This window comes from Neodiprion virginianus, chromosome 1 (genome assembly GCF_021901495.1).
Source record: "Neodiprion virginianus isolate iyNeoVirg1 chromosome 1, iyNeoVirg1.1, whole genome shotgun sequence".
NCBI classification, from domain to species: Eukaryota; Metazoa; Arthropoda; class Insecta; order Hymenoptera; family Diprionidae; genus Neodiprion; species Neodiprion virginianus.
Window position 1 is genome coordinate 2627092 of NC_060877.1, and position 72089 is coordinate 2699180.

Here is a 72089-nt window from a genome sequence, read left to right on the forward strand (position 1 = left end):
TCGAAATGCAGTTTCGTAGAGAGAGAGAGAAAGAGAGAAAGAGAGTGAGAATTGCAGGGTAAAAATTGTTTTTGCGGCAAAGTAGCAGGCGGGTCCCGATCCTTTGGGGCTGAAACTTTCTCTCAGCGGTCGGACGAGAAAAAAATTGCCCACGGAAAATTTCATTGAAAACCAGGTCAGGCTGCTGCAGGGATACGAACTGAGGAAACTTTCACAAATTGAGAGGAGATGCGAGGGGAAAAAAAATTGGAACGAAAGCTGGAAGGGTGCGGGATGCCGGTTGAGTTCCACGACGGCACGGCGTTTAACCGAGTGGAATATTGCGCGTTGCGGTTCGATAGAACCGTTCCTTGCAGAAATAATCGAGACTGTCGAAGCGTTGAGACTTAAACTTTCCTATCTCTGTAGTCCGCTCGCTGTTTTTCTGCGGGTACGTAAGTTCGGTCAGAAAAACCGGCCGCTTGTAGCGAGGATGAAATAGGATGTAACGATATAATGGGGTATAAGTATTATACTTAGGGACAGAAGAACGGACAAAAATCGAAGAAGAGACCGAAGCTGTTATACCAACTCTTCTAATCTCCTTGAGCTGTGTAATAGAACAGGGGGAACTTTGCCCGCCCTTGGAAAACTTTACGGAGATAAACTCTACGCCTATTCTAGATCTCTCTATAGCTCAGACTTTCCCCTACAAGTTGAATTCAGTAATTAAACTTTGAAATCTCAGCTTTCCACCGCCGTGGGGATTTCGGGAGATTTGAAATTCCAACAGTACCTAACATTTTTTCCGCGATTCGCAAACGAGGGACTGATGATTTTTCTTTTCTGATGAGGATTCACATTGAAGAAGTTGTATAATCAAATCGGTTTACGCTTTTTTTTTCATCCAGGGCTTCAACATTTAACCGTTTGCACTTGAGGGTAGACTGGCCAAAAATGTGTGTGGGGGGTGTGTTTTTTGTCGAAAGAACCTAAGCCTGAGAATCGATCGCGGCGTCTCAGTCACGGCTTTACGGCCAATGACTAGCCGCGTTTTCTTATTCTTCCTTTTTTCCAGGGGTGGCTGGGTTTCGGGGTATAATCATAAATTCGATTAGATTCTTCTGCATTCGGCTCACGATATGGGAAACATCTTGGCGTCTCCTACGCCGCGATCAGTCAATCTCCATCCCGGTCGTGTACGTGAAACCCTCGGAATTTTAGAACAGAGATCTCGAGTTTTTGAGCCCCCATCGCAAAAGTCTACATACCTCGAGACGAAGAAAAAGAGGAAAAAAGATAAAGAAAGAGATTCAAAAACAGAAAAAAAAAGAAAAGAAAAAACGTCAAGAGAAGCAGCGCGCGGCTATAGTCGACACTCCAAAACGCGTCCCCGATGTCTTCTCTCATTTATAATTCATGCTGCAAGCTCCGCGCGATGTGAAGACGGAGACGAAGAAGAAGAAGGAAAAGAGCTTCGAATTCGGGATTGCCCGTGCAGCTTTGGTCACCTCTCGCACGGCGTGTTGTTTGCTAGTCGCACGCCGTGGGCAACATAAATATACAGCAGCCGGAAGGCGGGCGCGGGCTGAGAAGGAATAGAGAAAAACGCCGCCGTCTTCCGAGGAGGCGGTGACGTCTGCATTGAGCTCACGCAGCAGCAGCAGCAGCGCCCAGGGATGATATTATTTCGGTTTGAATTATTTATAGAGAGCTTCCCAGAGGGCGATATGGCCTCAGCTCAACGAGTATCCTCCGCGGCCGGTTCCTTGCACCTCGGCAACTCTGCCGTTGTAATCTTCGCCAGGTATATCTATTCCAACCCACCCCAACCCCCATCAACCCCATTTTTACACCCACACTTTACCATGCAGTGACGAAACCCCGGCAACGACGACGACCTGGAGGAGGAGGAGGAGGAAGGGGAGGATAACTCGCGCCTTGATTCTCCACCCCGAGTTCTTTTCCCCCTACGCTATATCCGAGGTACGCCGACCTTCGTAATCTTCGACTTCTTTCATCGATCATCGCGATAAGCAGGACAGCGAAAACGAGCCAGGAATTCTCTCCCACCCTTCGCGTCATCTCTCAGATTCTCCTGTTATTCGACCGCGTTGAACCGGGGCTCGATTTCCTTATTTTTGCGAATCGGGAAGCTACATCGTTCCTTGATGCAAGGCTGATTTTTATACCCCTGTATTCCGGTGGCGAAACATTTCTCGACTACATCTTCAATGTATTTTTCATGATAGAAAACTTCCGGCAAAACATGTTAATTACACATTGTATCCATTCTTACCATAGCTTTTTCTGATTCGTCTTCACTCTGCAAAATAATCGAATCGCATAAATTTATTACGTTTCCTCTGATATCCAGGGTGTTTTTAGAGGAGCTATTTACGTGTCGATTCACGTGTAGAGAGGGCGGAATGTGGGCAACGACGAAGGGGTGTCGAGTGGCGAGTTCGGGACCCGGAATTCCTCGCTTGAGAAAGACGGCAATGATCGACCGCCCACACTTCACTTCAGCGAACGCAAACATCGATATACATTGTGTTTACTGATCCTGTCCCGATACGTGCACAAGTATAGGTGCACGTAGGTAAACCAGAGTTTGACGTATGCCATGGCACACAGACCAACCGACAGGCCTGTCGGGCCTAAGCGATGGCAGAATCTAGGCAGAGGGTTGCGCGAGGTCGAGGGGGAAGCGAAGCTAGCCGAGGCTTTGCCCAATGACGACGGTTCCCATGGAAACGCAACCCCTGGAGGACGAGAGCGCGTTCCTCGCATCCTTGACTCAATACTCACTCGTCGTCGGTATACTCGCGTATATACACCACCCTCCACCTATTCTTTTTCTTCTTCTTCTTCTTTTTCCCAGCTGTAGCCTCTGCAGCGGGAATATTAGCGTGCCATTTGAGAGCTTCGGTATAACCTGGAGCCAGAAAAGACTCGCAGGAATTGAGTAATTTTTTTAAATCGTATCTTACGGCGAAGGGATTTTCGAGGAATTTTTTTCTTCTGCTCCGTTTTTGCTCTGCGTATAATAATTCGCGTTGCGTTTACATACACCGAAATTTTTGAAAGAATGGGGTTACACGTCCCTTTGTTCAAAACGCGAAGCATTAACCCGCGGACAAATTCGTACTGGAATGGTTTGAGCTTCGCTGTCGCTGGTCGCGTGCTTGATTAAATAATTCCGGTTTGATATTTCTCGCCCCCGTCTCGTATATTTCGTTTATTAAATGCGCGAATGCAACGAGAAGAGAAAGGAGTGGACATTGGACTGGATGGCGCCACGGAGACCGCCTGCGGACAACCCCTTTCCATTTTCAAGCCTCTCTCTCATCCTCGCTTTCTCTCCACCTCGATTTCTCTCGCTTTTCAACCCTTTCGTCGCCGGCATAGCGGACCCGGATCTTCGAATATCTCACGTTGCTTCGGCACCGCTATGCCAAGGGTTGTCATATGCGGCACAGCTGACGCTACATCAACACGTGCTGTATATCCCACCCTCGGATCATCGTTCCGTTTATTATATCATCCTCCGTGTTTCATAATGCAGGGTCCGTCGACCCGAAATTCGTTATCACCTCTTCGTCTCGCGCTTTCTCTCTTGTAATTGCTCGAGTATACCCCGACGGCCAACTTATCACCATCTGTGCTCCGCGCTCTCTGTTTGACGGAAATTATCCACCTCAAAAGATCGCATAATTTTATCGAGAAACACTAAAAGCAAACTTTTGGAAACTGCTTTCTTTCCAATCAAATGAATTTGTCGTCGTCTTTCCCGACTAACCGGCATTTACAATTCAGTAGCAAAAAAACGCAGCCAAAACATTTTAGGCTCAATATACGAGAAAATACCACAAGATGTATTTGCTTTTTGGCTGTATGCGTCAAATTATTGATCACTGTTCTTCGTCATTTTCTTTTTCAAAAATCCGCCTATATTGCACAACTACGCAAAATTCAATCTTCGTGTTTTTCAAAATCATTCAAAATTCTGGGAAAAATCAAAACCATCCAGCCTGAGTTGGTTTTTTTAAAGTCTGAATCGCGATTTTTGGAGCTCAAAAACTTTCTCTCTTGTAATTGACTTCCAGCAGTTTTTCTCGAGTAATTAGAAGTCCGTGGAGAACATCAAAAAACGCGGCCAAAAGTATGAAAGAATCAACGTCCAATGAAATACGACAGTGGATATTCAATTCATCCTCCGTATCTTGTCTAAAAATTTAAATGCCCTTACGATTGAATAGAGAATATTTTCGCAACTTGGCAATCGATCTCCGTCACATTTTATTCTTCTTCCTTGGCACCCAATTTTCTGGTTTGTTTTTCCCGTATGAAAGTTTGGCGAAAATTGGCGCCCAATTATCCGACCGGATCGAGCGGAAGAAATTCATTCGGCGTACGATGCGCGGCTTCGGGACTCTCGGCGCTTCTGCTCTGCGCGTCTCTGCCATATTGGACGAGAGATTCGAGCACCGCGTTCGTCGCCGGAGAAGCCCGCCTCATTGGTCCATCGGCCATTACTTTCCGGTTTTGGTCGGAGCGAGAGAGATTGCGCCGAGGAGATGGAGCGAGGGAGAGAACGAAAGTGGGGGACGGAGACAGCGAGTCCCGTTCTGGGAGGGAGAGACGAAGAGAGGCGTCCCGACGTCCGCTAAAGACGGCACGCGTCGCGTTTCGACGACTGTCCGAAGCCTCTCTCTCTTTTTCTCTCTTCCTCCAGTCCATCCGAATACGATATTCTCCTCTCGCTCAGACTCTCAATGCATTTTCCCTCCGCATATAATACATCTCTAACTAAATTTTCTTCTTTGTAGTAGACAGGTAGTTTTCTCAAGATACATTTTAATTCCGGCACTGACGAGTTTTTGGAACCCCTCCTGCAGCTGAGAAGGGTTGGCATTTTTAATCAATGCAGATCTACCCAGTTTTCATTAGGCTTTGTTATCCTGTTGTACAGTGTTTAACGGTGTATACTAGCTCTGGAAAAACAATACATCCGTTATCTTTTTTATGGAAATTTTTGTGGTGGATGGAAAAAAATATATATTAGGGATTTCGTATTTGTAGAGGAAACAATCCTCTGTTTCTGTACAATCATTTTGTACGTAATGAGAACTGCCGGGGTTATTTATTGGGGATTATTATTTAACACGGAAATATATTTCGTATCAGTTTTTCACGATCGAAATACCGCAATGCAAAAATGAAAAATTTAATCAACGTAAGTAGAGACTAAGAAGCAGAGTCGTGTGATTAAACCACGTCCCGTCATTTATCAAAGCGTTTCCAATATCTTAGATCGCCTGGATTCCTAGTTCAACATTAACACGAATAGTTACCGAGCCGTACGAAATGAAACTAAATCAATTACACACTCGATCGAGTCAATTAATAATCGATCGTTGAACGTTATTGCGCGTTATATTATAATTGAAAACGAGCAGAAAATAACAATTCGCGCCATAAGTAAATTTCTATGTCCTTTTCTCCTCGGTGTAACGTGCGCTACATAATTAACGTTGCTCAAAGGATTTTTTTTTTATCTTCGATACAGCAGGATATCAGCGCTGCAGCCGCGGGCCGTTTATCGTATAACCAGAAGCTGGGACCGTTCGGAAAACAAGTTGTATAGATGGGTGATTCGGTGTATGTAGGTGTACCTGTAACCTGGTCATAAACTAATGATTGATTTTATCGGCAGTAAATCCGCCCTCTCTCCGTTCAGCAGCTTATACAACCGTTAGACACCTAAATAAGGAGACTAAGGTGTCACTGTCTGTTTTCTCTCTTCGTAAGACCTCAGACTACATATATACATATATATATATATATACATATATATGCCTTCATCAGTTTAATTGCAGGAAAAAAGCGGCACTATCAGAAAACATCACGAGTTGGGGGATGAAGAATATATCGCCTCCTTTTTCAATTCGCTCACTTCAAGCTTACGCTGCAAGTTTCGGTCATTTATTTTTCTAACGAGTACAAAACTCCGGGTTCTGCAAGACGTTCGGATAGACTGAAGATATCTTTATGGGTAGACGGGTTCCTTCTGTACTCGGGAAAAGCTCGGTGCGAGGGCGAATTTAACGGGAAGGGGTTACAAGCGGAGTGGGGAAAAGCTTTCTCGTGTCCGGCTACCGTCAAGCTGCGGAATCCAATCTCTGCTCCGCTCCATGCGAAAAAGTTTGCAATCTTCTGACTTTCCTCCGCTCTCCCTCCACCCCACCCCCATCCCCCTTTCAGACCCGCTCGCCAAAGGGGTGCATCACACGGGTGGCGAGCTTCCGCCGATCGATAAATCCGGGGCAAAAATTTAAGTAGGCGGAGAGATAAACGGCCGCCCACCCTGTATTCATTTCCCAAGGTTTTCAATTTCACGCTGCTTGAGAATCGTTGGTTGATCAACGCGAGTGTAGAATTTTTGAAAATTATTTTTCATCACTTGTACCTCATACTCGAGGACTGAGTTGTCATCGGACGCCTTTAGGCGGCACCGGAACAGTGGCTGCAATAACAATAATGGCGTACTATATATACACCTATATGCGTATGTATAATATATGCGATGTTTATGCGCCATTTCGGAGTAATAAATCGCTTTAACCATGCGGAGACCGCAGCCGGCGACTCTTCGCCCTCTCCCTTTCAGCTTGCAAGCTTGCACTGCACAGCCGTTGTGCTTAATACAGCGCCGGATATAACAGGCGCGGCGTTGCGTATAACCGTGACAATTATAATACAACGACAATAACGCCGATCGTAAGAATCCACCTGTAGCCAGTCGCAGAGGGGAGGAAATCGAGCCGGGGATTGTTATTACTCTTTTTTAAGCTGTTTCAAATTTATCACACGGTCTGCACCATGCGAACTTCCCGCAACGCCGCGAATGAGTAACGTCTTCTTCTTGGTCGTCGACCGAGATGTCCCCATAAACTTCGCCCCTCCCGGCCGACATCCCTTCGGGATCACAAGGTGCTGCCCCGAAGCACCATCGATACTTTGCGCGAGATGCAGATGTCCACGATCTTTAAGTCGGCTGACGACGAGCCAGTTTCCGATCTCGATCTGGTTTTTTTTCTTTTTTTGTTTCTCTTACAGTCCTTGGAAATATCAGCCGTAAAACAGGGTGGAAAATTCTTTAACCACCCCTTTTTTTTAAACTCGGGATATTGTTTTCCTGGCACAATTTACGGGGTGAGAGATTCCGGTTGAATCGTTCCAGCTCCGCCAGGTCTGGGTAGCGATTTATGCTGTAACCTGGTTTGGGGTGTCAGCCATTAAGGGCCGGACAAGCCATGGGTCTTTATACCTGGTGCGACACAAACTGCCGTATAAGGAATGCTTCCTCCCTCCTCCGATACCCTGTATATAAAACCGCCACCCCGCAAGAGTGCGAACATTATTACCGACGTTATATCGGGGCGCAAAGGCGCTTCGTTCCATCTCACTTGGCCCAGTTCTATCGTGATGTGATTTTTTTTTTCTGTTTCTATGTTTCAGGCTGATTTTTTCCCTCGAGAAGCGGCAAATAAAAGGCTTCAAAGTGTACCGCACCGTGGAAAACACGTACTCTTACGAGCTACGCAGGTGAGATTTTATTTCCTTCGTATATATTCTAAACTGTCGTTTATTGTACAATCGAAATCGAGGAACGTGTCTCGCCTTGAAAACAGTCGCGAGTTATAATTGAGCCGGGGAAAAACGGAGGAGAAAAGATGGAATAGATTCGTCAACGCCCCCCGTTAGTCGTCGAGGGTTCGCGATGGCTGTCGAGGGTTGGTGATTTCGAATATTACGTGAAAACGTGCCTGAGCCTCTCTCGATGTGGATTACCTTTGCTTTAGCCTGGATACCATTTAGCCGCTCCCGACGAATTTAGCCTTTTATTACCACCGGAGCCGAGTGTCGAGCTTATTGGGTGCGATACGTCGAAACGACGGAGGAGGACTCAGGGAAGTTCCCATTGCACGCGCCAATCCGCGAGGAAAATGAATTGAGAGAACCGATCGAGAGCCGCGGGCCTTTTACTGTCCCGTGCAATTTTGCCGCCTACGCATCGCTCTCTTCGCGATTTTCTCCTTCCGACAACAATTTTACCCCGAAACTCTGTACGACACCCGAGATTCGTTGTACGCGGTTGTTACGTCGAGCAACTCAACAATCGCCTGACATCGACCGAAGAAGCCCAGCGACCTCGTCAAGCTCACGGATTCACTAAACTTTTCTCTTGTCACGTTTCAGGCTCTCCCACGTGTTCCCTCCCGCACCAGTGGCCGGATTGCCAGGTGAGTGAATATCCGTTTCGACGTGAAAATCAGCATCGAAGCGACTCGATCGATTACCGAATATGTGTGTCGGATCATTTTCATCCTACCGTACACGAGACACTTGGCAAAACTTTATCTGACGTTTAATGTAAGGGTCAGGAGGTTAGGCGCAAGAGGAGTGTTCGACACTTCCTTGATCCTCTGATCCAGATCCGTTAAAAGGAGACTGGAGCGTCCTCCATCACTGATTGTTATCCTAATGGGTCGATCCGAGATCTAGAATTCGGAAGGTTACGGTAGCACGGTAGTATTTTTTCAACGCTTGTTGGAACTGTATACAGAGATAAAGCTCACTTCAGCTGCATCCCTAATTGGCGTAGTGGTTAGGATTCTCGGTATCTGTTGTAAAAAGAGAGGTAGAGGCACGAGATCAGGGTCGGATAAAACAACATATACCTACCGACATGTTTACGTTCAAAAAGTTTTGTCACAGCTTAAAAACCATCATTTTTTCCTTCGTCTTAGAATAATCAGATACAAAATTAATCCAACTATTTTTCCTTATTAATTCACGTAATATTTTTACAAAAACTATTCTACTGTCTCAACTCGATTGCAATTCTCTTGGGTTGACTTTTACCTATCAATGGAAACGCGTGGATTGAATTCATGATCCAAGGCTTCGAAGTCGAGAGGAATACTCGGAGGTTAATAATACAATACCACCGAGTTAACACCTATTGGAAAAAAATGGCCGCCTGGCTGCGCCCACCGGATACTAAGGCGGTGATGTTCCAGCGGGTGGCAGACGAAGACGTCCGGCTCACGCACCGCCTCCATGATCGTCGAAACGTCTTACGCGTGCACACCGACTCTCACGGAGACCGGTGATCGAGGACGATTTGCACGTCGCGCATACTAATAACACTGGAGAACGAAATGTAGCAGTTTCCGGTGGCCAAGTCTGGCTGAGACTCCGTTAAATACGAGTATATCCTGTGCCTAGTTTCAACCTTCAAGGGATCGTGGAGGCGTAATCGGTTGCCCTGCATCTCTTCTTTTTCAAGTCTACGGATTCGGAGATCCAACTGCGTTCAGGCGAGACTGTTCGCTTCGTAAAAAAGCTCGATTGAATCGCACGGATCGGTAGTTTAACGGCAGGGGTAGGCAGGCTTCCTCGTCAAGGAAGTTATCGGCAGCATAGTGTGAGTCTTGCGATCAACGTGAATTCATCGAATTCATCATCATCGAGGAATACGCGAACATTTTTCTATTGCTGAAGAAATGTTACTTGAATCGTTAATTGCAGCGTCTGTGTTTTATCGAATTTCTTGCACTGTCTTTTACGCGGATTCATTTGATTCTCGTGCAAATACGCTATAGGTGCAGAGATTCCTCGCGGTTGTTGTATAGCTGGGCGAGGAGAGAGATCGAGGGGCAAATGTTAGGGGGAATTTTATTGTAACGAGATATAAAGGTGTCATAGCGAAGCGTATATCTACTAAATCGTGTAGCAGGCGAGCGACGCTCGTACCTACACACAACCTACTACCACCTGCCTAGCGGTAGTCGGATCGCAATAAACTCCATTCATGATCTCCAACGCAGATCCGTGTACAACAAACAACGCCGCGTATACCTGCAGAAGTCGTTCTCTCCGATCCGTGGCTCATAAATTCACTCATGACGCTCGGATTTATCAACTGCACAGAGAAATTGACCGCAATAATTGTATCTTGTACCGAGTTTTCGGCATGTCGAAACGAATCTCTCCGTTTTCGTTACAAAAATATGATGACTCGGTAGCCGAGACTCGAGTCCAAATCCAAAACCGAAACGACGGTTCGCCAAAATTTTCCTCACGCAACACGAGTAATATCGAGAAATTAACGGTCTTGCGCATCGCTGCAAAGTAGTGACGGCGCGTGTATGGTCCGGCGATGCGAAGCCGCGGAGTAGTCACGGGACAGAGCGACATCAACCACCGAGAGGCATTGTTGTCAGACCGTTTTACTTTACTGCCCATAAAAGTACCGAGATTTAGACTGCAGTAGAACCGTGACGTAACGACGTATTGTTGCGGTACACTGAGCACGCTGGTGCTTTTCCCTTGCCCCCACGGGGTTTTGCCGCAAGCTACCGTCAAACGCCGTTCGCTCACTCGGTCAAGTTTAATTTCTCCGCTCGTAGGGGAGAGCTTTCGCGTGGCGTCGTTGAAGCGGCGGGGGGGGGGGGGGGATTTTTAATTCGGAGCACGCGTGATCCTTGTAATGTAATTGTTCCTGGGGTTACGGATCGCGTTTTTTTCCTAAAACGAGGGTAAAAAGAAATTTCTTGAAATAAATAAGTGATTAAAAAACCGTCCAAGTCGACCCGAATCTTGTGATCGCCGTTCGCGCAAGGAGAGGGAATCGAGATTCTCCCCGCAGCGGTAGCGGATCTCGCGAGAAGAGAAGCTAGCCGAGAATTTGGGCGGGAGGGAAGGAGACGTTGAGATAAAGAGAGCGCGAGACGTCGCGGGATTGGGGGGGCGGAGGGGTGAGCGGCGACAGAATAGAGCGGTTGACGGGCGCGCCGACAGATCGCGCGGTCGGCGCTCATCGAGTTCGTCGGGAGTTCGCGCCGGCGGAGCTCAGTGAGCGCTCAGTACGGCTCGGCGAGGCTAAGCGAGAAGAAAGGGGCTCCCTTTCGTGTTGACGTTGGTTTGGAACCGTGCGCGCCTACAAGCCAGAACGACCCTTCCTTCTTCGACCCTCCGACAAACTCGGGGGAAAGGATTTATCGCGCGATATAACGCGAGGGAGAAAACCGGGAGTATCAGTCAGTCACCCCGGCGCTCAGCCCTTCGGGGGGAGAAAGGACTGCGAGCCGCTTCTTCTACTACTGCTGTATTTTCGTCGGAGCCAGACGGACGGACGGTCACCGCCTGGGCCGTCTGATCGTAACGGAGCGTTTCTACTCGGCCGAACACTCGGGACCAGCTTTTGGACACCCAGTGTTACGCTTGTAAAGGCGTTGGAGGAAAAAAAAAGAAAAAAAGAAGCAGCAGCAACGGAGAAAGAGGGAGAGAAAAAAAAAAGAAAAGGCGTGCGCGCGCGCGCTCCTCGGCGTTTCAGTGGATATTTAATTGCTGCACGCAGTGTCGGGGGGGTTGAGTGCGATTGTTGCATTTTTTGACTTACGGATAAGAAGAGAAAAAACGAGAAAAAAACTACGGCAAGCAAAAGCGTCAACGTAAATAAAGATTTACGAAAAATAATAAACTGCAACGAGACGAAGATTAACCATTTTTTTTTCCTCGTTATCTTTTCACCTCTGTCTCTCTCACTCTAGCTCTCACTTTCCGTACAAACTGTACACAAATAACGTTGCTAATTCTCGTTGAAACGAGAGGCAAGAAGATTGTGATGTTCGGGGTGACAGTTTTGCATAAATTACACGACACCGTGATGATTGTACGACTTCGGCTTATCGCCAGGGATCGTCGACTATCCAGTTGTTAGGGGAAAAGTACGTGCAGAGCTCGGAGTGATATTTATATATATATATATATATATATATGTGTGTGTACATATGTAGTTTTTTCTCATCTTCTCTGCCAAATAGTACACCACAGCAGGTGTAATTTTTTTTTCCATGCCAAGTGTCTCGTTGATCCTGTGAAATGACGGACTGATTTATACGTATGCATGCACAATACATACATATATATGTGTGTGTGTACATATATATATCCATATACGTATATGTATACATGTATGCAGGGGGTAAAATTTTTCACATATAACCGTGCGTGATAAACAATAAGAGACGACGAAAAAAAACAGACAAGTGTTTCAAAGGGCAGAGAAAACTGTTTGATACAACAACGATCGAGTCCCTTCGTTGACGATAAAATATACCGTTTATAATAATAATAATCATAATAATACCTGCACACGATCAACATACTAAATCGCGTGTGTGTATCTTATTTCTGTTTCATCTAAAAATCTTCGCTTCGTTGGAAATTACGAATATATAATTACAACAAAACTGGACCGACTCGTCGTCGATCGCTGCTGGATGATGCAAATCTGATTACCTCCTCCCCCCCCCCCCCTCCGCCGCAAAAAATAAAACAAACAACAATAACCCTTCCGCATCCTTATCAACGGCCTTTTTCTAACTCGACTTCTCTTCCACGGTTCTCCTCTTTTTTTATTTTGGTCGTCGACCTTCCCACCCTCCCCACGCTCTCGCTCTACACGTCCTTCTCTCTCTCTCTCTCTCTCTGTCTCTCTCTCTCTCTCTCACTCACTCACTCTTTTTCTCCCTCTCTGTCTGTCTCCCGCTCTTCTCCCTCACGGCCGCCACCCTCCACCTGTCTGCCGCGTCGTCTCTGCCCCCCCCCCCCCCTTCTCCACCCCCCGTCCACCCCATCCCCCCCACCGCTCCTTCACCCCACCCCACGTCATCCGGTCAACACGCGACTGTCTCCTTTATTTACACCGCGAACTACGACGACGACGATGCTGTGCCGCAACGTGAACGGGAACGCCGACCTCCTCGCCGCCTCATCCTCGTCATCGTCATCATCATCGTGGTGAACGGTTTGACGTGAACAAAAAACAAACAAAAAAAAAAAATATACCAACAAAAAAAAAACGACAAACCATATATCTAAAAATAAAACTAAAAACCACCAATCGGGTTCGTCCCGACGTATCCGGTGTTGTGAGAAATCCGTATCACCGAAAACCCGCTGCCTGATTCATCCACGATCATTATAACCCCGGCAATAAACCGTCACCATCTGCACCATCGCCGATCACGTGGCTTGTTCGACGGCGACACTGTACGACAATGTTCACGCCGCACCCTTGTGCGGTTCCGGCGTGGGCCACCCTGGCTCCGTCACGCCGATGGGTGCAGCCGCCGGAGCGGGGAATTCCGCCGGGGTGACGACCTGGTGGAACATCATGAACAGCGGCTTCTACGAGGACAGCTCCCCGCCAGTACCGCCGACCTCCTCTCTCCTGCCGATCCAGCAACAGCAGCAGCAGCCGCAGCAGCAGCAGCAGCAGAACTCGACGCCAGGCTCTCACCCGCAGGCGACGACACCGACTTCCCCGGGCGCCCCCGCATCGGCCGGCACCGTTCCACCCCCGCCTACGGCGAGCGCGAGTTCGACGTCACCGAGCGCCTCGTCGGTCGCGAGCAACAGCGCGGCGGGTCCTCTCCACATACCGGCGAAGCGGCTGACCGCCACCCCCGGGGGCGGTTCGACCTACGGCGAGGTTCCCTGCGTCGAGCCCTCAGGGGCGGCGGGCGCGGGGGCGGGCGGCGTGATAAGGCACTCGCACTCCTCGACGGGCGGCTCTCAGGGCGGCTGGAGCTACAGCCCTCATCACCCCCAGGACCCTGCCCACTACGGGGCTTCGGGGCCCGCGGCGGACCCGCTGAACCACCACCAGGCTTACGGGGGCGCGAACCCCCCCACCTACTACAACCTGGCGGCCGACCCGAGCTCGACGACGGGATCCTCGAGGGACAGCCGAAAGGCCGCCGCCGCTCTCAGCTTCTGGTCACCGGCGGCGGCCACGGCCTCCTCGGGGGGCGCCGGCGGACCCACCCCCGCTGACTATAAGTCTTACAACTCGTCGGGGGGCGCCACCGGTGCGACCTCCTCCGCCGGCGGGGGCGGATCGACTTCCGGCTCGGCCGGCGACCCCGCCGTCTCCTGCCACCAGAGCTTTTCCCCAAGCTGGTGCAACTACTCCCCCTACTCGACGGCCAGGCATCATCATCCCGTCGACACCGCCGGTCATCACCACCCCCACTCCCAGGCCGGTATACCCTACCTCACACCCTCGGCGGCTGACGATCGGGGAAGGACCGCCGCCGCCATGGTCGCCGCCGAGGGGGCCTTTCCTCACGACGGATACGGGAGTCTCAGGAACTACGGGGCACCGGAACCGGTCACCTCCAGCCCCTATCCACCTCCAGGTAAGCATCGATGCCGATTTCGAGCCACCCCCGCGACCTTACACTTTCGTCATTCCCGTCGTTTCGTTGATCGCGAAAAGAGTTGCTCGACGTCTGCGGAACGTCGTGTTCCACGTGTTTTGCAGCGTAATGCACGCGTGTGCGTGTATGCTTACGAACGCCGAGTGGGATCGACGCACGACGTAAAAGTATACGTGTGTGAGAGTCGTTCGTTCATTCATGCGTTCTTCGCGTTCACGCCTGTATAGACCGGTACACCTAGGTACGCGTACGTGTGCGTATGTAGGTGAAGAGAGCTCGAACGCGTTTTCCCTCGCACCCTTCTCCCTCTACCCCCCCCCCGTTTCGTCCCCCTACGAACCGTGAAACGTCGCAGCGAACAACGGCCCGTGGTGAGTTTATTGGCGGCCGTAACTCGTAAACCCTGGCGCGCGCCTCCGATCAGCTGATCTGCCTCGTTCCTCGACCCGCTGGTCCGTCGTCTGCCTTCCTTTACTCCGTATACGCTGACTCTCTCTCTCTCTCTCTCTCTCCTTCCCTCTTTCTCTTTCTCTCTCGGAGTCGGTTCCTCTGCTCTTCATCGTTCAACGTACTCCTTTTTCACGCACGCTAATTTGTATTATCGTTAGCCAAGGCTTGTGTTCGTATTATTTATATTGCTTTCCCTTTCTCTCTTCATTTTTCTCTCCGGTAGTTTTCAAGACCCCGTTTCGACATATCCACGATCCGATCAAAAACTTCAGTCCGATAGCAAATATTTGACCGCATGAATTCACAACGTGATTCTCTTCTCAGCCCGAATGATATACATACACGTACGATATGTTATAATTATGACTACATTCTTAACAGTTTTTTTTTTTATCTCGTATAACGTGTAGCTGCTTTAATGTTCTGGTTATATTGTATTTACTTTCTAACGTTTACGATAGTCCTGACGAAAAAACGAAAACGAAAAAAATTTTTACGACAAAGTAATTACTGTCGATCATGTGTAGGTTGGTTTTTTTTTTCTTTTGTATTTTCTTTTCACTTACTTTTTCGTGGTTGTTGTCTAGTTTTTGTTTCTTGTCCTCGTGCCCTATTTTTTTACCAATGAAACACGTGAAGCGATTATTTTATCACTCTGCAAGGATCTTGTGATGATATACGAGAGTTTTACGATCGGCTGATATCAAGATCCGTGTATTATACAATAGGACAACTGGTCTGTCGGTTAATTTATTTATTAAACTCAATCGTTGATAACTGTGGAAAAGTTATTAACTTGAACGAGGAAGGGGAGACGATTATAATCATAATTGAAAAGAAACAATAAAATCATTTAGTCGCTTGTACAGCTAAAGCGTTAAAAGAATTGATAACGTTTTACAAGTCAATTAACCAATGTTATGTTTTTATTTTTATTCTCCTCTGAGGTCTTATTTCTGTATTTAGCTATTCCAATCCCCGGTTTGCGAAATATGCCTCGAGACGTTCGTGTCGAAGATCTGTAATTTTTATTTAACTTTTTTATTTTTTTCATATTCTCCGAAGAACCGTGAACAAGATATGCGTGACTCAAAAATGATTCATTAGCGAGAAGAGAGAGAAGGAAAAAACGAAGAAGCAACATTATTAATTTTAGAAACCGGTCTTTTCCTCAGCTAACCGGCACCGTTTCACGCTCAGGTACCTACAACTCCGCGTCCTATCGATTGCTTAATCTGTCGAAAAAGTATAAATAATCGATAGATGAAAACATAGCTAGAAAAAAAAAAAAAGGTAAAAATGAAAAACCGCGGTGGTTGAATAAAAAACGATCCTAAAATATAGGAAAAAAAGAAGACGATGTAAATAATTCTGGTGCATATGTTATTATAAACAATAAATATCATTGCCGAATATCGGACACCGTGATATTACTATATAATTAACGAAATTACACGCGTATAGAGGCGAAAACTTTCCATCGATTATCGCTTCGATCAACAATATTATATTCATATTTCGTGATTGCCAATATTTTACAACTCTATATGCACGTGCGTAATACGTGCCTCGGAAAAAAAAGGAAAATTAAAATCGTCTTTTTTTTTTTTTAAATCGGCGGTTAATTACAAGTAGATCTTCGCTCAAAGTCGTCAAAAATGTAACCACCGTCGTACCTCGAGGCGTACTTTTGTATCTCTTTATAGTATCGTTTCGTCGACCTGTATAAAGCCGAAAGTCGAGAGAGATCTTGCAAATCGTCGTTCGTGATCCGTCGGCAATAATAAAGGAAGAAGATGAAGAAGAAGAAGACTCGATCGAATTAAGAACCGATACGACGATTCACCTTGTAACAGTCGAAGAAATCTGATCGTGAGGATACGCGGACGGCTCACTTCGCGTGTAATTTTCGAGTTTACGTCATCCGTAAGCCAGTCTATACGATATAATTAAACGGTAACTTGTTATTATTGATATTACCATTATTATTATCAATATATATCCAAAGAGCGCCGACTCTTCTTTTCCTCTTTCGCTTTCTCGCTCTCTCTCTCTCTCTCTCTCTCTCTCTCTCTCTCTCTCTCTCTCTCTCTTTCTCTACTTCTACAAATCTCTCTGTCTCTCTCTCTCTTACTCTTCGCCGCTATATATGGGACAAACATATCACATGCAACGCATAACGCGGCAGCCGCGCATTTCAAAGTAGCGGATGCGCGTGGAATGATACAAACGCCGGCCGACAGATGGCAGCTGTATTATCTCTCGCAGCTTTCCTCCGTTCACTTTTGCCGTTTGCTTGAAACAACTCCTCGGTATCATCTGTCCTTCTACTTCCTCACCGCTCCGACCCACAGAATTATTTCATAGAATGCAGCAAGAGCTGAAAAAAAAAACAACATTGCGTTTGCTAAAAATTTCAAGCTGGAAATTTTTTTTTCAAACGCTTGTATCTGGATCAGGATTTTTTTTTTTTTTTTTTTCTTGTGTGTACTTAGGTATGTAATATTACTCTTTAGAAATTCTAATCGAACAGTCTGAGAAATCGTTGTAGGTTGAATAAGAAATATTAGGGTAAAGAAATTAGAATTTTTATTACGTAACGCGTGTAAATAGACGAGAGGTGGATGGATCTTCTCGCAGGAACGATTTTCACGGTTTTACGTAAGTTTTCCATTTCCGGAAATGGAAAGTAGGTACCAACCAGATTACAGTAAATCAGCCTCAATAATGCGGACAATATCGACTTACCCGAAAAGCTCGAAGCTGACTCCCTCGTCACACGCGAGACTCCAACCCCTGTGTTCTACTCGCTTACCCTGCCTATCTGCTTTTTTGTTCGTATTTGTGCGGTATGTGCGTCTCTCTCTCTCTCTCTCTCTCTCTCTCTCTCTCTCTCACTTTGTTAGTGCGCCGCGCAGCTACATTTCCCTCTTTATCTTTCGGCTATCATCATGCCAGTCGAGCACTCGAGCTTCTATTCTCCTATATCTAACCAAAAGTAAATTCCCGACGTGGCGAACTTGTTCTCGTCTCAAATAATTCCCCCTCCCTCCTCACCCTCATCCACCTCCTTCTCCTCCTCCTCCTCCCCTCCTACTACTACCACCACACTCTCCGTTCTCATCCCCCTCCTCGCAACCCTTTTCATCCTTTTGCTCTCCTCAGTTTCAGCTTGATTTAGTTTTCCTGGCAATTTCTACACAACTCGTCGATACTTCTAGGATATTTCGTAGTCCTAGTGGAATTTATTGTACGAAGATATGGAATAAAAAAATAAAGAAATAAATAAAAAAGAAGAAAAATAGAAATTTCTAACGCTCCAGGTATGGATATGATATTTTACTTATCGCGATGGATTTTTATTCTTTTCATCGTTCAATTGTTACTCACATGAATATCAATTGATAACTGATAAGTAATTAAAATTCATCATACGTAATTAACGAGTTGACACATCGATCAATTTGGCAGCTTATTGTTTTCTATATTATCACATGTGTAGAGCCAGGCTTTGAAGCCTCAGGATTTCTCTGTAAAATTGCGGATTTCACGCAGCAGCAGCAGCAACAGCAACAACGATCGATTTACGTCAGAAGTTATTCCAGGCACGCTCTCATGCACGCGGTATATATATATACATATATATATTACAAGCCAAGGCTGATACAAAACCTCGCGCGACGTACTCGATTAATAAATTTTTATTTTATTTACTTAAAAATTTTTCACTCGTAATTCCACTCTGTTTTTTCTCATCTTTTTTCATTTTCTTTTCCTTTTTCTCTCCTTTATTCAAGCATTCGAGAGTTCCGAAAACAATTATCGGGACTTCGTGACCCATGCAATAATCGTCGAAACGAATTGCACGAATACCAAAATATTTTCACGTTACAAACGATATTGCGGTTGTCTGTAGAATTTGCTTCAGAATATATCCAGATATAACCTGGATCGTATTTTCCTTCTTTGTATCGTTGTTCTCTTTGTTCGTCTAATTAATCATTACGCGTGAAGGTATTTGCGTTGAAATGAAAAATAAAAAAAGAAACGCAAAACTTGACGAAAATGTTAAATAAGGATATAAAGACTGAGCGCGAGAGGTTTAATTTTCACGCTAATTGGTATCCGGATTTGCATACGCGCTTATCCCAAGATCAGTATAATCTTTGCCGAGCCTCACTGATTGTGAGATGTATCGATAAACAAGGAAAAATACGAGGTATGCGTTGCCTGTGCGGTATAATTTTGTATATATTTACACGTAGGAATTTGAAAGCAGTTCCAACTAATTTGCGATCCTAGATTAATTACACCACTCCAGTTTTTACTTCAAATCAAAGGCAGTGATTTTTTTGCGAAATTAATATGCGGACACCGATATCACAACTATATTATTTACGCGTTAATTGCAAGTGATGAGAGAATACACGCGTAGCTCGGAGCATATAATTATGACCTGAAACACCGAATAAGGCAACTTTGTAAAATTATTACAGGGCTCAGACACGCTGTTTCACAATTTGTAACGGATTTCATAAATTCACGTATCGCAGTTCTACGTATATACCACACGGTGTCAGGGTGTGCGTGCATAAACGATAGGACATAAAATATATCATCGAAAGCGTTGCTTAACGCTAAATATCCACTAATAACCGAGAGAAACCGCTATACGGGATATATTACTTATTTATTAATATTTATATATAGAGAAGTAAAAAAAACAAAAAAAAAAAAAGAGCGACGAAAAAGGATGGAAAAAATATGTTGCACGGTATAAAGATATTACATACGTTCGATAATCGGTTAACGCTGCACCTGACGGCGATTCTACCGTTTCTGGTACTCGTTCGATCGGTTATAATCGCCCCCCTCGACAATTTCGTCAAGGAATCGAGCGCGCATCACGCGGAATTTCATATCCGTTAATATCATTGAAACACCTTACACACTCCGCCGCCTTTCCAAATATATGCATCACGCGGTAAGTTCGACTGGATTTCTGCCTACGCGTCTTCCTGCATCGTCGATTATTATACTAACCGTCCCGGAGTATTCCGGTCGAAATACCTTTACCGAGCCGTTCAGTAGGCCGTTGGTCCAATTATATCGTTTCCATCCCAACGTGGTCCACACGGCGCAGCATCTCCTCGGCGAGAGAGAGAGAGAGAGAGAGCGAGAGAGCGAGAGAGAGAGAGAGAGGGGGGGGACTTACAGCGACACACGCTCTTGGGTTATACAGGCACCGATATTACCTGCATCTAGGATATACATGTACGTGTATTTATATTATACATAATAATACAAATATATACACGTAGAAATTTTGTTCGACACGGTCAGGCGGCTAATTTAACTATAAATAACGATTTACACAGAAGTGTGTAAATATGTATCTACATTACATACGCATGTATTATATATACATGTAAACGTAATGCGCGGTGGTTATAAATTTGAAATGGCTAATTACGTCCCGCGGTACGTTATACGGATGGATATATATGTGTGTGTATATATATATATATATATATATATATATATACACATGTATCGATGAATGAGGCCGAGAATGAGACAAAATTAAGGAATACGATGAAAAAGAGAAAGAGAAAAATCGATGAGAAAGAAAACAGAAAAAACGAATAAAGAAAGGAACAAGAGATCGGCAAGAATCGAATAACCGTATGTTTGAAGTAAAAAATTAATTAAGTAGCGTGCAAACGAGGGAGAAAAGTAACTGAGAAATGTAAAAAAACGAAAACAAAAAAAAACAAAATAGAAATACTGATATTGTAATCGTTATTTCTTGCAACCGAACGACGGTGGATCGACTTAACGGCACGCGGGACGGTCGTTAATTTATTATTAAAATTTTATTTAACTTTAATATTGGGTACGCCGAGGCCTGCATGGCACACCGACCACGCCGAATCGAATAATTACGTCAAAGCAACTCTTTCCGCATATTTCGCTGTCATATTATCCCGTTGCATGCAATCCCGACTTACCTAACTGTTTTCAATATTTTTCTAATTACGCGGAATTATGCCTATACATGTATTTCACGCATCTTGTATCTATCTACACACACGCATACATACGTACGTATAATTCTGTGCCGTGGGAAATTAATTACGCAACAGAGATCCTCTTTGCCTTATTATAAGATGAAACGGAAGCCAAATATCGAGAGATCTTCTCTTAAATTTTTTAATCAAAAATTTCTCGCAAAATCTACGTTTCACTTTATGAATTTTTTTTTTTACCTTTTTTTTTTTTTTCTTTCCATCTTCTTGCACACAGGTATTTTGTTTTTTAATTTTTTTATTGTTGCATGTAAAAATGCAATTATTCTTTTTTTTTTTTTCGCCAGACGGGTATTGCGCAATTAAAAATAGCAGTTGTTGAGCTGTATATTTTTTCTCTACTTATTTCTTGGCATATTTCTTCTGCTGTTTTCGAACCGTTATTAAGAAAATTCTATCCATTTCCCTGATCACGGTAAAACTGTTAATTTCACATTAGATGTGTAGAACGATTTGTATCTATTACGGAATTTGAATAACTCGTGAGAATCACGGGCTGGGCAGTGATTAATATTCACGCATATATTTTCCTGTATTTGGACCGAGTGAGAATTGGATTTTTCGTAGACACACACTTTCCCGGTATCGACTATTTGCAATTTGTGAATCAATATTTCATCTCAGTATAATTTTGTTCGAGTATGTAAGAATAAATAAAACGATATTCATTTAGTTTTCCCGCAGAGACGATTTCATGATTCTGAAACGAATATTGGCCAATTATATCACGGAGACGAAGGAATGAAATACAAACTTATCAGCATCAATTTGTACACGCAGATACTACGTTAATTAACAACTATATTTTTCAAATATCACCTAATGTACGCGAGATGAAATATAGCTGCCATATTTATATTATCTCCTCGGTAAATAACTCCGCGGTCTATTATATTCTCAATAAGTTCAATAGCTTCACTTTTACTTTGAATGCCTCTAGCCGTGAGAGCGAACATTTTATAAGTTCTCACTTTTATCTCTCTACCTGCATCATTATACTTGGAAAGTCTATAAAATTCTTTTAACAACACTGTGGTTTTATGAAACAAAAAAATTGGATAACAGAAATGAGAAGGAAAAAGATTAAAAATAGAAAATGCCTCGAAGATATCGGTTTTATCGAAAATCTCGACTTTCTAAAAAAAATCACAAAGAAGTCGCAGCTTTACAATATCCACCCAGCACTCCAGCCCGTAACTTTCACAAAAAGTCATCAGACCCTTGTAACAGATACCTACCTACACTTGATGCGGTGGATAAACGCGCCAGGGAATCGGCGTGTCTTTTAATCCAATCTACCGAAGTTACCGGACGAGATATGTGAATACGGATATCTTCGTTGATTCCCTGGTCGACTAAAATATATCCAAAAATCATTCTCAACTCGACTAACTCTGGAACGGTAACGGTGGGGGTGAAAAAACAACCCCCCCGTTAAGTTAAATTTCTCGCTACGGGAGAACAGCTCAAGTTTCCGACTCGAGACACCGACCAAAATTCAATTTCATTATCCGAGAGTAGACAAGTTTTTTCTACCCACGTGATTCTTTGTAAGAAAACGAAGAAAATGAGATCCTCCTACAGGGGACCCTTGACGATATGATGGAATCTACAAAATTGGATTGTTTTTTTTTTTTTTGCACCCCCCGTTACTGAAATAGGTAAAAAAAAAAAAACAAAATAAAATAACGAGGTTACCGTTCCAGGGTTACCGATTCAAGTAATCGTGAATGTGTGCAAACCCACCCCCCCCCTCCCTCCCCGCAAAAGAAACCTCTATCAGGCAAACTAATTGTGTTAAGTGATGTGGGGTTCCTCCCCATCCTCGTTGTTTCCCGCAGCATCACTGGCGGGCGTCGGCGTGAGCGTCGGCGTCGGAGGAATGGGGGTCGGTTGCGGCGGTGGGAATCCCCTGGAATGGACGGGCCAAGTGACGGTGCGCAAGAAGCGCAAACCCTACTCGAAGTACCAGACGCTGGAGCTGGAGAAGGAGTTCCTGTTCAACGCTTACGTGTCGAAGCAGAAGCGGTGGGAGCTCGCCCGGAACCTGAACCTCTCCGAGCGGCAGGTCAAGATCTGGTTCCAGAACAGGCGGATGAAGAACAAGAAGAACAGCCAGCGGCAGTCGCAGCAGCAAAACAATAACAACAACAACAGCAACGCGAACAACGCGAATCACCACGGGGCCGCCGGAAGCCACCACCACCCTGGCGGCCATCCGCCTTCCGGTCACCACGTAGTTGCGCAGGCGCACCACGCGAACGGACCCGCCAAGCATCATCAGTGACCCGTGGCCTACTCCGGGGTTGTATTCGACCACCACCACCCTCACGGCCACGCCGCAGCGGCGCCCGGCGTCCACGGGGGCGTCGGCGTTCACGGCCACGGCCTGCTACCGGGGGGCGGAGGGGCCCACGTCCCCGGACACGGACTCCACGGCGTTGGTCAGGCCCAGATCGGGGCCCATTCGGCATCGACCGCCGCCGCCGCGGCGGCGATACACTCGCGGAATCATCAGCTTGCTCACGCGGCTCACGCCGCCCAGCAGCACTTGCTTCATCAGACTTCCCACGGACTCGCCGCGTGAAATTCAAGCTCAAACTTTATCCCGCAAAGGGTGTCTCAGGGTGTGAAGTGGTGCGCCTCCTGTATCAGGCTTAACGACGTATTATTTTTCCACCTTGGATTCACTGTTTTCAAAACGCCGAATCAACCCCAGAGAATTGATACCCCGTTAATAAATGTACTTGTCGATACGCGATTTGACCGTTTGATTTTTTTTTTTTTCTTTTTTTTCTCTTTTTCTTTTCGTCATTTCTTCCTCACGATTCTCTATTTAATCGGCACTTTTCTGTCTATTCGCGTGACGCAGTTTTTAGTATCGCGGAGAACGTTGACCATTTTTCAAACCTGCGGTAGATAATTTATATACATACATATACATATATATATAATATACGTGTGTGTATATGTAATTATATATAATATATATATATATATACTCAGAGACAGCGGTGAATTATAGGACTGTCGATGTTATTGTGTGCAAAGTGCGCGTATGTTAATTGACAAATTGCGATATTACGTACACACGTGCATACATACATACATACATACATGCATACATACATACATACATACATACATATATATGCAATAAAAATATGTATCTGTGTATATGTATAAACCGATAACGATTATATATTGTAACGATAATTTTAACGGTAATTTACTAATTATATGTATATATATATATACATATATTGTATATTATATATTGTATATATATACATATACATATATTATATAGGCGATTGTACGGATAATAATGATAATATGATTATGCTAACGGTAATGTTATATACCTACACGCGTCGCAATGTCTTGCGATTAAAAAGTTAATGGAATAGTTAGAAGATTTCAATACTGCTAATTTAATACGCCTCGCGATATGTACAAGAAAATTGTACGCTTACATATATATCGCCAACCGACTACGCGACTGTATGTGAAAAATCCAGCGTGTATTTTGGATACGCATGCGCGGATGTTGAATGTACGTGTAATAATGTGTAACGTGTATATTTCTGCGTTTGCGTGTGTGCGCGTGTGTGTGTGTGTGTGCGCGCGTATAATATACGCCTCTGCGAAAATGATGTGTAAGCAACTATATGTATAAATATAACAATACACCGATAATATGCGATTGTGTTTGCGTGAATGTGTATATGTATCATACGTAGGGCGAATAATGTTTTAGTGCGTGCGCGAGAGTGAGTGCGGGAAGGAGTATGAACAAAAAAAGTAAGAAAGAAAGAAAGAAAGAAAGAAAAGTTTAACAAGAATCACGAAGCAATCTGTCCAATCCGTAAATATTTGTATATGATGCATATACAATTCGTACATATATAGGAGTAGTAGTTCCTTCGGTCTTTATAATATCCTGTACGACGAGAAAGAAAAATTTATCGCATTAAATAATTAGTGTGATTAATTAGTGTTTCTTAACCATTCTCGTGTATTATCTGTAATTAATTAGGCAACCTCCGGTCGGGCAAATCCTCCACCTACACCCCCATTTTTCTTCTTCGGCGTATATGCAGGGTCTACATGATGTACCTTGTGATCAAGGATCACGAGCCTATATTTTCGCGGCTTTTAGGGGCAAGAAAGACAGACAAGAAATTAATTCAGCCCTGCACGGCAGGTTAAACGATATTATTATTATTATTATTATTATTATTATTATTGTTATTGTGTAATATTACCCCAAGTACGCTTTGTTGTTGAGTTTCACGTTGCGTCGATTTACGAACGGATCTTAGAGAATGAGAAATTGACGAGCTCGTGTTTCCAACAGATTTTTGATGTTTTTTTTTTTTTTTTTATTACAACAGACGAAGATTGAAAGAACTGTTTCCAAATTAAGAAAGGACAAAATAAAAAAATTCCCGCGCATTAGCTTCGCTTGAAAATTACCTTCGAATATCTTGCGAAATGTGATTTGATCTGATATAGACACGGAATTATTTTAAATATAATTTTGCCGCGTGCTTGTTCGTAATAATTGTCCCGGTGAATTTAAAATTCGTGTGATTTCTGGGAAAACGTCAAACCTCTGAGACTCGAGAGATCCGGAAGTAAGTCGCGTGTTTGATAGATTAATGATAGCAATGATAACAAACTATTGATTGAAAATCGTAAGGACGTGCAGGCGAATGTGTGCAGAGTTGGAGAGAAATTCTTTTTTTTTCTTAGTGATAATAAAGTATGGGATGAAAGAGATAAGGTGTAGAATAAAGAAAAGTAAAATAAAATAATGCAAAATCAGGATTAATCGTTGGATGGAGAAGAAAAAAAAAAGAAAAGAAAAAAATAAGCAACAAACAAATACGGAGATATTATTCGTTATTGCTCCTGCTGCAGTCTCCGCGAAAAAGTAGAAAAAAAAAGAAAAACGTCGTACTCATTGCCTACCAAGGATCGCAACTATCGTACCTACCTATGATTCTTATAATTATATTATGTAATAAAATTAAATGAAAGAAAAACAAGGAAAGAGAATAAGAGAAGAGACGCAAAGAAACAAAAAAAAAAAATAATAAAAAATTTAGACTAAATTTAACCCTATGCAAAGTCATTCTCTGATACACATAACCCCAATCATAATAGTAATAATAATAGTATGATGATAATAATAACAATAATAATAATAACAATAGTAATAGCAATAGCAATAGCAACATAGAAAACATAATGAAAAATAAAACCGATCGTTCTAAATTCGAGGTAATTAACACGACATCGAAATTTATTTTGCAGAGTTATTAGCTATTATTATATTATACAATTAACCGAAACGTCATAGCTATTTATAATTATGTACATGTATAATACAGCAACGTGCATTTAGAAATCGGCGTTTTTTTCCCCCCACGTACGTTACGTTATCAGTTACGGGTGAAATTCATTGCTCTGAAATGAAAAATTTTCATATGCGTATATTTGTTGAATTATTAAATGAACATAATTTTTATACGAAGCTATAATTTTCAAAATTAAGCGGATGGTATTTCGGTTGGTTTAACTGACGAGTAGGTAATTGATTTTTTAATTAATTACACATGACTCTTGACGAAGACGAAGGGACAAAAGAAGAGTAAACATTAAATAAATATTGGCGAACATACGACGTGTGAAATAGATTCAATTTTTCCAATCAATTGGAATCCGCATCAATTGCCGCACCTTCGTTAAATCGGCACAGTTTAAAGACGTTGAAACTGCGTTTCTATCGCCAATTTATTTTCCTCAAGACCGCCGAGGAGCCGAGGAGAAGTAAGCACGCGTGATTATGTTCGTTCACTTGTGAGAGAAAGAGTGTGATAGAGAACGAATAGGAGCAAGGTGGAAAGATGAGCTCTGCACTCGGTTCCTCCAGCGTAACTGTACAATTCCGTCACGGTACCGAAGTGTGTATGAATGATGTAATAACTATTATGTAATAATAATAATAATAATGATGCTAATAATAATATATCTATAAACGCAGTTTGTTTATGATCCGAGAATTGCGAGGAAAGAAGGGGAAACAAATTTCGAGGGAAATTACAACTGTAGTAATGATAATTAGTGATTACGTTAGACAACAAATAAAAAAAAATAGTCAACACTCAAATCATGCTGACCAAAATTGACGAAATAAAATTTCAACTTTGCAGGAATCGAAAATGTTTAAGAAAATTGTAAGCGTTGGTTGTTCTTCTTCTTCTTCTTCTTATTATTATTATTATTATTATTACTGTCATTATTATTGTATCGCATTGTATCGGAGATTATGATTATTAAGGTTATCATTATTATTAAAAGCATTATTATTGTGAGCGTCACGTTGATATTATATTATTATTGTTTTTACTGTGTGTTGTTCTGTATAATGTATAACTCCATCACCTTATTATCATTATTATTATTATTATTATTCTTTTTATTATTATTATTATTATTATTATTATGAAAGTATAATCCAGTCGTAAAGAAGGGATGCGAAGAAAAAAAAAAACCCAATGCAAAGAGGATTAAAAAAAGAATATAATGTTATTAAATGTGTACATAATTAACTCGATCCGTGCTCTGTGAGACGTTTTATGATGTACCGGTGTGTAGTCACCAACTCCATCACCGCAAAGACGCTTCTCCATTCTCGATGATGTATCACTTTGAAATATTATGAAAAAACACGAAGACAACATCACCGAGGCATCGGAATCCAAATCCAAATCCAAATCCAAGTCCTTGAACCCTCGTCACCGTCAATGTCGCAATCCTTATTGATAATGTATGTACAATAATCTAATTATTATGAGCTAATATTTCAAGCTAGACGTAGCATGTAATGTACTATACATGAATAATATTAGAACGCTATAGAAGTTACATAAAGTCCAAAGCTCGCGGGGGCAAACCCTCTAGAAATTCGAATTTACCGGTAAAAAGGAATATTAGGTATGTAATGGAACTTCGGTCAAGGCCGGGCAAATAAGAAACGTGTGCATTTTAACATCCCGCGTAATTTCGCAGCAATTTTTGTTTTTTTGTTTTTTTCATTACATTATTTTTCATCATTTATCGCCCAATTAATACGTACCGCGATTCGCTTACAATTAGTTAGCATTTTTGTTACACTGTATAATTCGACACCACGCAGCTGATTAGAGATGACTGATTATAGAATCCAGTGGCAAAGGGCATGAGAAAAAATCAAAACGACATTAAAAAAAAAAACATTGACGGAATGAAAAAAATGTAAGAGATTTATTAGCTAGCTGCATCATCTTCCTCGTATTTTTTAAAAATGTCTAACAACTCCTGGTTAAAACCAGTCAAGTATAAAGAAATTTTCAAGAAATTAATCGTCGATTCGGTTTTCCTCTATATATATATTCATTCTTTTCACGAAGTGAACAATCGTACTAATTACAACAATAAAAAAACTGCAATGATACGTACTTAGTTTTTTCTGTGCCATTCTCATCTTTGAAATTTATGTACAGATCTGTTAATTTGTGGTCAAGATTTCATTATTACACGATAATCGGTTTATTTCTGCAAAGAGGAAAGAGAAAATTTTAAATTAGGTAAAATAACGATATTTCACGTGTGATCTCGGTTTGTTATGTTTGAAATAGAAAAAAAAAATAATAATTATTTCAGTTTTAATATTTTGATCCTTTTACTTCGTATGTTACGTATTTTCTGTTAATTTTTTATAATTAGCTTAAAATATTCAGGTACGGTATTGTTATACTGTCGCTAAACAGTTATTAATTCCTATTATACATACATATACTATACCTAATTACATACAATATCGAAGTGCAATAATAAGATATATGTATACTCGTATAATGTTGTTAAAATTAGTGCCAAAGCAAGCGCAAGCGTTGCAATATGAATCGTCGATGAATAAGATTGAATTATAAACGCGAGGAAGAAATCATTCGATTTTTAACCCAGTTATTTTTGTTTCTGCATTTTTGTAACATTAGAAATTTCTCACGCATTCATAAATTCGGTCATTTTAATAAACCGCGGCGAGTTATATACACTGCAAAAGGAAGTTCAAAATCGAAACGCATAAGCTTTTCAGTTATTCGTACATCGTTACTCACGATACGTTTTGCCGAAAATGCATATCCACGAAAAAAACTTGCCCAGCGTAAACATCATAATGTTAAAGAAGATAAAATTTGTGCCATAAACAAATATAAAACTGATATATCTATACAATATGAATAAAAATAAATCTGCGTAAAGATCAAACATCCGTAGATTATTATTACTGCATTATTATTGTCCATAATGTTATTATCATTATTACATACTATACGTTACACGGTATATGATTACATACATATATAGAATGTACAATACCCCTGTACGTTGGCTTGATCGTGACGAGAGACATTACGATAATTATTACGATAAAATGATGAAAATTTCGTAGACATTTTACATTCGTGCATTAAGAAATTCGAGAAGTCTTAAAACTTTGGCTCATTGTCAAGCGAATCTTCCTCTTTAACACCGTAATTTCATCTCTCCGCGAAATCAGGACACTCTTCGAGTTTCACGGCTGCTTTTTTCATTCGTCATTTTCACCGTCTACGCTGATGTTTGGAATAAAAAAAAAGAAATATTTATAGATTCCGCTTGCAGTCGTTGTTACGTATCATAGAGAGTTATTTGTATCTAAAACTAAGATAAAGCGAATACTCCAGTCTAGTACTTGATGTTGGCTTAGCTTGGTGGAAAAGAGAAGGAAAATAATTTAATCTCTCTCTCTCTCTCTCTCTCTCTCTCTCTCTCTCTCTCTCTCTCTCTCTCTCTCTCTCTCTCTCTCTCTCTGATCACTGCAGTACTGAATTAGGTCGGTTAAAGCGCAGTTTATACGCAACGACGCAGATATAAAGAATAATATGTCAATTAGAAAAATTAATCTGTCCATACTTCGGTATATTCACAATTTTTCGCACCGTTTTATAAAACGAATATGAAAGTTACTGAAATTGTTAGAGTTATCGTTGTTACATTAGTTCATAAATTTCATTGAACCGCTATTATTTGCAGTCAAAGACATATAATTGAGAAAGCTGGACTTGATTTGATTTCCAGTTCATTTTTCTTGATTGCGTTTTCGAAAGTCCATCTCGGATCGATACCGCGATAGTAATACTTGTTTCTCAAATCGATTATCCGACGATTACTAAAATTGCCAGGTTGAAAATAAAAAAAAAAAAAAAAAAAACAAAAACGAAAAATAGAAAGTGAATAATGAAAATCGATTTTAAAAATAGAATTAAAAAGAAAAAAAAAACAGCAGATTTAGTCACTTTGTAAATATATCGCAGGGTACATACAAAGAAGTTGTGTAGAAATCGTACTTAAATAACAAAAAAAAAAATAAAATAAATAAAGAAACACTGTTGCATGTATATATTTATACATATATACATAACTACGTGTAAGACATACCAATATGCTATTCAAATCAGCGCATATATACATATATATATATGAACAATTAATTAAATAAATAAATAATGACGAGGTTGAGAACGCGAGTGTGACTGGAAGATTTTGAGTTTTTTTTATACGGTATAGCAGAAAATGAAAAGTACTATAATAGCTGAAAAAAAAAAAAAAAAAAAAGAACAAAAAAGAAATATACGTGTAACGCGCCTATATGCATAACCGATCCATGTTCCCCGTTAAGTAGGTATATAATAATAAAAAGATCAGTAAGATTAAAATTAATATTAAAAATATAATTGTAGCTGCCCAATTTGTGTATTATAACTGTATGTGTATCTCTGTAAATAAAGGCCTATCTTATTTACAAAATTGATCCTGCATCAACTACAAAAGTGTATACATATAAAAATAAAAGAAAACAACCACAAGAAAAAGCGAAAAATATTAAAGTAAATAATTTAACTGTACGTGTAATATTTTGTACTCGACTAATCATCGGTAGAGCCTGTTTAATTATTTCTTGTGCATTGTTAACACGTTTCGCCATAATATTGCAGCTGTCAAGAGAAAATCGACGGCGTTGCACATCGCGGCAGCAAAAGGTGAGAGAAAATCTACGATACCTAGTATTATATATACTTATACACGGTGAATTATATTAATTGCGTAAATTCTCCCTGGTATCATTATTATACGTTCAGAAATTACGTTGGTTAAATTTTATCACCGTATATGTTACTTTATTGTTTGAGTTGAAAAATTCTTACTCCGACGATCCGATTCCGTTTGAAAAAGTATTTTTCTTCTTACAAAAAATACTTTACCTACAAATATATCAACTAGATACGAAATTATCGATCAATTCCTGTTTCACCTCTTAGCTGGGCACCGACAGACTTTTAACTTCCCGACTCCCGAATGCAGATACGTCATCATCGGATTATATGCGAGATTTGGAGAGATATTTGACTTGCAAATCGAAATAATTATAATAAAAAATTGAATCAATAGCTTTTCCGATCCACGTATCGAAGAGGCTACCCTTGTTGTAAAATTTTTAAGCGAGCGATTATGATCATCGAGTCCATCATCGACCCTGTAGGCTTGCAGACGGGCAACACCGGCTGCTTTCATCTCTCGTTTGGCTTAATCTGGGCGCAAACGACGCCTGACCTAAAACGTGGGAGATAAAGAGCTGGGTGGTCTGTAACAGGGCAGCAGCAGCAAACGGATATCGAAGGGCTGTCCGCCCTTTGGATGAATAAAAATTGTACGGATTTGGGTAATCAGCGTTAGATAATTGTTTGCAAATTCGACACCAGGAAGCGAAGCAATCACGAATACTTTGAAAATCGGCATAGAAATTCGTGTGTAACAAGGGGATTTGATTTTTCTTCTCACCGTGATATTTCCTCTCGTACATACACGTTTACCGTGTTTGACGGGAAGGTTTTTTTGGCGCGAGAAAACCGATCGATGCTCGAAATGTGGGACGACGCCGTCTCTCGGGCGTTACAGGGAATAATGGATAATTGCTGCAACTGTGGTGCGAGTCGGTGATTATAACGGTATTAAAACTGAGTGGATAATCGTCTATGAGTGTCAATAGAGGAGCGGGCATTCGCTGTATATTCCGCTATAAGAAAATGTAATTACAGACGCCTGCTCGGCAGCACGGAACAGGTTGTAGGTATGTCTACGATATACCCGCTCGTAGAGATAATCGGCGCATCTACCGTTCCCTCGAGTTCGCGGATGCGCCGGGGATAAAGAAACGCGACGGCCACTGCGCCCATGGGGTTTCATTTTTGCAAGCATCGGCGTGATGTATTTTCGTCCTTCCTGTTTTACCCTGCATACGTAAATACGTATATACGTGTATTGCGACAAAGGTTGAAATCACCATTTTGGGGTCTCCCTTTCTGATCTAGTCCTCGGTCGTTACAGACAAAAGACGCCGCTGTTAAAATTTATTATTAATTTAATACCCGTTTACTACACGAAAGATGAGTCGACGATTTATAATTTCGGCGTATTTGTCCTTAAATTTGAAATGAAAATAATTTATTTCACTAATATTGTGCAGTAAATTTATTGTGTTTTTAAATTGAATGAACGGTAAATGTATGGTGAATTCATTGAACCGTATCCGAATAAAACTTCCGATACAGTGTAGGAAGTTTCGTACGGAAGTTTTTAACAGTGGCATTATAAAAGCTTTCATGTGTCAAAAAATAAATGAGGTTGCTGCGTTAACCAACATTATTGCAAAAACAGTCTTGTTTCTGACTCCTATCAAGGAGCACGGATTGCTAATAAAAGCATTCTTTTTTCTTTTTTTTGTTTTTTGTTTAATTCATTTGTGCCTGTTGGATAATTTCTTTACTCGTACGGGACTTTCGACGCGGAATTCAATCCTTCGATCGAATTTCATTGCGATTATTCATTACCAACCGATAATTCTGTTTGCTCACGCTTTTCTCATCACCTTAAGTCGGACAACATCCGCAATTATTTATAGCGCTGTATTATTTATTTGCAAATACTTTTCCGACGTTATAATTATTTTCCACGAATTTGGGGTTATCGAAAGACCAACGAAATCCTTGGTCCTTGACTTTATTTTTCACCTCCCTTCTTCGACTTGTGGTTTTTCTTTTTTTCTCCATTCCCTTCTACCTCTTGATTGTTTTTTTTCTCTTCTCTCCATTTTTTCCTTTTCCTTTTTTCACAAATCCGGTGGATAAAGCGTGGGATTAGTCGAAGATTGTAATGACCAACCCGCCGAGTTCTTCGTTCGAAACGTTTTAATTCCATCCACAGCAGGTATCCTTCCCCCCCCCCCCTCCCCCGTGGGATATTCTCTGCACCGGATTTTTCACCTGAGAACTCTCGGCGGTGGTCTTCGTGCATTCGAGTGAGCTGAGCTTGATTATTGCAGCGGAACTTTGGAAGCATCGCGTCAGCCTCGGTCTCACAAACGTGATAACGTTTGAAAAACAGCACGGGAATTTCTGAAAATACTTTATAAGCTTACGCATACGCCGAGGAATACGAAAGCCTCGGTTATTTTACGACGACGCGGACATCTACGCTTCGAAATTTAAACCTCGGGGTGATATTATAATACCGCGCGGATTAAAAGTCCAGGCTTGACGTTAACCGCCTCTCCAGAAGTCCGGCTGGATGCTAATTTTAAAATTATTCAACCATTTTACCAGTCGAATTGTATCCCTCGCAATGTTCTACCGCGTGTTTACACATCATCGATTATTCTAACTCGCTACCGTACTTATCCGAGTCAATCAGCGAGCCGCGGTTCGATTTGGATGTGAGATAAATGCGGAATAGAGAGAACAAATGAAAAAAACAAAAAAACAAAAAAAAAAGAAATAAAATAAGAGAAAAATTCACAAGGACTAGGGAAGGTGGAATTCGGCAGAGAAATCGCTTTTGTGGCCACATAGACTCGGCGGTACTGGCTAGACAAATATCTAGGGGAGTGGCAGGCTGGACCCACGTGTGCGCAGCGCTGCGCACGCGCATTCACCGTCAAATTCTTTCGCATCTTGGCCACGATGAAACAAAATTCTAAGAAAAGAATTAAAAAACAAGAAATCAAAAATTTGAGCACAGAATATCGAGGAAAACTGTTTTTTTTTTTTTTTTCTCTGTATTCTGTGAATACTTATTCGTCGCTTGGATTCATCCGTCAAATTTCAATTCTTCTCTTCAATTTTTCGCACTCTGTACGCTCTACTCAATAATTCCTCTCGCTTAGATCATACCTACTCGTATTGGCGAATATTTATTCCGGCGATTCAACGTCGCTCTGGATCGGCAGTCGAACTTTCCATTTTCGTAGGAAAAAAAAATTGAGCCTCGACCTTAGACCGGGACAATGGTTTTACGGCGGTGGGTATGGTATATTAGGGATTCCCTGAAGGAAGCGAAGCGCAACCCTTCCGAGGGTTTCGAGCCCCGTGGCAGCCAGAAAAAAAAGGAGAGCACGGGTTTCCCTCAAACTTTCTAATCCGAATTTTGACTCGGATGGATCGGCAGTCTGCCACGGAAATCCTGAGAGAAATGTCGCCTCGCGTTTTGTCGAAGCTGTAACGCGTAAGAAACGACAACCGAAGTGGAATCTGGATCGGGTGTGAAAGATTGTTAAGATTTTAAGTGCGCGACGGAGTAAATCGGTGATCGAGCTCGCCTACCAGGCGAGAAATTCAATCGGACAGCTTTACGATTGTTCTCAATAATTATCAACTACCGCAGCTTTCCGATAATTAACGTTGCACCGTTTCACAATATTTTAATCTCGCCGGTTTCTTATACGCGTTCAGCTGCAACGGAGCGATTGTTCGAGCCGGTGTAATTGCCGGATACATTGATCGATATATTTGAAAGTGGTACGACTGGTCCTGTCGCATTGGAGAACGTAAACGTAAAATATTAATAACACGTACGCGTATCGGTAAGCCGCGACTAATCGATTCTCGTACGACCGTGACTCGTATTCGCTCTTCATTCTTTACATTTTGCGAGCAAATCTAACTCCTTCGCATCGAGTATACACGCCTCGTCGATCCGACTTCCTGTCCTCATCCCCACACCTCGATCCTGAGAATCAGAGCGCGAAAATAACACGGCAGATTCTCGCCGTTTCCGTACAAATCGTGGCGAAGAATTTTCACGAAACCAGTAATTCCCTCTTCGGCGTTAAACGCGTTGCGTGCAATACGATCGTGAAAAGGCGTTCGATCTAGAAACCTTGGCGCGTCGGATTTACATTTTTTTTTTAAATTTTTTTTCTATTTTATGCCTACATGGTGTACGATATATACACTTACGACAGAGTATTAAAGTAGACACAACGGGTAATTGGAGATATGATTGTTATTATTGTTATAAATGAAACGCGGAACGAGGGATACTTTGCGTACTCGCGAATACAACGTGAGCTTGTTGCAAGGGCCGCATAAGCATACATACACGCATGCACGCGAGCGAATCGCATGTAGTTTGAATAATGAACGCTCTTAATTACGCGCTAGCCGCTACCGCGCGGCGTTTAACTTTGTGCGGTTTATACGAACGCGCCTCTCTCGGCAATTGCTCCTATTTCCATACCGCTTATACACCTGTGAAACGCAGCCCGCCGACTCCTCGTAGGTACGGATTCTCCACGCCGGTTGCAGCGGTTCCTCCGCCTTTATACAGATAACCGGTTGCCGTCTCACCTCCATTACGATTCAACTAACCGACAAGGGTACCCGGTTGGCCGTCGCGGCTCGTGATCCTGGAGAAAATGAAAGATCGACACCCCGATTCGCTAATGAAAACGAGACGCCGACCGCTTTGCGGCCGCGGCGGGTTTCTTCACGCGTTGCCGCTTATCCTTTTGTCTCGTGGCTGTAGCAGCGTTGTTGCACCTGAAACGGGAGTCAGGTGATGGATAATAATAATTAGCTACACCTATTTCCGCGAAAAAAACAGCGCGATTACGGTTCCTCCGGCAAAACTTCCGCAATCTCGTTTGGGAAACTAAAGCTCGCGTGCTTTTATCTCCAAGGGAGTAAAAGGAACGCGACGCGGTCCGCGCGTCTCATAATCTCATCCGCCGATTCGATCGACCCGAGTTATTTCATCGGGATTGAATTTCATCTCGGGCGAAGGATCGGTGCCTCCTCGGAGAGTCCTCGGGGCGCGGAGCTCTGACCCGGGAATCCCGCGAGCCGGAGCTCCGAGTCGACGGGCGGTCTGAGGAGGGATCGAGGGGACGAGGGGCAGAGGTTATACGGATTGTTGGGATAGAGTAGAGCAGCGAGTTTCTGCGGAGGATTACGCCGCACCGAACGGAGTGCCGAGGGGGATGAGAGAGGAGAGGAGAGGAGAGAGCGGAGGGCAGCTCGTTTGCTTTTATTTAAGTTGCCCCATCCTCGCCGCTGCAGATATAGCCCAGCAATTCCATTAGGAGACAGACGCCAGGCGATTCGTACACGCGCGGGGCTATCTATCCGAAGATTATATATATGTATGTATTTATTTATATGTGTACGTATACACAGACACAGTAATAACGCACGCGTGTCCGTGTCGTGCAGGTATTATGTGTATATGTATATATGTATATATGCCTGCGTAGGAATACGATGAATTAGCTATACGATTCGGGAGAAAGAAAATTTTTTTTCCCCCTTTCCATACCGCGAAACCGCCCTGGTTGCCAAAGAAAGTCACCCCCCGTTTTACTGCGACGTACTTATCGATACTCTGTTTCTGAAAAATAACGTTTCTTCTTTCTTGTTTCAACTCCATTCTCATGGGAATCAAACATGGCATATGAGCGTGTCTTACGCACAGTAAAAGATTGATGGGAGAAATTTTTGGTAAGAAGAAAGGAAGTTGAACGAAATCCGTAATCCGCAATCGCGATGTAGTCGCAGACCGAATGCTGCTGTATATATCTTGACGCGGAGTGGTTGAATCATCCCCGATAACGGCACGGAGTACGTAAGGTACCCGAGCTTGCGGATCCTCCTCGCCCCTCGCTTATCTCGCTGCATGGATTTAATTTTAATCGTAACACTAGCCGGCAGGCATCGTGAATCTTAAGGTTAGTCCATACGAGGCCGGAAAATCGCGCCCGGTCGACCGATAATTCCAGGAAAACGGATATCGCGTCGGGTGATTCGCGGAAATCTACTCGAAAGCGAGTGTGCGTGGGTGTGTACAAAGGGTTGCACTAACGGAGGGTTAAATCCCGGGGGAAAGGGAGAAGGGAGCTGGGCGAGTCTCTCGCTAATGGATATTCCCGTACCCGGCGATCCTCCTCCACCTGGGAAGTTGATATCTTCCTTTGTGCCGGGCGAGGGAGATTCGAGGGGCGGAGGAGGATCGGTCCCGTCGTTTTTGGCCTTTAAGAAATCGCCCAAAAGATCGGTCGGAGGACAGAGCGGAATATCGCCGAGCCTCGACGCTATTCTTAGAAAAGAGATCGGCACAAAGTATAACCCGGTATTTACAATGTAGGTGTACCGCATTTAAAATATTAACCATATAACACGGTGGCGATACACACACGCCGGAGTCCGTAAGGGGGGCCTTATTCCGCTTCTTCTGCTTCGTCTCCTCCCCCTCCGCCACCTCCTCGCCTTCGTCATCGCCGGTTCAAAATTACCTACCAGCTCCTCGCAGGCGGCGAAACGCGCGCGTGTGTGCCCCGGGTGTTTAATACGTTTTCGCGCATAAATTGGCGAGTATACGGGGCAATAAGGGGTGGGTGGGTGGCCGGCCCTCGGGTTCCGTTTGCGGAGTTCGCGTCTCGAGAGGTGGATCTCGCCGTCTCCCTCCCGCCCTGTCGATATCTCTCTTCGGTCGCAACGCGTACACGGATACAAAGATGTATGTATGTATATATATATACATAATATACAAATAAATGCACACGTATGTATGCATGACACTCGAAGCGCAGCAGGCGTCACTTGTATTTCAGGTATATATACCGGCTATATTCTTCTGGGAAGATGGCCTCGAATTTATTTATTTCACCGTCAAATTCCACTCGCGTCTTAGTCCTCCTCGAAGGCCTTCCTCCCCTTACCGCCCCTCGTCTAACGCCTCTACGCACCGTCTCACGCACGCTCTCGAACACCTCGAAACATCCGGCAAAGCAACGCGAGACGACCGCGAAGTCAGCCTGCGATCGGAATTCCTCGTACAAGAGCCGATAACTGACGGCAATGCGAGCTGGAATTTTGGCGACAATGCATGAACGGAGCTCGTCGATGCTCGTACTCCCCGATCATCCCCGTCGGAGAGAATTGACCCCGGTTACTATCCCGCGGGATCAGGTGCGTCCGGGAAGCAATCGTCTCGATAAGAGCGTCCGATTCGCGTCTCAATCGGGCGTATTTCCGTTCCCGGGGGTTCCTCTTGCGACAAAGGAAGAGGATCTCCGATCCTCGTCCCGTCCGGTGTAGTCCTTAATTATTACGCTCAAGACGCGCGTTCCGGGAGGAGATAATCAGCCCGGAGGGACGGAGCGAAGGTGAATCCCACGGCCTCTTCGCACCCCCGAATATTCCCTCGGGGTGAGAAATGGGATTGAGATTGACGCGAGGATCGGCCGCGATGGCGGCGGCGGCGCCACGTGACGGTCGTCGAAGGCGCCGCGCCCAGGAACCTGCGGGTGGTTTATCCTCCTCTTCGTCGATCCGTCGGAGCGAGATCCTTGCCGATGGTCGTCGGTCCATGTATCGCGAACGCACGAGGCACACGAGGAGGCGAGTAATGGCCGCGAGTCCGGGGCAGGAGGGTTGGGGGATGCAGGGGTCTGGGGGTGCACCGTCGCCCCTTCCTTCTCCCCTACGGGCGAGGGGAGCTAGGGGCGCCGACGGCGGGAAGGGACGACGGTCGACGTCGACGTCGAGGAGGGGAGGAAGGGAGGAGGAGGAGGAGGAGGAGGCCGGCGTGGAGGGTGTTCGCAAAGTGTCCCTAAAACTTTTACAATCGCTCGCTCGCGCTCCGCTAGGGCTATGCTTGATGGCGTATCTTCCAATGTGAGTTGCCCATAACACTAAGATGTACGGCTGCGCCGGCAGGGGCTCTCCTCGCTCTCTTACTACCTTATAGTATAGCAAAAGGCCCGGCTCGTATAGTGCCAAACGCCGATCCGTAGCATCGCGTCCGCTGCACACGACGCATCCGATTCTTCTCTAATATTCCAACGTCACGCGAGAGCAGCTCCCGCTTAACGCGAATTATCGTTCGTTTGCGTTTCGCGCAACGCCCGACGATCCGCGTTACATCTTCGCACGCGACCGAATCCTTCGTTTCCGAGTTATCGTCGTCAGTGATGTGTGCAACGTGTCCGGGTACCGATTACTCCCTCCGTAATCACGCCCGTCGTCCTGTCGGATTTTCGAAACACCGGGACGCGGCTTACTCTTCCCGATTCGCACGGTCGGATCGCGTGTTTCTTCCACGTTTTCGGGCAGCGCACGTCGGTCCGCACGTCAGTGAGTCTGTTTCGGATCCACGGCCGTCGCTGGGAGTCGAGATCCTGAGGAGAGCGTCGACCGGAATCTACAAGTGGTAAGCCAGATCGAGTTCCGATATTCTAAAACGCCGGAGGTCTGGCCCTCGCGAAAATCACCCGTTTACAGAGGGCGTCATCTGTGTCTTGGGCTTTTCCACCCTATCGAGGAGCTTTGCCCGGAACGGTATCAGAAAGCGCGCATCTCTGCGTCGCGGTCGAAAACCGTAACCCGCATGCGGCGTCTTCGTGATACCCGGCAGTTTCGCATTCACCCAAGGATCGAAGTCGGCAAAGGTTCGAGCTTGAAGCCAGAAATCGACTCCTCAAAAACGTCGCCGATTACGCGAGAGCAAAAAACGAATCCCTTGCCACGCACTCTCTCTCTCTCTCTCTCTTTCTCTCTCGCTTGACACGGAGCTGTGAATTTTCCCCTCTAATTTAACCGCGTCCACGCGGCTCGCGATTATTTTTTGCACGCGATTTCGCAGACCGCGAACAAGGTGGGGGGGGGGGGGAGGTGGAGGACGGGGTTATCGAAAATTCCTTCTCAGGATTAGGCTGCCCGAGGGATTTGGATTGACCCGTGAGTCGTATAGCGTGTATAAACTGCACGCTGCAGCGTCGCGATGCCGGGCGTCAGTCGCGTGGGAGAAAACCGGGATCGATTGGAGCAACGCTCGTAAAACTCTCGGGGGCGACGCCTACTTTTACCTAACAGCGCTGCAGCGAGTAAAGTCTCGGCTCCTCGGAGCGTTCGGTATATCTCTATACATACCGCCATTTGACTCCGCTGCATCCGAATTATTATTGTGCCACGAATCTCTCCCGCCGCGGCCGAGCATCCCTGACTGCACTGCCGGATTATCGGAGACTGCTGATTTTATATTTTTATTTCAGAATATTTTTTTTTTCCCCTTCCTTGTTTCAACGCGATAAATATTTTCACCCTCCCTCCTCCTCCCCCCCCCCCCCCCCCCACCTTCAGGGTCTCAGCCCAAGGATCGTTCAATTAGGGACTCGATTCTGCGCCTCGGAACAGACGCGTAGCTGTAATTTTTTTTTCAAAAAAATTATTATTGTATCTATCTTTTTCGACACGCAGCTTGTATCTTCAAACAATATTATAAGAATTTTCCGTTACATTCTTTACATCGGAGACTGTAATTTTGATATTGATTGCGAATGTAAATGAAATTTTTTTAGCTTCTTATCGTACGAGCAACACATAATTATTTCCACAAGAAACGATGGAAAGGGACAAGATAAAATAAAAAAAAAAAAAAAAATTGTACGTCACGTGCATAATCAAGAGCGCTTTGGGTTAGATGTCCGGGTTTTTTCTCCTTATAATTTTAATCTCGAGACTCCGTGTGGTCCGATCTAGTCTTAACGTGTAAGGGAGCGAGTCAAGGAGCAGGAATAAAGGGGAGAGTTTCTTCCATATAAATCAGCGTTTTTCAGCCGCGTAGAGGCTTATCTAAGCTGAAGGGGGAAATGGCTGCTATACGCGGCGCGTGAAACCGAGACGGGAATGCGATTGTCCGTGAGATTGTCGGACGGTGTTAACAAGATTCAACTATTTAGGCTTATAGAGGCCAGCGGACCAGTCTCTCCCTCGCCTTTTCGGGTCACGGAGTCCAGCGTCTTCTCCTCCGATTGTCTCACTCTTCCACTTTTATATAATTTCATACATTCGTTCATCTCGACGTTGATCGCACCGTTTGCCCAAGCAGCAGGGACTCGAAACTCACCTAGAAGAAATTTTTCTCTAGACAAACGAGAAATAAAATAAAAAGAAAAAAAACACCAACACTTGTTAGTTGTTTTTTCAATTCCAAAGAGAGAGAGAGAGAGAGAAGGGGGATTTCTCCATGTTCGGAATTACAAACGCCATCGGCCTACAAGTAATTGAGCATTCTTCATATTACTCTCCCTCGAATTCGACAGCGTTCACAAATCGGATGCTAAGCACGCTTATAGGCGGAATGCGAAGGGCGCGGATGCGCTTACAGGATCTATCTCATCGCTATGAAAAATTTCCGTGAACGTGACAAGCGAACGATTTCAAGTGTGTTTACACACACCCACGTGTACAGCAATAATAAAATCAAGCATACACGCGACGTGTGTTTAGGCAAAGCAGTCGTGCCTAGAAATAAACACGGCTCTTCCGGTTCCAACAATTTATTTACTATTTAGTCTCGCGTTTGTCTCCGGTGAATTATGTAGGCAGGGAAAAGCTGCGCAAAAGCTCTTCGCGGCAGACCCTTTGATAAGCGCGGCTCTAGCAGCCCGGGCGTGTTTAAATAAAGCGATTACAATCGTTCCCCTCACCTCTCGAGTCCGAGACCAAGTCGGAGACGTCGTCGATTCCAATCTGATCCATACGTGATCTCAGCCTTCGACTTAAAAAAACGTCAAGTATTTTACGTTTTCTCTCAGGCCTGCGCAGCATTCGAGATCGGTAATTCACTCGCGTAATTATTTTAGTGAACCCACCGACGACTGCAGGCGTCGCCTAGAAACGAGTAGCAGGGGTGGAAGGGGGGGGGGGGCAGGAAATTGGACGCATGACCAGTGATTTTATCCGTTTCATATACATACATATATATATATACATACTTCCAACGCGTTCCTGCTCCGAATATTAACAACCCCCTGGGATTTTTCTGGCTCTCAATGCGTGTAACAATATGAGCTGCGAGGTCTGTAAGCCTAAATTTTAAGTTCAAACTGGGTCTTAAAACCGCTGTATATAGAAACATTTGCAGCAGGGTCAGCTTTCTCTTTGATGTAACAATTCCCGGTCAACTCATCCGTCAACCATGGGGTTGTTTTTTTTTCCACCACCGGTACGCTTCTCTCGAGTACGGTAGCCTTCAACGGATTGCTGCTCGGGACTTTGTTCAAACGTGAGGCCGTTTTCTCCCCGAAGTGAAAGTAGACCCGATTATAGTCCGCGGTAGTTCGAAAGCTCTAGTTTAAAACTAGCGTATTATACGTGAAAACCAGTTTTGCTTCGTTTCCGTTTCAGCTGCAATTTTCGATAATTGTAGGAGGATTTTTTCCCAGATCGACGTTCGGATCACACGTTGAATTCTCGGTATTTATCTAATTCCAGCCGTACCGAACCCGGTGACGTATCGTTCGACGGAGAAATCTCCGCGTCGTTAAGATTTATCAGTTTGATTTGCATCCCTTGGTTCTTTAGTGGCGGCCGGTGCCTTGAGAAACAAGAAGGTGCGCCTGTAAATTAGTAAATTATGCATAATCACGGCAATTGGCCCAGTGCCGCATTGTCGAAGAATTTACCGTTGAACTTGGAGCCGCAATAGAAATCGGAGGACCCAAACTCCTGCCTAGCTAGATAACGAAGCGAGGAGGAGGTGAGGAAATTTTCCGTTCATTTATCTCATTCCATTCAATGGGGCTTTTATATAATAGAACGTCTCGTAATCGTAAATTTCTTTAATAATAGTCGGACGAGATATTATATATAACATTATGTACACGTTGCGAAACCGGGTCTCGAAAATCTTTACACATGTGCTAGTTTTATTTTCAGTTCTGATCAATCGATCCAGTTCTATTCTCGTATTGGTAATCCTATACAGGCACAAGCCTGTCGAATGATGTTGCAGAAAAATTATAATGAGGGGAAAATTTTCAGCGAGATTTACACGTACGGTTGTTTTTGTGAGAGAAGGGAAGATTCCAATGAAATCCAGTGAAATAATCGTTTAGTTTGTTTATTCCTTGTACAGCTGATGATAATATTTACAATAACGTGTGATAATCGTACTATAAAAATTTCAAATCGACATTGACCTCTGTTCTGTAGTAACCCCGGTGCTGAAAGTTGTGAAAAAAAAACGTCGACTTAAAAGCTTTTAATTAGCCAGTTTAAGCAACGGGGGAAAAAATTTTGTCAATATTTATTTTTCTTCGTTATAAAAAAAGCGAAGAATGTTACGTAACGCAAGTCGACCGGAGCCGTCGGACCGACGTCGGGATGTCTTGGGACAAAATTTCTGTCTCATCGATCGACGCTGCGCAGCTGTCGGTGTTGAACGAAATCTAAGTCAACTAAAATAGAAAAAGTAAATAAATATCGGAAGTAAAACGTGTTTACGAAATGAAGAATAAAAGCAAACAATATGGCGGACGTTTTGAGAGATTCCTCGCACGGTATCGTGATCCACAATCATCGTACGTATGCGACAAACAGTTTATACCTGTCGCTGGGAATACATTTTCCGTACGATCAGTGCGTAACCATATAAATATAATTCATACCATTCAACGAGAATTCATTGCGACGAGTAGATTGTCGTGAAGTTTGTTTACATCGAGGTACATTGACGAGTCGAACAAGAGGCAAGCCTCAGACGCAAGTCGAGTCAGTTGTAAACATGGCACGTAAGCGCGTAAACACGAGCTGTTATAAATCGATATTATAGTCAAGGATCCGGGCGTTTCGGCTTCTGCAATTACGATCAAACGATTCGTTTCCGCGATCGGAAATAGCCGGCACCGATTCATTCCGAGCTTCGGATTTGCCGGCGAAGCGACAGATTTTGACGCTACGCGATTAGTCGAGAAGTTTTTCATCTTCGATCAGCGCGTCGAGCTCGTCGCTCGTCGCCATTTGCGCTTCGTTCGCCCGGTGAGATCGTTCGTGCTTACCTTTTCGGCCCTTATTTGTCGCGTGCGAAAAAAGTGTGTGTTTGTAATTGTTTCGGTGAAGGTTGCAGTGCAGTGTGCCAGTGGATCGTTGATCGTGCATCGGACCAGGACACCCATCGGCTCGTCTCGTCGCAGATTTCATCCCTGGTGAGTTTAACCTCTAAACTAGTTGCCGTTTTCTCGACTCTGCGACGTTCTTTTTCACCGCTGAAAGCTGATCCGCCAGCCTTTTTTCTGTCAATCTAAGATGGCGTTGCGTCACAAAAATACGCGTGAATTCAGCGTTCGACGATCACTGATCGTTCTTTTTCTCCCTCTCTCTCCCTCTCTCTCTCTTTATCTCGTTATTATGATTCGGTTTGCCAGTTGCTATTATTTAGAGCTCGAGGAAGCAATTCCAGCCACGATGATGGACAAATTTCGGTGTATAGCCAGAAGACACGGACGAGCCTCGGTTGCGTTTAGTTTTCGCCCTGGTCCTCCCCTCCCTTGTCCCTGTAATATTCCTGATTTCGGGAGGGAAGCTATTACATCGGTCGCTCGTAAGATTCGAATTTTGTGATCAAGTTATCGCTTGACCTCCTTACGAATATAGACTGCATGAGATGGTCGAAAGAGGGAGAGAGAGAGGGAAAAAAAAAACATCGAGGAATAAAACTTCGGAGCCACCACTCGACTAGGATGGAATTTCGAAACGTACACATTGCATTGATTCTTCTACCGACAATAGATTCCACAAAAGCGATCTTGACGAGGCGGGAAGACCGACTTGTAGTAATTGATTGCCCCCCGGGCGAATGACGACGATAATAATTCAACTCTCGTTTCAAATTTACGAAAATATTTACGCACAGGCTAGAAGAATTCCGAATGATTTATTTCGGATGATGTTGGATGTTGGATATGTACCTATATTTTATACCCGTACCGGCTTACAGTGGAAAAATCCTCTTTATGATCGGGACTCGTGAAAGATTTATTTTACACGTGTATACAACGCGGGAACAAGTACACGCCGTGCATCGAATCTGCCTGATTATCGCACGCGGCAAATACACGCGAGTATTCACGAAAGCTCATCGGGAAGCGAATTATTTATTCGATCGAAATCGGAGGATCGATCGACGTTCGTTTTGCGACATTTTGTCATCCTTGGCCTGTGGCTAAAGCTCCACGAGGCACTCTTAATTTCCTTAAATAGAACAACATTATCTTATCTCACAGCTTACAGTTACACTCGTAACTGATTTTACCATATTTCATGCTGAGAAGTGTTAAATAATTACGTCACGAAGCGAGGCCCTCCAGTTCGATTAATTTTGTTTGCAACGACGAAAAGAGACAAAACACTCTTTGTTGATACGCAATTCGAGGGGAAATGGTTTACGTCTGCGGTGGGAGTTGCGTTGTTGCGTCGAGTCTGGGTGTTGCACGCAGGGATAATAACACCGCAGGGTCAACGGTGTGTTCGAAGGTGTCGAGCCGGTGATGTTGATGTTCGCGTTTGTCGGATCCAGTGGTTGGTACAAACGCCATATCAGTTCCGTACGGTCGGAGGTGAATATTATCTGCACGTATCGGGTATTTATGCGTTTCGGTGCATATACGGGTACGATACATGTGTGAGCGCCGATATGTACGGTTCGCTTGAAATGAACCGGTATTCCAATTAATATTTCCACGTAATGAGTCTGGCCTCCGGGTTATTACAGAGCGGAGAGTACACTGAACCCCGAACCCGTTGTCGGGCTGTGAAAATTTAATTAAACCTCCAAACTTGCATCGGTGTTGTTCGAAACAGGGGTGGGAGAATTTCCGGCAAATTTTGTTGTTTTAGTCGACTCGATTAACGCGTCTAGTCTGGTAAATCGCCTCAGATTTCAATGCGTTCGATGTTTTGTATCGATACGCGTGTGCTTTTAGCCTAGAGTCAATTTTTCATCTCATTCTTCCGGCGAGAGAAAAATATTCCCGGCAGTGTAAAATGTCAAACCAGTTTCTTTCATCCTTTAGAATCGCTTGATTTTACTTTCATTGAACGCATGAATATTCAATCGATCATTCTACTTGTAGATGGATCAATGAAAGTCTTTCACTCTTTTCACTTTCCTGCGGCGGTTCGTTTCGTTCAAAATGTCTTTAATAGCTTCACTTTCGGATACATAAGTTTTTCTTCCGAGAGTAAATTTGTTTGGATACTTGACTTGATTTTGCAACACATTTTTATCGCTTCTTAAATTTGCTTTCAAACTTCAAGCTAGAATGTTGATATTTATCTTCTCGATTCAACCTCGATAACAATAAATTCCCGAACATTCGATCCATAAATCTAGTTTCCAACAAAACGCGCTTACATACGTTATCCATACAAATGTAAAAATAGAACAGAAAGCGAAAAATTGGTACAACAGCGGCGCAATTAAAATTCCGAGATCACTAAAATAAATATTATACGCACAAGTAATTGAGACCAAATCACGAGGCGATTAGAGACGCGGGATAATCGACTCGATTACGGGTGCAGGTCCAATTAGTAACCGGCGTTGAAATCAGCTCGCGACATTAACGACATCGTCGTTGATATTTTCGGGTCCATCCGATCGGCGTTAATTATCCGAAGATTGCGAAGGCAAGAGAAGACGAATGAGGTGAAAAGAGGCGCGAGGTGAACGATTGACGAGGCAAAGGGAGGCAGCGAGGGGACGTCTTTGCGGGCATCGTCGGTCATGCGCATGTTTGCCAATATTCAGACACAGAAGCAGAGTGAACGAGGGACATGACAGCGGGGTACTGCAGTCGAACCGGCATGGCACCAAGTGCATCTCGGCGTTTATGACCACGGTACCTCGACGCAAAGTCGCGGAGTGCATCGGAGTAGCGAATCAACTCGACTCGATCCCGACGGCGTCTCGGTCGATCCGGTTCGCGAAGATGCCCGTATCATCCAGGAAATATAGAATAATCGCGAAATGCAAGCTGATCCAGAAGCGAAGGGCGACGGAGAATCGGAAGTAAGTTTGTGCACGGCGACGTGTGTGGGTGCGGATTGAGATACTCGGCTGCGCAGGCGCAGAAAGGAACCTCTTTGCGAGGAAACGATGGAAGCACATGGTTCGCCTCGAGTCTATCCCGAAGCGATACTAGGATCGGATATACCCACCAGCCAAGGACCGCGGGGAACCTAACTGCGATTTCTATTCCTGCGCGTACAATGCGGTCGTCGATCCTTTCGACACGAATTTTTGTCACCCTCCCACCTCCACCCCCACCCCTCGCCCCGTTACCCTTTCCGAGTTCCTCGCCCTGCTCCTGTCAAACTGACAAGGCGCGACGCGTGCATCGCGGGGGTTGAAAACTGCGAGCATCGACTTGGAGTGTCCCGTTCGTGATGCGGGAATTGTGTGCGCAGCTTTAACCTGTGATTTGTGACGTCGCGTGTTCCGGCTCGAGTACCTCCCTCTTCAAACGGAACGGTGAGTCTGTGTCTATATAATTATTTTCTGAAGCCCATTTTTACGTAACTAATACGAGTCTCACCGAGCAACGAGAGCAACTCTGTCTTTGCGTCTCGTGAGTGTTTTTCCACATCTCGATGTCTCCGCGTACTCGACTCCAATTTGCTCCGCGACAATCCTTCATCCCCTCTCCGAGAGGATATTACTTTTTTTTATTTGGTACCGGATCTTCGATCAGGGACCATCACACGCGTCTATTACCATCCCCAATTACACGTGTGTGGCACACGGTGTATGATACGTTTATATATATATTGTATATCCACATGCAAGCTACCGTGAGAGGCGCTCATTAGTCACTGACGTTAAGCAGCCTGCGGACTCTGCACCATTCCTTGGCCCTTATCGTCTGTCGTCGGTATCTCCTTCTTCGACTTGAACCCTCGTATCGTTTCTCAAGAACCAAGCATCCTGAGTGTGTGTAACCCCAGGTATGCGCGATGTGTGCAAGGTGCCGATAGTTACGTGTGTCGTTAAAAGTTGTCCAGAATTTGACGATGAGATTCTTGAACGTCCCGACGACTTTACAGAGGATTTTTTCTCGTTCTTAGTCTCTGTCGCGGAATTTTTGCCAGTTGTAATTGTCTCACTAGTCGTCGTAATTAACAGGAGCTAGACGCCACGTGCGAGGGTCAACCCCTAATTACTTGCTCGTCGCGCGTGCCTTGCTTACCTCAGTTTATACATATATATATGTATGTAGCGTCGTGAAAACATTTATAGCAAAATCCGTATTTTGGAAAGTTGAAAAAACATGGTTACCCCGACGACATAGCGTATAATTTTGTTCGAAAGCTCATCCATTATTCACGAACTCGCGAAATATTCAATTATGTGATAAAATATAAAGCAGTCCCAAATTGCTGGAGGTGAATAAATTTTGTCAAGGGTGAATATTATCGTTGTAAATTTAATAATAGCCGGTGGCATATTTTGCCGTGTAAACATCGTTGGTTAGTGGATTAATTATTGCGCTCGTTACGGGGGGTTGTAAAAGTCGTTTAGACGTTTGTCACGTGTCACTAAGGGACGAGCTAATGAGGGAATCGAAAAGACACCTCACCGTTCTAGGTACATCCCGCAATTACACGTCCAAAGTTGGACGCGGATGGAAGATAAGACGAACGCAACCGAAGTCTACGTTCAACCCTACATTTATGGATTCAAAGAAAAAAAAAAAAAAAACTGAGCTTGCAGCGATTAAACCTGTTGTAGGTACCCTAATCGAAGGATCGTATCGTTGACTCTGCGGAGAAACGTAACGTCAAGTGAGCTTTACGAATATTTTAATTCGCTGTGAACCGACGACTCTTCCGATTTCTCGATGATCAATGCGATCCATCAACGACACCTGATCCCCGATCAATCTCCCGGATATCTCTCGCTCCGGGATCCTCATCGCGTGGAAGGGGGTGAATCGGGTGAAAGGGTCAAAGGGTAACGGGGTGGTTCCGACCTTTTTGGAAAGACGAGAGAGGCGCGCAGCCACCGGGGCACCCGATCGGATACCCACCTACTCGACTCCTGTGGGAGTCGAGGGAGCAAGGGCGTCGGCTGCAGGAACGAACCCACCGCGGTTATTCGTTTTACGATTGAGCCACGGCAGTGAACGAGCGACTTCGGGCACGGAATAGAACGAGAGTGTGTAGCTAAGCGCATCTCGGTGGTGGTGGAGGTGGAGGCGGAGGTGGAAGGGGGGAGGTATGCATGCGGCACGGCGGCGGGTGTAACTGCCGCTTCGGCGATAAAACTTTTAACGTCTTTGCGTCCAATAAGCGTGACGTCCTTCGAGCTTTATACAGGGCGGCGTCCCGCGGCCATTATTCCGTAACGAGCCAGGGGCGCGTCCCATTGGTCCTACGGCCAATATGGCCGACCTCGAACCCAGACCCCCACTCCGCGGCGCCCTTCGACCCGCCAACAGGTCATCCCTCCGAGGGTGCAGGACAGGTCCTTCGGGTCCTTGGAGTGAGGCGGGCTTGCCTGCATTCAGGTGCAGTCGGAGCGAGATTGGTATTTCTAAACGAGGCCGCAATTCGCTCTGGCTTACCATTCGAGTTTCGTCTGATGTATTTATAGAATGATCCGTTTTTTTCCATGTAACGATTCCATTCTAAATTCACCTCTCGTATCGCCTGACGTTGCAAGTATTAAACGTCTTTTCGAACGATAGAACCAAATAAGAAATGAATTGTCCCATAGAATCCGTCAGATTCCTTCCAATCCCCGATGGGATCCTATATTGTAATCCTGAAGATCCATAAGGACTTGGAACGAATTTGTACTGTAGAAATTATTAACAGGGCTAGCTTTGAAGATCGAAATAATGGTGTTTTGCACCGGTCGGTAACCGGTACGCGGACCCGCGTTGCAGGGTTACCGACGGAGCACGGAGGGAAGGGTCGGTTGCCAAGGAGCGCAAGGACTCCCAGGCGTCCCTAGCAACGGGGTCCACGTGGCTTTCGACTCGTGGTTGGAAGTCTTATTGGCTTGTTTATCGTGCGGCAGTAAACGTCGTTCGAGCTCAATGATTACCAGCCTCTCTTGACGGCTCGACTCGACCCTCGCACATCTCCAACCCTGCCCGGGCAGCTTCTTTCTCTCTCCTTTTACACCTATGCGCACAGCCGTGCACGATCCTCCTGTACGATGACACGTATGTGGTCTCGACTCGCTCGTATGTGTGCGTAATCCACCTACCTACCTGCACCGGTGCACCAAAGTTCAACTCTGAGAGAGTCGGCAGCCCCAGCTGCTGCCCCTCGACGCACTGTGTACATAATATCCTGCAGCACCACGGCGAAGCTGTAAAATGTTGGTTGGTTACGAATCCATTAAAATGCTGAATAGTCTTTATTATAGACATAAAAGCTCCGTACATGTAACACGGCCGACCGACCCCGGCAACAATTTCACCCGTGCGGCCTCGAGCGCTAGTCTAGACTCTGTGTTCATACGTGAAGCATGATGTTACGTCGTGACAGAATCACGCGTGAATGCAGACTTGTACTTTGTCGCAATTACAATCGAGCCCGTGATGTTGTGCAATTTCATTTCTTATCATCCTCGTCGCTGATCTTGGATTACAAGATCCGTTCGTTCTCGTCGATGCATCCGCAGTGTCGGAAAGTGCATCCGATGCTCTGATATTTAAACTGCGTATCGATGGTTCTTCAGACTGCAGTGCTTCCGGTGAAACCTTGTCCTAGCATAATAACGCATCACGCACTATTCGTATGCTGGGAACTCGCTGCTGGCAGATCACGGTACGTTCATTTCGCGATACAAGTGTAATTATCACCCGACTTACCTTTCTCTAATTACCCTTACGGATCGACGTTAATTGCAATCAATATCTAGCCACTTGACAATAAATTTATTCCACTTTACCCAGCCACACACGTTCACGGCGATTCGATAGCGCAACAGGTTGTACCTGCAACTTTGCGTTAATTACAGTACACCTAATCATCCGTGAAACGAATGAAATCATGGGACGACTATTTTGCAATTGCATCGAAACCTTGATTAGGTATAAAATCGGTCGATTTTGCGTGTATGGGAATAGCAGGTCAGTTGTTACAGGAACTGGACCAAATTGCAAGTCGCAACGAATATACTTTATCGTTTTCGAATTTCAACGAGTTTTTAGACACACGTATTGCTTCTATTTTGTAGGTTCGGATTTTAAGGTCAGTCTTCTCCAGGTGTTCTAGAAATAGACGTTTACTAGAAGCAACAGCAGCGCCTAACGCGCGGCGAGTCACCCAACTCGCAATACGCTCTTGATCACCTTTTGCCTATCATGGCTGCCACTGCTGGGTTTTTCTTTACTTTTTTGGCAAGGAAAAAATGTTGTTTGCACAAGTTTATTGACATACCCGAGGTGATTTACACCGGTAATACCTTACACGTGGTCGGTATGCTTGAAGTGCAATCAAGATTGGAAATGAAAATTTGCATCATGTATTTACTGCTCACGTTTATCGCGTAATTGATTGATTTGAATTTCTCAAAGGTCAAAGATCCCGTCCCGTCTGCATAAGCATACCGCTGTATTGTCAACATTGATAATCTATAATTACAACATTGCGTAATTACACATTTCTTAGTGTACAACACATTGTCTCTTCAAGTTTTTTGTCGATATTTTTTTTTCTCACGGTCATGAGGTCGAGCATAGAAATACGTGAGTGACGACGTGAAAAAACATGCACATAATAAAAAAAAGCAAAAAAAAAGAATGCTCATTGCGACTCGCGAGTTGTTCCAACACTTCCTGTAATAACTTGCTGTCATTCGTTGCAACTTTGTACTGCAATCTCTAATAAGTGTGGCAAGGATGGTTATTATCGACACCTGTCTACCCACCTAACATGATAACAATTCACGCTACTGCAGCGATGCGCAAGTTTATGCACGAAGATAAATGCCTGTATGTCAGTTTTCCGAACATGAAACAACGCGTAATTAGTCACGCTTTTGCGATGGTATTCAATATACACGATGCAGTGTGTACCTCATTTCGAATCTCCGCATATAAGCCGTGCGATAAATCATCTTGTTCAAAGGAGCAGAATTTATCATTAGCAACGTCTATTTTGTCATTTTGCAGCATGCCCAACAGGCTGTGTTAAAATTACCAATATCTGTGTATCGCATTCTTAAAAAAAAAGTACAATTTTATCAATAAATCTGCACCAAGCAATGGAATTTTTGTGTTGTGGAAAATTTCGAGATTCTGTAAAATAACGCCGATCAGAATTTAGTGCGAGTTTGTAACGTTGTAGAGTTTGAGGGTAGGGAGCTACGGAATGCCTGAGGTTTGTGCACAGCTGTCTTCCTGACGTCACTCCTCCTCTGACTGCGTCACTGGACGGGACACCATTACGGCTGACGAGGAGTGACGCAACTTCTCTTCCGTCCTTTACGCTCTCTCCATCTTTCTCTCCCTCTCTCTCTCTCTGTTGGGTTATGGCCGCCACAACCACTCGGGGACGATGGAATGTCGCCCATATAGAACCGCAGTGGGTTGCGTAGATAGAGCGACGATCAGGGTAACTTTCCACTAGTTTTTCCAATCCACGCATGAAACGGTTGACGAAAGTTGGCACGCCCCGAATATCCGCTTGGAAAAAATAGCGGACCATATCGCGCATCGACTGCGGACATCAGAGGGATGAAGCTCGGGGGTGGGGTGGATGGAAAGAGTGAAAAATGCATCGTGTCGAAGTTGGCAAGATTATCGCGACGATTTACGATGGGGGAAAATCGTTATTGTGGAATTAGAAATTTTTGAACTGTTTTTAAATTCGGTAAATCGTAACGACAAGAAATAATTAATCATATTTTGCTGTCCCAGTTCTGTCAGAATCGTTGTAAAAATAAGAAAACCGCAGGGAACATTTTCTCAACGTATCGATGGTACAACGTTACTTGATTCAAACTCGTAAAAATGCAGGGGGAGAAACCTGGCCGAGAAACACATCGATACACCTGGTCGATTCGATGTTCGAGGGTTGGTTCTACCCACCCCGTGTATCGGGGGTAGGAAGGAGGTTTCGTCGAGGAGACCATAACCGAGAAGGATACGGGCGAATGCAGGAGCACATAGGATGCAAACCCATAAACCGCGGGCCCCCACTTTATTCCAACGATGATGCAGAAGCCACCGGGCACTGCGAACCGCAGTCGCTTCCGCCGCCAGGTACTCGCTCTCCCGCACGTCACGCAGCCGTCCTTGCGATTCGGCAACTCCTGCGGGCCGCAGGACGAGCCTCGAAGGATCCTCGTCGCGACCTACCCTCACAGCCGACGCCTCTTCAACCCTGTTATCGAGGTTCGCGCCTTCGCCGCTATCGTCGCCACCGGCTTCTCCGTGCGTGAGCGAGTGAGCGAACGCGTGAGTGAGCCGTGCCGTGTGTAGGAAAGTGCGTGTCCCGTGACTCGACGGCGTGCAGCAGCCATCATCCGGGTCGTTCTCCCCCCATCGACTTCAGGTTCGTCGCTCTTTTTCCTTCCTTCTCTCCGCAGCCTTCGCAGCTCGGTTCTCTTCTCCTTGTCGGTAGGGCGGGGGGGGGGCTTCCGAACTGGTTTGTCGCCTCTCGTTCTTCTTCTTCTTCTTCGTCTTCTTCTTGTTGCTCGTCACTCGCCTCCCTCCTACTTCTCCAAAAAAGTCATCCAGCCAGCGAGGAACCGAGATGGAAAACATCCCGACGAACAGCGCAGACGTCCGAAACTCGCCTCTTTGCGGAGGCTCTCTCCACCTAAACGAGGACCCCCCCTACGCTCTGCATCCTCGTCTTCGTTCTCGTTGAGGGTTATTAGCGAGTCGCTGGTTTCGCCGACTGGCATTGAGCCACGGACGAAACTACCGTACACTTCGTCGGAGATGCTGCCGCGTATGGATGTGAGATTGATCGTAGAGTGTGAGAGTAGAAATTATACTCTTGGGGTTATTTTAGGCCTGACCCCTCCCCCTCACCACCACCTCCCCCCCGTATAGCTATGAATAATGACTTTTAATACGTACCTTCTCGCTTTTCGTGTCTCTCAATTGAATGAAAAAACTAACCATTTGCTCCGTTACAATTACGAAAGTATCGTCGTGATTTATAGAGACGTTTGAGATTATTCAATCAGATGTATAATAATAATAGTAATAATAATAACAATATTCTTACGCCACTGTACGTACGTAACGACCGTTTATATTTGGAACAAAAAATCTCGAGTGGGTGATATGAACTTTACGCTAAAAGGGTTATAATTCTCAACTAAATGTCTTCACGTTTTTTTTATATACTTACATAGATTCGATCGTTGGAACGTCAGCTGCTGCTGTTCGGAGTTGTTCTTATACCTTGTGTCGCATGTTATAGATTTTTGTAATACTGTATACCGAAGGCTTTTGTGAATTTAGGTTATTTATTTATTTTTTATCAATTATCAATATAACTTGCGTCTTAAATGTTATCACACGTGATTGTCGTAGTATAAAATATATTGAACGGAGTAACGAAATTCCTGCAAGAATCCAAGTAGACCATCTTGCCAAGTTTGTGTCAGAATAATTGAGATGCAAGATTTGCATTAATCTTCTTTTTCATCGTCACATGCAGATATTATCATCGCTCCTGTAACAGATGGAAATATTCGTTCATTGTTAATTCCATGCAATTATCGTATACGCAATTAATTATATACAAAGAAACTTGTGATTAATTATTCAACTCTGATTCGGTGAAAAAATCTTTCGGTTCAATTATAATGCGAAAAAAGTTACGCTCAAATCGTCGTTTGAATCAGAGGATTATCAAACTGGACGAATCAAATCCTTATAACATTAGCGTTGTTTTGCGAGAATAATATCAAGTATACAGCCAAATTGTGTAATACGCCAAAACGATAAACATGTTCGAGAGGCTTAAAATATCTAAAAGTTAACGCCGCGCCGCGATTGCCGTTCAAATTCGGTGGCCCTTATACTTTATATATATATATATATGTATATATACGTAGGTACTTAATTCTGGCAAAGATTATATCTCAGCAGCTGAATCTTGATGCAGAGAGGAGGGAGAAGAATTTTAGACGAACAGACTACAATGTCGTCGCGACAGGATCAGAAACGGGATGACGATAATCCACCGTAAAGCGCACTGGCTTGCGTAAAATATTTCGTCGGCATGAATAAATCCCCTTGCATACCGCGTGAAACCGCGGACCTCACAGACAAACAAAAACACACAGACGGACATGTCTCTCTGCCCTGAAAAATGCATGCGCCTCCCTCCTCCTCCTCTTCCTCCTCCTCCTCCCCGTCCCACAGTCTTCTGCATTTTCGGTGCCTTCGTCTGAACTGATCCTGTGCGGTGTGCAGCAGTTCGCAGAGAGACGGTCGAAGCTTTCATTTTATTGCAAAAGCTGGAGCTAGCTTTTCGACTCTCTCTCTCTCTCTCTCTCTCTCTAAGGATGGTTTTTCTCTTTTTTTTTTCTTTTTCTTCTTGTTCTTCTTCTTCTTCTTCCTTTTCTTGTTTTCTGGAAGAAGTCACCCTGCACCCACATGCAATGCAGTTCGCTTGTACAAAGAGCGATGCTGGAGGCGGTTTTGCACTCGCATATGACGCTGGCCGCACGTAAAACGGCGCAGACGGTTGCCATCCTCCCGTAGCCTTACACTTTACTTTGTGGGATCAAGACGCGTTCCCCGCCTCCGGTGGTATTACATACATTTTAGCAAACCGCCTTGAAGAAATGCGCTTACTCCTTGCTGCCGCTGCTGCTGCTGCAGTGCAGTTGCAATTCCAGTCACTGGGAAAGATATTGCATTCCTTACGCTTGAGTTAAACCGCGAGACACGACCAATGAAACGAGGCGATTTTCTGTTACGTTAAACCTCTCGTCGTTGCTGCTGCTGCTTCTTCTTCTTCTTCTTCTTCTTCTTCTTCTTCTTCTTCTTCTTCTTCTTCTTCTTCTTCTTCTTCTACCGCTACCTCCTACTTTTCTCCTAATTTAACCAGCTCGCCACGCGCTTTTGCAGAAAGCGTTCATAAGACACGGATATTTATTGTTTAACGTAAATTTTACTCAAACGAAATTAATACCTGCGTTTATATTCTCTTTGCATTCCTCTAGCGAGTACGCGTATTCTCATTTTAGAACCAACGCGCCAATTTCTCAATTGCAATTCTCTTTTTATCTCGACATATTTTTTCCTCATCGCGTTAATCACGCTTCACCCGCACTCGTAGAATTCATAACGCGGCAACAAAAGTAGCGTTTTCCGACTACCGACAACCGATTATTCCAAAAGAACCTTCAACCCAGCCCGAGTCGTCCAATGTTTTTTTTCTTTCCTTACTCCATTTCTCCCAAATTCTTCCCGACGTTAGATTCCGACTCAATCAAGCCTCGCAAATTAGCTCCGCAACTATCCGCCGAAGAAGCAGATCGCACAACACGTGCCGAATACGTTCGTCCCACGGGTGTGTAAGGTATAGACATAAACCGTCCTGCTCTTGGTCCCTAATCTGGAAAAAATTACCCAGTGTACGTAATCAGCGGGGGGTAAACAGGCCGTTGAGATTCCCAAGTATCTCGTGTTAAGTACGGCTTCAACAACCCTGAGAACAATGTCCACTCGAGGGTTGACCGTTTCCTCTCTTTCTCTTTCTCTCTCTCTCTCTCTCTGTGCCAAGTGTCCATCACGAATGAGACCGACTCCGCATTTCGCGTGGGTTAACCGGCCTGTATCGGGTTTCGCCTACCGATACACACCCCCGCCCCCGGGGGTGTTTTTGGGGCGCGCAGGGCGCAGGCAGATAGCTGCTATTTTCACGGGGAAGAAAAATCCAATCTGTGGTAATGCCCGCGGCCTCAGCGGGTCCAGCGATCGGCTCCATCAGCGGTAACAACAAACTCTCTCTCTGCGCCCGCCTCCCACCTCACCCTTTCACCCCTTCTATTTATACGGCCGTTCGGGGAGGGGAGGAAAAAAACAGCCTAAACTTTTTCCGGACTACACCAAACCAGCGCGGCAGCGGCCGAAACGCGACGGGCGTGCAGGCGGCCGGACCGGAGATTGAGTAAACTTTCCATTTAACCCCCCAACCCCCGTTTGGTCCCCTAGTCTTCCGGTGAACCTATTTATCTCCCTCTCCCTCGTTCCCTTGGGTCATCCAATCGGGTCCATTTTCTTCCGGGTGTGTCTTGGTGCGCCGATATACTGCAGGTGTGTACATGTTATACGTGGAACGATATCGACGGGTTTGAAACGCGGTATATCGATGCAAAGGAGGCGCGCGGATCGAGAAGAAGTGAAGTGAGCAAAGAAAGGGGATAAAAAACTGCGTGCCTTCTTCTCGGTCGGTTGGACCTCGCACCGGATATTCCGCTTTTACCCCCTTTTTTTTCTCTCTCTCCCTACGACTCTCGGCTATTGTCGTGAAATCGAAAAACGGGTTTTGCGACAAGCGAAGCAAAAAAAAAGAAAAGGGCAACAAGAACAAGGCAACGAAGATGGAGGAAAAAAAAATTCGTGCGTGTGGGTGCTAGGTATATAACCCGACCATTTTTTCTATTCTATCTCTATCTCTATCTATCTCTCTCTCTCTCTCTCTTACTTACCGATACATTTTATACTAAGATTTTATATTTTTATTTTTATTTTTATGTTTATACTTTACATTTATATGATTTTATTTTATGATATACATGTATGCTCTGTAATTTGCCTGTGGCCCTTAGAGAGCATCGCTCCAGAGTCAAATAAATGTTCTCTCTCTCTCTTTTTTTTTCTTGTTGCGTGCAGTAGGTATATACTGTCCGGAGCTATCGGGTTTGGGGGTGAAAAAAAGTCGTCCCACGGTGAACAGAAACGTTCGTGGATGCAACGGAGAATTCAAAAATTCAAGATATATATCCACCTTAATTATACACACGTACGTTACATACGTGAAAGCAGGTGTAAGAAGAAGCCATGGACTAATTGGACAAGTTAAGACCTTCGGGTATCAAAGAGTGTCGGTAGTAAAAAAAAATTTACCGGATATCGTAGCCGCAGGGAAATTTGTTTTGTACCCAACAACTCGTATTAATTGTCCAATTAATTACCCGCGTAATTACGTCTTGCGTAAGGCGCCGCATGCGGTCAATTTGTAATTGTATATATTTTAGTTTAAGCTCCGTCGATTCGCGTTACCCTTTCGCGATAAACCCGATCCACTTGCGAATACATAATCTTTCTCCCTCCCCCTCCCACCCCTCCCCCCTCGTGTTTACGTATGCCGCCGGCATACCCGCCACTCACTTAAGGAGTTTTTCCCTCTCATTTCTCGTTCCTCGCTTACCCTTGTAGATATATCGCCTCCAGAGAGCGACGAAACTCTTTCGGAAAATTGAATTTTGGAACGGCGAGGGGCGAGTCGGCCGAGTTAGCTTCGTGTGCCGTTTGAAAGCCGTACCTATTTCAAACAGTTTCTCTACACCTCTTCCCCCTACCCCCTTCCAGATGAAGGGATGAAGAGAAGGAGGGAGAGGTGGTTGTTCCCGCACAAACGTGTATCTATCCCTCCTACTTTTACGCCTACAATCAATTTTTGCAGTCGCGTTGTTCTTTTCTTTGGCGTCTTTTTTTTTCATTATCCTTCTTTCTTCGTTCTCCATCCGTATTTGTCACTAGCGTGGAAAACTGGATTCACGCGTTATCTACAATCCTAATAAATCGTGCAACCCGCTTTTATGTCACATTCAAAATATCCGCACAAAAGTTCTTGGTTCGGGTTTTTCTTTTTTATTTGTTTCTTAAACTCTCTTCTTTTTCATCCGCATAAAAAATCGACGACGAATTAATAAACGTGATAGAAGAAGCAAAAAAAAAATAAAAAATTATTTCAATCCGTCCACTCCTCGGACCGTAACTATTACTATTATTATTATCATCATAATTACAACATTTTCTTCGGGCCTGTACCTACAAGGATCTCCGATCTCGCCGCCGGCAGTTTTCTTCCTACCCGTTTGGCTCGGTGCCCGGGTGAGCAAGGGTCGGTGATCATATTCTTCATTTTCCCCGACTCGAGATGCCATTCGGACGCGACAGAGTCTGCGGAGATGCCCCATTTTCCTCACCCATTCCTGATCCACCGTGCGTATCAAGGGGCGGGTGTCACGTGTGTGGACGGCGGAAAATATCACGTACCCAAACAACCATTCGCTGTGTACCGATCGCAAATCGCGCTAATAACGCGGACGGCTCTCGTCGTATGTAGAAAAACACCAATCAACAGGGTGGAGAACACGTATTTCACCCGATATCGTATACCCGGGGTCCTCGCCTCACATCCTCCTCCCTCCTACGCCCTCCGGGATATACATAGTCGGGATTTCGTCTCGGATATAATATAGCGCATGACACACATGCACGATCATCGGTGCTTGTTTGCTCGGGTTTTGGTTACGTGCCAACGCTATTCGACGTGTGTAATCAAGGCTTGTACTTGTTCAGGAATACCTTGTTACGCTACGAGGAGGCTTAATTATCGCCCCGTGTACTAAAATCACCGCAAAAATTGCCACATGTGTGTGTATACACGAAGTACGAAACGTCTCGTATATAACCCTGCGTTAACCGTTAAAACCATTCTCTCTCGTACAAAGTTTCCAAATTATTATTTTATACGTATGATTTTGTTCCTTTTTTCCACATTTCTCCTTCAATACTTCATGTATAATACGGTTTGTAATATGCGCGGATGATGCGGAGAGGAGACTGTGAAAAAAAAATAAAATAAAAATTATTTCGCATGTACGACGTGTCCAACATCCGTGCGTATAATAATAACGTAAATACTGCGAATGTCGAGATTGCACCGACAGAATTTGACGTCCAGCAAATGCACCAACTGCGCGTATCGAAGCGCGGCGGTTGAGTTTGAAGCTTGCATCCATAACCGAACGCCACTCGGAACGGAGTTCTTAATTAGCCTGAAATCCTGCGCGAGAGAGGAAGAAGAAAAAAAAAAGGACGAGGATGCCGCGTCGCTCTCTTCGCTTCGAGCCCACTCAAAATCGTAAACAAATATATTTACGCCGGTCCCCCGTCCTCCACCTCTTCCTCCATCCTCGGCCCTCCTCTCTGCACCAATCGCAAAAAAGTTGATGGGATGACATTTTGCATACATTATACTATACATGTACTCCGTGATCCTTATAAGCTTTGCTCAATAGCGCCTGCACGCATTTTTGCACTGTCCACCTCGTACGTAATGCCATTTTTTAAGTCCATTTTTTGGTCCGTTTTTTGGTTTTTTTTTTTCTTAACCGCATGTCCCTTTTGCGTATTTTATTGTCTTTCGAAGTTTCGTACTGAGAAAGAGAAACGGAAACGTTGAGGCGATTATTCTCGCAGAGGATCCGTTCAACCGAGCTTTCGTATAAGGATAACGATCGTTTTAACCTGGGAGTAAAATTTTTGCGATAAAAATGTCGGCGGAGTTGCAGTTTTGCGGCATCGGTAAATATACCAGTTTTCAGAGCTGACGATGTGCTTTCGGAATTCAGCTGTCGCCTACAGAAATGTTGCATCTGCGACGACGAGGACGATCTTCGCTGACATTAGACAAAGTTTCAAATGGATATGGGAAAAGTTTTAGAGTTCTACGAACTCCTTTATAACCCGTGCCTTTTGTCTAAACGGGAATTCCGAATTTCTTTTCTTCCACTTCTTCGTTTAGAATATTTAGATGTTCTTATAACGTTTGGAACTTTTACGCTCATGTAGCGAACGAAGCATCTTTCCCTTGATTGCAAGGCATCATAGCTAGATGACGCAACTGTTTTTCTAATGCCGCACGATTTTCTCTAATCAATTTTACTCGCTCGGTAAATTCCTACGTCAGTCTAGGTTTCTCATGCGGCATGGATGATCAGGCTTAAACCGATACGCCATACTCGTATATTAACTCTTGTTATAATCTCTCCATATTTTATGGTGAAATACTACCGATGCAGTACGAGTAAAGCGTGTACTTGTTGGTTATTTGCCTGTATGCAAATGCGGAATAAATTCGAGATTACAAACGATCGTTCAGAGAATAGAACAGCAGGAAGTGAAACGAGACAGAGAGAGAGAAAGAGAGAGAGGAAAAAGAAAATACTTCCGTCGTCTAGGTATAATATAATATACTTGTTAATATTTGTGGATGCGGTTTCTTTCTTTGCAAGACAATGAATGTTTTATCCATCCTCGATCGGGGGATGACGGAAAAAAGGGTTGCCAAGCGACTTTTCTATTGTCAATTTCTTCTTGAGATAATCTATCAGCGTGGTGATATGAATATGTATACGTATGTCTATTGTTGCATTCGAAAGTCTTACATGATGTTTGTATACCGCAGGTGCGCGAGGTTTGTGCAGTGTCAAAGACAGTTTATAATAAATTTGAAAATGTACAATCGCATCGATGATATACGGTATTTATCTATTATTTACAACCGAAAGCTTTACGGATTGTCGTTGGAATACGAATTGCTTTTTATACCGGATATACATACGTCACGAGGACTCGGCGTCTTCGACTCAGACTCGCGGTCGTCGATATTATCAACTGAATATAATGTTCGATGAAATGCCGGATACAAGACGCGGTCGGTGGGTTTTGAACGATTTATAGGAATTCACCTTGCCGGAGAACACGTGCCTGAATTTCTGCCTAGGATGATATTTTGAGAGATGGAAAAATTGCGGAAATATACGAAGGAAATGGAAGAAGAAGTGAAGGCGGTATTATGATACATATAAAAAAAAAAAAAAAAAAAAACACCGAATACAACGCGCGCTTGGATACGTTGTCTTGTGAGGCTAGAATCTTCAGCAAGGTCACGTGCCTCGGGGTCAATTTAATACACTTTTCACGGGGGGGAGTGGCACGCGCATCGGGGAAAATAAAAAAGAAAAGGATAAAGGAAGCGAGGAAATCCCTAAAAGGAAGGAAAACCCAACTCGGGAGAAATTGAAGAACAGGAGGGTGGCGCGTTTAGGCCGGTGGTCAGGATTCTCTCCCGTATGGGAAGAGGAGGATTTGGAGTTTGATACCCGGGGCACGACGCGAGCCTCGGATGAAGATATGCTGCAATTTTGTGGATCGTTGGCCTCTAATAGAAACCGTCGTATAATAATAAAATAACCGCGGAGAGAGAGAGAGAGAGAAGGAGAAGAGGAGGGGTGGAAGGAACTCGAGGTATCTGGTATACCTGCCTCAGGGTGGAGGAAAAACAACAACAACAACCGTACAAAGGATGAAACTTCATAAAGTTCCGCGGTACACCGTATCCTGCATCCTTCGTCCTTCGCGACGCGTGACGCGGTGTTTCCGTCCCTCCTTCCCGACAAATTTAATCTCGGAAAAAGTCTCCCGCCATCTCTCCGCGAGCGGAGTAATGTCCGTGTGTAAACGCGGAAGCCGAAGTGGCTTTCGCGATTTCGCGGGGTGAATATGCGCGCCTATTTCCTGCCCTATATAAATATATATATATATATATATATATGTATGTATGTATGTATATATAAACGTGCGGATAGTATCCTTCCGTTCCCCTTATAAAGCCGGTGGCGCCGACTAACCGGGACCCAATTATTTCCCGGGGCTAATCAGCATTTAAAAAGTATTTTTCCCGACCAATTAACTTTTTGTCTTACTTATTACGGAGGAAGAGAAAGAGAGAGAGAGAGAGAGAGAGAGACAGAGCTCAAGGACTCATTATTTGAGCCTGAATGGGGATTGCAGCGTAAAGGGTGCCACGGTTTTTTCACCAGCTATATTTTGTATCGTACCGCGCTTTCGCCAAGGGATGGTTTTAAGGGTTCAATCTTGGCACCGAGTCAAACATCGCGGAATTCGAGATAATCGGAGCAGCAGTATTTTTCCTTTCCTAACTAGCCTCGAGCATCTTGGGTCGGCTGTTTATGTGCCTTTCCTCGATGGTATTGCGAGCCATGGCAGCTCCTTGCGTCGGTCTATAACCTAGCTGCGCTGTCCTCGGCTACGCCTGCACCCCTTTTAGTTAGCTGATTCTCATCAACGTTTAATTCTCACCTATTTCCCTGACTCGGCAGTTTGAATAATTTCAACCCATTCGCGCGCCCCCGAGGGTAAGAAATAAAATTTCTACGCCGGTATAATTTTTATGGGGAAAAAATTCTCGGAGGGTTCTGGTCTTTCAATAACTGGAGATAAAATCCTGCAGCTTGTTATGAAGTTAATGAAAATCTATCGATTTGCATCGTTATTTTACCGTTGAAACAGCGACTTGATCCAATCCAATTGAGATACGCTGCAGGAACGACTAGGCTGGATGTGTAGTCAACTTTTGTCATCGCAGTTCCCGGCCATTTGGCAAAAAAAACTTTTCCTCTTTCCCGATCCATCGAATCAGAAACTTTCGCGTTTTCATCCACGGAGGATTTATATCTGGAACGTAAAAACGAAGCGATACCTGTAATATTGAAAGCCAGCTTATTTGGAAAGAAATCAGAGGATAGAAACATTCTCTTTATTTTCGCACAATACTGGCCGTATAAAAATCGCACGACAGCTGGTTTGCATCAAGAATTCGTTGAAAAATTCGGTAATTTTCTAGGGCCTAGCTATTCGTTAAAAATTAAGACTCTCCTCTCACGGGTACCGGGAAAAAAAATTCGTGCATTAACTTAAATTTTGTCTCACCACGAAAGTTTTCACTGCGAATTTTGCGCTCCGATCCGACGGCTGGGCGTCCCGACGCTCGCGTCGTTTACGCTTGCCGACGCCATGATGTCCGTCGGTCGGAGCTCCGGCACAAGCATAAACGCGAAACGCGCGGGCGCAGAATCCGATCGATAGCCACTCCGCCCCCGTTTCCAGTTTCCAGTTTCCAGTTTCCACTTTCGAGTTTCAAGTTTCTCCTTTTCTCATCACGTCCCGCGACGTTTTCTACTTCTTTTCATATCGTTCCTTCCTTTTTTTGTGACGTGCCGCTGCTGATACGCACACTCCACACCCCAAAGCGTCGGCGTCTTCTTTGGAATTCGTTTATCCCGAAGGGTTTTTTTCCTGGTAATGAGACCGACGAAGAATACTCGAAAAGAATTTTCAACTTCCGTGGAACCTGCACATATCGATCTGAGACCCTTTTTCAAACAATCTTATCCGACGCTCAGCTTTGGCTTCAACTTATCTTCACCGTTGACCAGGAATTTGAAACTGTCAATTATCACTCTCTCTTCGATTTTGTCTTGATCAGCGAATTCGAGTTTGTATAACGCAAAATATGTTGGAAGTATTTATGGACTTTAGTCGTTTCTCTCCGTGATTCTTTTCTTCTCTTTCGTTACGTTGTATTTTGTTTTTTTTTTTTTTTCTGGGTGCGGTTTGGTTTTCGGAAAGCCAGCGATTCCGAAGCTTGGACGAAACTTCTTTTATCTACCTTCAAGGGACCGAAATCACTTACTTTACTCTCCGTTTGACGAGTCACTGCACGATTCCCAATTGGTTGGTTATTATCCGCAATGCAGAAGGTATTATACGAGTGTCCCTTTGCCGGGCGTGTGTCTTTTCCATCGAGTCTCAGTCTCGAGTGGATGAGACATATCGCAAAGAGGTGCACTTCATCTTCTAAAACGTCCGGACGATTCATTTTTCCTATACGCTTCTCGAGGGATCAATTCGTCCGACGAATTGCTGCCAATCAAACAAATATGACGCTTGTTCCATTTTACGTCGCGACGGGATTCTCGCCCCCGTCCCTTTTTCCATTTCAGGTTACGGACAGAGAAACACTCGGATATTATACACCTACATAGATATGCCGTGTAATGCTTCGAAATTTTAATTTTCTCGTATTTTACGCATTATATTACGTACGCGGCTGTCTCAGGGTGAGTGGAAAATTCGACAATGGGGTCGAACGGATTTCGGACGAAATCTGTGCGCGTGTGTTACCCGAATTCTAAACCTTTCTCAATCGCACCTTCACCTCTATGGATACATTCGTCGCGCTCAGGTGGTTTGGTACACGTTTATGCCTCTCGTACCTTACACCCTACGCATTTCATTTCATGTCTATACGTAAAAAAGTATGAGAATTGTATATTCAAGGAGTCGACCCTTTCGCAGTGCAGTATAAGGGATGGAGGAAAGAGAAAATAGCATTAAAGGGGAGGCTTTTCATCGCGTTGTTTCCGCTATTGTTCTTAGGTAAGTTATACGTGTGTATAACGTTATATACGCAGCTTTTACTAGCCAACTCTCCAACCATAGAGCGAAGCGGCGGGAAATGAAAATTTTTATTTTAAACATACAATTTGTAAAACTCGTTCGCATCCGTCGTATTATAAGAAGGAAAAAAAAATAAAAATATGCGTACGGTTCCTGTCGAGATAAAAGAAGTGCAATTCACGCATAGCTGTAGGTACTTGAACGCTATTTGACGCAAGCGCGAAGGAGACAAAAAAGACGAGAAAAAAAAAAAAACTCTAAAATTAAGTTAAAATTAGCGAAACCGCAGATGATCCGGAGTTAATATTACACGTACGGCAGACGCGGCGAAGGAAAGTCGAGGAGATCAGCCGTGGGCAGCAAGTTAGGTCCTATATCCTTCGTCCTTGTGATCAAGAGGGTTGCCGCAATTGAGGAGAGAGGAAAGCTTTTAATTCGCGAGAGTTTTGGATGCGAGTCGGTCCTAAAACTTGCGGGGAAAAGGCGACCCGAGCCGCTCGCGTTAGCTAGCCGGCTGATATAAGTTTCCAACTAATTTTAGGCTTACCCCTTTTTACGGTATGGCTTGTAATAACCATGGCGGGCGAGCGAGCGAGTCGGAGGATGGGCTGGGAATGGTTGAGGATGGGATGGAACGAGATGGGACGGGTCCCTCGGTCTAGGTATACCTACCGGGTCTAGCTCCGGCTACGCATTACACGACACGGGATGCCGAGGCGGAGGTGGAGTAAGTATAGACCCCGTAGGATAGACCTATAAGGTTTGAACAAGGTGCCGCCCTTCGACGGTCGAGAAGCCCGCGCCCTCTTCCCCCGGGATTTTTAAGCCGCGTTCACACCGCGGGTATTAAAAAAAAGGTCCGGGTCCGAAAATCGCACGAGTCTCAAGGCGGACGAGATAATCCGCATCGCCTTTAAAGAGCACTCGCATCACCGTCGTCGATGGAATTTTTATCGCCAAGTCAAATATTCGTTAAATATATTCGTTAGCCGTTTTTGTTTCTCGATGTTATTTTCATTCGTTCGTTAACTCGCTCGATGATTGTCACCATTTGCTTCATTGATCAGCTTCGTTTCGCACACCGGCATGCAAACGATGAAATTAATCCTTCTTCGGCGCTGTCGATTATTTAAATACCAGAGGAATAAACGAGGCGAAAGTTTTATCGAATCGGGACTCGCCTTGCACGAGGCGGAATTTAAATCCGGATTTTTCACGCGCGTCTTTGGTTCCTATGACTTGGCACGATGTGCACGGTACCTTATACGTATACGACGCGTCACGATCCCAGCTCGCTTAGCCCGTTTTACCCGTTTTGCCAGTCTCACCACCACCACCACCACCACCCCGACCTTCTCCTCTATCTACCCTGGGAGTTGCCCGGGGGCAGGATCGAGCGGGTGCTTCGCTCCTCCGGCGAGCCTGGTTCGCGGGAAATCGGCGAAGAACCCCATCAATGCAAATGAAGATATTACCACCCTGCTATACTACCGCGTATATACCCTCAACCAACGATCCCCCGTGACCTGCCCTCGAAACCTGCCGCCCACACCTCTCTCTTCACCTACATTTGCATTCACACACGTATGAATTAAAAAGAAAGAAAAAAACCCGAGCGACCATTAACCACCCTTACTCTTTGAACCCTTCGAGTTTGTTTCTTTCTTCTTTCATCGAAAATAAAATCTCTTGTACGGTACCGGAGAAATGAACGAAGCTCGTTTATCGAGTGACTCTGTAACGAAATTATTTTTTGACACTGTCCAAAGGTGTATCGTGTAACGCGCGTTTAATCAGGAAGTGAGAATGTCCTCGGAGGAATTTCCTACTGCGGTGAAATGGGACGTAATATAGCCTAAGAGGGTAAGTTGGTGAGTTAAAAGGGCTCGTTCAACGTTCCTCTGACACGTGTGGATAGTGATGGGAAAGTTGAAGTTTCGTTAAGATCGCTATACATGTATACCTTGGCGAGCTTTTACTCGACTACAAATTTCTGACACGGATTTGACACGCGCGTGGGACACTCGATGCGGCGAAGTTTATGTGCGGAGTCGCGCGTATGCGTGCGATGTACGCTTCACATCCACGGACGCTTTGACAGCAAAACCTGCGAATCCAACCCGACCCGACGCGAACGAAATGGTGAACCAGCCGAAGTTCCGCCGCTGGGGGTAGGCACACTTTGTACAAACTGCGAGCTCAGCCCGTTTCTCCAAAGTGGTATATATACCCCTAATTTGCGTGTAACCCCTGAAATACAGTCGTCATGGGATTCGCGTTATTGAAGCCACCCCCGCGTGTATAACCGCGGAGTGCCGAGTCGCCGCCTAAATGCAAGGTTAATTATACTTCGCGTTGGAAATTGGACGAATTGTTGTTATAGTTGCTTTCCAAGACCTTGGCCCATATATTTAGTCTAGATTCGTGTCGCGCTGGTCACGTTTCGAATAAGGCAACTCTACGGGTTATTGACCATACGCTCAGACCCAATTATTGACCCCTTTACTTTTCAAATTGTGGACTTCTGAACGACTGAGACCAATTGCTCGAGAGTTAGGCGAAAGAAATGTATTTTTTGGAAATTTTAGAAGTACCGAGCAAACGGATGCAACAAAAAATGGTCAATAATTGGTACACTCACCTTAGTCACCAGATTCGTACACCCGACTGTTAGGCTTGTCAGGTTCTTTCTTTACTTTCAGTTGCATTTTCGAGAAAGCGGACAAATACGAGGGCGTGGCAAACGTACCCCAAGTATATTGCACCGTTAGAAAAATTAATCAAAATTTAACTAAACACAATGTTCCAGCAGATCTACTTCATGATTAAGTGATTTTTTACATTTCTCTTAGTAAATCTCAAACAAATTATTGTAATTTTAACATTTAAATTGTCATATTAACGTTTAATTCGTACTCTGTACTTTGTTTTTTTTGTCACTTACAATTAGTAATACGTTAAAAAGTGGTTGAGTCCATCCAAATATTTTAGTCGACCTGCCGGGACATTTTTTTCCCAACCGCGTAGACACCGATACTCGTGTTTGCATTTACGCGCGGGATTTAACGCGGGGATCGGGAAAACTTTTCCTGTATACGCCTAACTGACGAAGAGAAGGGCGTTATCGTGGCCCTCTACCTACCGCACAGAAATATCTCGGTGTGGGTGTAGCTTGTACGCATATCTGACTCCGTACTTCCGCGGTTATGGTCGCCATCATCGGGGTGGTGTATGGCGTTTGGGGTGCGATGCCGGACGCGGGGAGGGTGACAAAGCTTTGTATTCTATCGGGGAATTATGAAAATATAACGAGGACCCTTCAACACCAGCTTCTGCTTGCAATATTGTCGCCATTCGTAGCTAAAGGACCCCAGAATCTTAACTTGGTCGGATCACCGCGCGTTTACCGTCGTTGTAACGACGCGCGTACATGTCTAATACCTGTAAACATTACACGTATACCACACTCGATGCTACGTAAATTTAACCCTCGACGAGCGGGGAGGGGATAAATTTCCCGAAGATTTTTTACTCCTCTATATTTTCCGCTAAACTCTTCTTCAACCCCGCGTTCGACTCGAAATTACGACGCGTCGCATCACAGGCTTGATTTAACACGAATTTGGGGTTCATAAGACACCGAAGTTGAGCGATCTTAAGGTTAGTATGATCGTTTGGATTTTTTTTCTTTCTTTTTTTGATCCGCTTCCAACGAGGTTTTTTTCTTCTTCACCGATCACGTTCTTCCGTTTCGCATCACGCGATGTACCTACCAGCGTTGTTTTTTTGAGTCTTCGACTACAGAACTCACTTTTTTTTTTCTTTTTTTGGCACTCGAAACGAACGAGCACACAGACCGTCGGTAGAGGAAGAAGGGAGAAAATAGTCGCCAATTTAATCAACCCGATGCCGAATAGGATGCGGTTAAGTCGAGCTAAGACTTTTAATCAACCGGTAGGCGTCGTATCGATCCGAAGTTTAAACTTTCCGCGGTATCGTAAGGATTAGGAAGTACTTATGCGCGTTAAGGACACCGAAAACTTGCACCAATCACGTCCCGGTCGTTGAACGAGAATCGCGTAACGATTACCGGAAGATTTTCCTCGAGTAAGTAAATATATCCATCACTGATTTATCGTACCTTGAGACACTCGCTGATCGGAAGTCACGGAGTCTGGGAGAATCGAGGCGTCGAGCGTTGACTGAGAAATGATGGGCATCCGCAGGAGGACGACGTCCTTAGGAGAGCCGATCTTACCTACCATCGACTTGTAACGGTATCCCGGGTCGTACCTCATTGCCTGACGCGATGGGCAGCCAGAGGAGATGAACGAACGGAGGCGAAGGCTCAACCCTTTTTTTCCAGTGTTTTTTCTCCTCGTTTCGTACCTCGGCTTAACTCTTCTTTTTTTTTCTCTTCCTACCATGCGGCATACGGCAATCGTAAAAGTGCCGGTGGTCGCGTTTTGTACTACCAAGCACTGCGGACGCCTCGTGCACCCAGAGGTGTGAGTGCAATACCCGTACGAACATGCGTGTGTGAGAGAGCTTCGGGAAGAGAGGACGACGAAGAAGCACCGCGGACAGAGAGCCGGCTAACGGCACTTTGTGTCCAAAGAAAGTAATCCTTTTGCCAAGAAGGTGGAGGCTGTCCTCGTAAAGTAAGGACCTGCAGGGGGACAATAAAATAAGCACCGAGGGCTGTTTTTGCTTCGGGCCTAAGCGGAAAATGATAGGAAAAAAACAATGTAACGGGTTGCGGTAGACGATGCGGGGTCCTTTGACGATATGCACGGAGAGGAATAATATTCCAGTAGCTATTCGGCATACGTGCGTATGATGATGATACAAAGAAGAGAAGATTTTTCGGGGGTGCGAACGTCGGAGGAATTACTTTTTACGATCTAATTTACAACTTTTTGACTTTTCTTTTATTTTCTTTTTTCTTCTTTTTTTTTTTCTTCTTACTCAGACTATTTTTACCGCGCTTACAAAGTATCTCTATTTCCCTCACGATATTAACAAAAACGGTTTGAAACATGGTCGAGTCTGGAACTGAACCCAGAGAGGAAATAAATGGTGCCGAAACGACATCACATTTAATTATTCCCACACCTATAGCACTTTATAATAGTACAGGTAAACGCTTTACGGTTGTAACGTTTTAGTAAATTTGAGGTCTTCTGTTTTTGTTAGCTCATTAAACAAGAGGAATATATACGTTTTTTTTTTTTTTCTTCACCTTAAACCGAAATTTATCTTTACGGTGTAAAAATTACCGCGGCACGCTTAAATTGTACTAAAGTCGGGTTAAAAGCTGTTCCTATTATAATTATAATTAACTAAACTGTCGTTTATTGCTCCGTAACCGCGTTACTTTAGAACGTTTTTGTATTACAGCGTGTGTAGATTTAATTTATAAACGCACGTACGTCTCACCTCTCCCCATACCTCGAAGGTTCAATGTTACCTGAGTCTAATAATTTATCCGCGGCTTCGTTGGTGGTTACGGTTTGAAATTACCTTCCAGAATTTAGAACTTAATCGCTGTCACTTTTAAACTTCCTTACCTGCCCACTTTGAATACACGGAAACACAGACGTTGTAGAAACTCGGACGCAACGCAAACGCGTTTTCAAACACCAGCTTATATGCTCTCAGGGTAATAAAAGCTCGCCTGCAACACCGCGTGGCCCGTCAGAGAGCCAAAGGTCAGCCGGCAATCGCTGATCGCGATCTTAGACAGCGCCTTACGCTCCTATATTATATATACTCTAATATTGTTATATGACGACTTGACCTTGTCACATGATGATAATTTCGAGCTACCGGACCGCGTCTCGTACACCTCGTTTATATTACGCTCTACTACCGATCGACCACCCTGTCTTTGCCAGCAACAGGTGATACTCAGCTTTTTACCGCACGCAAACGATACTCGCTTTCTCGCACTTTTATTTTCATTGCTTCACGCTTTTTCTATGATTCAATATTTATACTTTGAAACATTTTTTAACGTCACGATTCACACCCGTTATTGAAAATTTTTAATAATCAAAGTCAAACTGTATTCAATTAGTCGGAATACGGAATATAATATCCAGAAGAAAATTCAGACAATTATAGGCAATGTACATCATATGTATGTGGAATATTGCGGGATGAGGAGAGCGATATTATCTTAACATAATGGTCCCTGTTACCCGAGCTAATTTATATCCACCATTACCTAGTTAACGCGTGACATAATTCACAAAACAATCTGGAGCCTCTCTGCAGACACTTTGGAGAGACGAGAGGGTGGTCCTATCGTCTTTGAGTACGGTGAACTGTTTACTTGCGCGTGTAGATACACGGACAGGATATCGTCTTATCAGCGAGAGACCCTCTGAGGTAGCCAAAACTGATAAACAAAAATTCGTGCCTGTGAGAAGCGTGAATTTCGACCATTGTAAATCCTCAAAATATTTCCACGACCGGCCTTTGAACGATTTTCCTTGAGTTTTTTTTTTTTTCTCCCTCCTTGGGTTTTTCGTTATACCTACTGAAACTTGAGCTGCGCTGCAGAGTCTGACACAATGCTTCGATAGAAATAAAAAGGAGAAAAAAATTGGTGTCGGGTTGAATGGTGCAATGTTTGAGTAAAAAAATGGTTGTTGGTCTGTGGGCTGAGAATTTTACTGAAAACGCTGTGTCTTTGGGTTCGGTAAACCAACCGTAACGAAAGAGTTTTCT

The 72089-nt window shown here is 44.3% G+C and overlaps 1 protein-coding gene and 1 long non-coding RNA gene across 4 annotated transcripts; one reads left to right on the forward strand and one right to left on the reverse strand.

Moving 5' to 3' along the window:
- Window positions 1–10931: 10931 nt before the first annotated feature.
- Window positions 10932–24105, forward strand: LOC124302609 (homeobox protein abdominal-B-like). 2 transcript variants are annotated; one of them, XM_046758943.1, is made up of 2 exons: window positions 10932–14258; window positions 22621–24105. In XM_046758943.1, exons 1-2 carry the CDS (start codon window positions 13175–13177, stop codon window positions 23103–23105), a joined length of 1569 nt encoding a protein of 522 aa, XP_046614899.1. In that variant the 5' UTR covers window positions 10932–13174; the 3' UTR covers window positions 23106–24105. The 2 variants fall into 2 exon arrangements, with proteins under 2 accessions (XP_046614899.1, XP_046614905.1); XM_046758949.1 differs by having other exon boundaries at window positions 22660–24105.
- A 30462-nt stretch (window positions 24106–54567) lies between these two features.
- Window positions 54568–70063, reverse strand: LOC124298529 (uncharacterized). 2 transcript variants are annotated; one of them, XR_006906834.1, is made up of 3 exons: window positions 69496–70063; window positions 63394–63569; window positions 54568–54735 (listed from the first exon to the last, which is right to left on the reverse strand). It is a non-coding gene; the product is annotated as an uncharacterized LOC124298529 (long non-coding RNA). The 2 variants fall into 2 exon arrangements; XR_006906835.1 differs by lacking the exon at window positions 69496–70063 and adding an exon at window positions 63825–63904.
- Window positions 70064–72089: the final 2026 nt, after the last annotated feature.

Coding starts and splice junctions, on each gene's coding strand:
- LOC124302609 (XM_046758943.1), top strand. CDS start 13,175: ATGGGTGCAGCCGCCGGAGCGGGGAATTCCGCCGGGGTGACGACCTGG. Junction 14,259..22,620: donor CAGCCCCTATCCACCTCCAG/GTAAGCATCGAT, acceptor AATTGTGTTAAG/TGATGTGGGGTTCCTCCCCA.